We start from the raw sequence: 59,156 nt of genomic DNA, 5'->3' as shown, positions 1-59,156 counted from the left end.
TTGGGTCTTTGTTGCTGCGCGTGGCTTTCTCTAGTTGCAGAGAGCAGGGGCTACTCTTTATTGCGGTGTGCGGGCTTCTCGTTGCAGTGGCCTCTCCTGTTGCGAAGCATGGGCTCTAGGTGCACGGGCTTCAGTAGTTGTGGCACACGGGCTCCAGAGTGCAGGCTCAGTAGTTTGGTGCACGGGCTTAGTTGCTCCGGGCATGTGGGATCTTCCCGGACCAGGGCTCGAACCTGGTTCCCCTGCATTGGCAGGCGGATTCTTAACCACTGCATCACCAGGGAAGCCCCGTGCTCCTCTTAACCACTGCAATTTTGACTTGGGGTCTGTGCTCCCTTATCAGCCCGGTCCCTGCCCAACCTCACTAACCCCATGCCTCCTGGCCCACAAGGCCGCCTCATTGGCCAAGAGCATAGACTGGGTGTTCTCTTCCTTGAGAGGCCAGTCCTGTCTTAGAAGTTATCCCTGTGCTCTGGGCCTCTGCTTACAACTGGGCCTTTCTGCCCTGCTGCATCTAACCCTCTTTAGAGACTGGAACAGGGGCTCTCCTCTTCTGAAGGACTGCCGGAGTCATGGAAGGACACTCTGCAAGTCTTCTGGGTCAAATCCTCACTCCCAGAAAGTCCACCCATACATACATCTTTTTATTAATCTAATTGTTCCAATCCACATCAGTCTAAGTAAAATCTTCCTGGACATTTTAATCTTTCATCTACAAATGCTTGTTGCTCTGCTCAAGTACTGCCATATGCCAGTCACTGTGCTGGGCCCTACAGAGAAAACAAATACAGATAAGGCACTATCCCTGCCCTCAAGTAGCTTACAGTTGAGCTGTAGAGACAGGGCAAGTTAGAGGCAGCACTACCATGGCCAAAACAGCAGCAAACTATACCACATTCTGACTATCTAACTGCAAACTATATCACGTGCTCTAAGAAGTCTGAATGTAAGGGACAGAACATTTGGAAGACATATTTTAGGAACTGGGCCTTGAAGGTTATACATAGGCTGTAGATAGATGGGGGAAAGAAGGAAAAGAAATGTCTTGCGGCAAAACCACATGAGCAAATGCACAGAAGAAATGGTGGGCAGCCTGCCACATGATGAGGTAAAGACCCTCCCTGTGCAGAAGGAAGCAAGATTTGGGAGGATGTCAAAGGGTCCCAAAACCAAACAAGAGCATTCTGCTTCTTAGTCCTTTATCACCTGGTGGCTCTCTGATGGAAATACTCAAGGAATTTGAATCTTGATGTCATGACTCTACAGCTTGGTGGCCTTGTAAACTCAAGGCATGAATATAAATTCAATGGGGCTGTGCAAGCCTTTTACCTGGCATTCAGGCTCACTATTTTCTGGATGGAAGTCTATGGAGAAAGTCACTCTTGACCTCTCTTGTTTTTCTGAACCTTAGCTCTTCCCAATTATAAAATGAGGATAAGGGCTTCCCTGGCGGCCCAGTGGTTAGGACTCTGTGCTTCCTGTGGGAACTAAGATCCTGCCTGCCACAAGGCGTGGCCAATAAATAAATAAATAAAATGAGGATAATAATACCTATCTTGTAGGATAATCACGAGGACTAGATAAAAATGCAAATATCTTCATGATTATACAAATGAGCAGTGGAAGTAATGCTTTTTACAAAAATTCTTTTTCTTTTTAAAAAAATTTTTATTGGGAGTATAGTTAATTTAGAAGCAATGTTTTTTTGCAACCTGTGTCTGGTCCCTTATTCAGGCAACCATGCAACATGCTAATCTCTCAAAGCATGGCACCACTCTGGAGATACAAATTTAACTTGTGGTCCACAGAGTCCAACGGCCTCCCCGCAAGACTCACAGGTAACCCATTATCGGATTTCTTGTTTGGGGAGTTTTGGGAGGAAGATTGGCAACTGAGGCCTAAGGATGGTATTATACTACAGTTTCCCATTTTTCTGTTCAAATTACAACTTTAGGCAGAGGACCTGTGCTGATTTAAAATACTTATTCTGAAAGGAAACTGCCAGAGTAGGTAGGGCTAGGCTCTGGAGACCACAAAGACAGGTGCTCTAAGAATGCTTGGGGGAGATTAGGAAGGATGCTTTCAAAGGACTATAACAGAGACTGCTCTGGGATTTTCCCCAGCCAGACCAAGCAAAGGGCACTAGGTATCCTGAAGGTACTTGAGGGGCCCACATTGATTTTCCAAAGCCATCTGGTTATAACCTGATTATAGAGTTTCAAGTATAACGAGATTCGACCAGTGGGATTTGTTTTCCTGAAAGGTAGCCTGACTGTGTGTGACCTAGGACCTTGTAAGCCTGGGACTTTAGCCCAGGAACAATGAAGGTTTATTTTCACCATTGCCCCACCATCTGTTCCACCCCTATAAATCTCGAGCATTCTCAAAGTTGGGGAGGAGAATTAGGCCAGGTAGAAAGTCAGGTATGTAGGCATCCAGAGGAATGGGAAGCTATCAAGTTCTAAGGCCTCTACAGGTTATCATTTCATTGAATCCTCACAACATCCCCTAGAGAGGTACTACTGTTATCATTTCCTTTCTAAAAGGGAGGAGTCTGAGTTAGAGAAGTAACACCTAAGCTTACTCAGCTGGTTTGTGGCAGAAGAGAGATCTGAACCACATGGTGTTGTTCCAGAGTATGATCTTTCTGCTACAGGGTGGAGGTCCCCTGGCTTGGCTGGGCCCAGGAAGTGGGAGAAGGAGGCTAATTCTCAGCACCATTAATTTTAAACAAGTAGGCTTCAGGATGCTTGAAAGCTGACTGAAGTTCCCATCCTTTCTGGAATATTGGCAAGAGTCTGACAAGTCTCTGATTTCCAAGGTCATTGTTTCCCTCTTCTTGCAATCCAGCACTGAATGGCTCTTTTCCAATCTCAGGCACCTCATCCACCCACTGCCCTCAAAAATAACTGCTTAATGGGTCTCCAGTAACTCCACCCAACTCCTTAAGGGCTCCTGAGAGCAGATCATCTGGGAGAGCCAAGAGAACTCATCCAACTTTGAAAAGTGATCTTTGATCATCTATTTCCTTGCCTCCATCTTCCCACATGATCTAAGTTGACTGGTCTGCTTCACCTCACACAGAGCTCTCTCAACCAAGAACACACTTTGAGGGACTTCCCTGGTGGTGCAGTGGTTAAGAATCCGCCTGCCAATGCAGGGGACAAGGGTTCGAGCCCTGGTCTGGGAAGACCCCACATGCCATGGAGCAACTAAGCCCATGCACCACAACTACTGAGCCTTCACTCTAGAGCCCACGTGCCACAAACGCAAAGGCCTGTGCGCCTAGAGCTCATGCTCCGCAATGAGAAGCCACTGCAGTGAGAAGCCCTCGCATTGCAACGAAGACCCAATGCAGCCAAAAAAAAAAAGAATACACTTTGCGAGCAATCAGTTCTGGATATAGAGTGCAAAAGTTGGGAGGGAAGGGGGGGGATATCTGAAGCCAGAAGATCCAGACACACAGCTTCAGATCAGAACTCCTTTCCTACATTCAGCTCATGACTACTGACTTCACCTGGTTGCCATGGAAACATCAGTCTCTGGTGGTGGCAAGCAGCACTTTAGACAGAAAGCTTCACAGGCTACCATGGTAACACCAAAAAGAGTAAAGCTGCCTCCTCTCTTGGAGCAGTGAGGAAGAAATGGACGAGACTGTTAGGAAAAGCAGGCTAGAAGGGACAGCCTCTGGAAAGCCTGGCTCTGACTTGAACTGAGAGGGAAGTAATTCAACTCAACAGATACGAAATATGTGCAAACAAAACAGTAATGAAAAAGACACATCTATGACTGGCTTCACCAAGCTATAACCATCTAGTAACAGAGTTTACAAAGAACTGTAAATAAAGTCAGAATAAGATCTACATAGGACCAAGAATACTGAAAAGGAAAATCAACTTCAACTAGGAAATCATCAGTCTTAAAGTACAGGATTTTGACCAGCAGAGAGGGGCAGGAAGAGAGAACAAGACAGTAGACATGGAAGTGGAAGAATTCAGGATATACTGAGAACTATGAGTATAGAGACAGAAAACGTGACACTTCCCCATGACTCCAAGGCTTTGGCTTCCACAGTGATGCTGAGGCAGGTTAAGATTAACATCAAGGGATCTGAAGCTAGACTGGACTGAAATCCCAAACTTGCTTTGCTAACTGCATAATCGGGAGACAAGTTAGTTAACCTTTTGGGTATCAGTTTTCTCACTAACAAAGTAAAGATAATAAAAGAATCTGCTTCAGAGGGTCATTTTGAGGATTAAACAATTCAATACATATAAAATGATTAGAACAATGCCTAACCCACACCAAATCCTGCATAAATGTAAATTCTCATTGTTAACCACCCCATTTTTTGGTGCCAGGATAGCCTCTTCTCACTGTCCAAGTAATACTCTCTTCCCCTTTTTTTTTTCCAGTTGCAGCACGCAAGCTTCTTGGTTGTGGCATGCATGCAGGATCTAGTTCCCCGACCACGGATCGAACCTGGGCCCCCCTGCATTGGGAGCGTGGAGTCTTACCTACTGGACCACCAGGGAAGTCCCCGTCCAAGTAATACTTCCTGATTCACACCAGACTCTTTAAAAGAAAAGAGGGGCTGTGACAGAATATCTCCAAATTTTTAGCTCATTTCCCTTCCTTATAAGCACCAAGACTAAAGGTTCATAGGTCACAGCCCTGCTTCCACTGGTAGCCCACAGAGCCTAAGAAAGAAGCAGGGTGAATCCCAATGTTAAGAACACAGAAGTTTAAAGAATAGGGAGGGGCTTCCCTGGTGGTGCAGTGATTGAGAGTCCACCTGCCGATGCAGGGGATGCGGGTTCATGCCCCAGTCTGGGAGGATCCCACATGCCGCGGAGCGGCTGGGCCCGTGAGCCATGGCCGCTGAGCCTGCGCGTCCACAGCCTGTGCTCCGCAACGGGAGAGGCCACAACAGTGAGAGGCCCGCGTACCACAAAAAATAAATAAATAATAAAGAACAGGGGGGTATGCCACTGCCTTACAGAAGAGAGAAGTGGAGGCTATAAGCCGAAAGTCAGGTGAAAAACCCCATTTAGAACTGAGGACTGGTGGGGAAATTCTAACCGCGACAGGAACAGACCTGGGCAACAGTCTCATCTTTACTCCCACCTTAGCCACCATGCTCAGGCAGGAGGTTGAGGGCGGCTCCTTTACATTAGGCTGGGCCCAGAGGATGTTCGCTGCCCCTTCTCTCTACTCCAACCACCCCCTATAGAGGGATGAGTAACAAGAAGGCACTGAGTCACATGCAGTGACACCAGCTGTTACCCACTAGATGTTGTCACTTTATGTAGGTTAAGACTAGAACAGAAGTTGTCTTAGACATTCCCTTACTTCCACCTTTGTTCCTCTCCCAGCAAAAAGCTATGCAAGGTTCTAAGAACAAGGAGCAAGGAAGAACTGAGGTGGAAGGACCCAAAGTGCAAGAAGGCGAAAGCAGCTAGGAATGGGAGTATAAGGAAACTGAGCAGTGGTGGGGACCCACCTGAGGGCAGGAAGCAAGGCCTGGGGGTACCTACAGTTTGAAGATGTTCAAGACTGCCATGAGGAGGCCGGGCCCATAGCCTCAGGAGGATGCATAAAAATGGTCTGCACTGAGGTCAGGATGCCTTAGCAGCCGCATCAATAACTGCAAGGGACTGGGCCTTAGCCAGCTGCTCCTACCTAAAAATAACAAAATTGGGCTTCCCTGGTGGTGCAGTGGTTGAGAATCTGCCTGCCGATGCAGGGGACATGGGTTCATGCCCCAGTCCAGGAGGATCCCACATGCCGTGGAGCAGCTGGGCCCGTGAGCCACAGCCGCTAAGCCTGCACGTCCGGAGCCTGTGCTCCGCAACGGGAGAGGCCACAACAGTGAGAGGCCCGCGTACTACAAAAAAATAAAAACTAAAATAACGCAGCCTCCTTCCCTTCTCCCAGGTCCAGATAGCAAATTAGTACAGGGAAGGAGTAGGGGTGACAGTGGGTGAGACTGTTGCAGCCTGGAAGTCCCTCCAGAGTCCCAGTGGCATTTTATGCCACAAGTAGGTTTCAGGTACTTAACACTGCAGTGTAAAGAGCAATGTCATAAGCTAACCACTAAAAATCCATCACTCTGCTTAGAAGCCTTAACTGACAAATTAAAACCTAGCAGCAATTATCCAAATTTTTAGCATGACAATAAACTCTCAACATTCTGTTGCATACAGACCAGTAAAGAATGGAGGAAGGCCACAGAGCCCTGTCCCTGAACCTCAGAACTTCTCCTTTTGGTTGGTCCCTAGTTGGTGAGCCAGGCTCTGGGCTAGCCCCTTGTTCTAAGCCTTACAAAGCAGGGAGAGGAAGATGTGCCCTCACCTTTGGAAGGGCCATGCCTGGAATACTCAGCTCTCTGGAAATTCATCGATCAGACTCAGGCCTGTGTTATCAGAGCCATAGGGAAAGAAGAGTTGAGGGGACTGAAAGGACGAACAATTGCAGACTTAAGGCCTGGGGAGCCCTGATGTATAATGCCCAAACCCCTTTGGATATTGGACTGGATGTCTACTACAAAAAGGTCCCAAGGCGGGTACAGAGATCAAGGTAAGAATGGTGAGATTAGGAGGCTTCTCTGGTACTTAAGCTCCTCAGGATCACGAAACACCCTTAGAGCAAGGTGCAGAATGTGCTACCGTCACACTGCCATCTGGTGGAAAGACAAGATCTGTCCCCAGGCAGAGAAAGGGAGCCCGGAGGTCTGTCCACTAGGCAGGGAGGTTTGGAGATAATCAAGATAAAGAGAGAAGGAGACCACGGGGCATAAAGACCATGGGAGTATAAAGCAGATACATATGGCATGTGTGCCTTTTGTCTGTTTTTCTTTCTAAAGATCAGATTTTTAAAAAACTAAAATGAAGGAAAGAAAACTCAATGGCATTACAAATGTTTTATATCCCTAGAACCATTCGTGGTTCTGGCTCAGGAGAAGTTAATGTCAGACACACCACTGGACCGAGACCACACAAATGGGCAGCCGCCACCACAACCGTGGGACCTGCCTTTTGTACAAAGTTTATATATATATATATATATATTTATATTTATGTACACAGACACAAGGGTATAAAATACAGTGAGAAGGACTCACGTGTGCCCAGCTGGGCTTGAGCCCACAGTTTCCAGAGGCACATGGAAGTGGTGGAGAGAAAAGCAGCCTCCCCTCCATCCTCCCACCCTGGGCTAAAGGAAGGACAACTACACAAAGGAAGATGGAAGATACCTGAAAGGTAGCCCACCTTTCACTGAACTCCCGAATGCCCCTAAGACATCCAAAATGGCTGGCAGGAGAGATCATTCCCACACCTCCCAGCAAGATGTTGAGCCCACAGCAGCAGTTCTGGCCCCAAGCTAAGGTTTAAGGCAGGCTTCCCAACACACGTCTGTGCTATCTTCCAGGGCCCTTGTAGCAGCAAGCCAGCACTTTCAAGGTTCACTCCCTCAAACTCCAAAGTCCTCACAGACCAGAGGTCTTAAAGGTTTTCCGTGACAGATTGTAGGGTAAAGGTACAGGCAGGCAGAGAGCGGTTAGTTCTTTCCGTTAATGCCCTATGGCCTTCTCAATGGGGGAGGAATCAAGGATCAGTAGGAGGTGGTTGGAAAGGGCAAGGAAGGTCATCCCAGGAGATGATAAACAGAGAGAAACAGATGTTCAATGCAAGTGCAGATTCTGTTCTCTTCAACTGGCAGCTTTGCTCACCAGAGTCCATTCCCACTGCGGCTGCGGTGGCAGGAGCTCTTCTAGGTGTCCGAGGGGGTCCCAGTTCCCCCACCGCCAATGTTCACACCCTCAGGATGGTTTGGTCCATAGAATGGAGAGAAGGGGCCATGGAAGGGTAGACGTGGAGAAAGGAGTGGCAGGACCCAGAGGCACAGGGAGGCAGTGGACTGTGCCACTAATTACCTGTGGCATGGAGAAGACGTAAACGGGAAGGCGGAGCTAAGAAAGTAACTGTGAACACTGAAATGAGCTGGGCCTTGACACTCACATGGTTTTGGGGGTAAAGAGGCTGGAAAGCTGGAAGCACTGGGAGGCGATTGCCTGGGAGGCGAGGCTCAGGGCCGGACTCAGAGCTGGAACAAAGAGAGACAAGGGAATTAGCACAGAGCATTCCTGCCTTCCAGGCCCGACCCTTCTCTCCCTTTCCCAAGTCCAAGTCTACCAGTCAAAGCCGCTGGGTTCAGGGCCCCCAAAGGAACTGCTCCATTCAGTTGCAAGGCAGCAGCTTGGGCAGCAGCAGTGGTGGTTGGCAGCTGGATTCCAGAGCCTCAGAGGGAAAGACGAGGTGGGGTTAAGTCCTAACCCTTGATGTAAAATTCAACGCCATGTTCTTCACTCTGCAGAGAAGCCCTACCTTCTGCCAATTTGGCCATGAGCTGCAAACGTCCACCCGCTGATCCCAGATCCAGCTCCTGGTCTCCGTCAGGAAAAGTGATGTCTGTGCCACCATCCAGTCGCTCGGTCACATGGCCAACTCTCATAGGCCGACCAGCAAGCTCAAAGCCATTCAACTGTTCCAGGGCCCGGCGGGCACATTCAGAGTCAGAGAACTACAAGAAACCCAGGCCATTTCAGGTACCTCCTGGCCACAGACATGCTCTCAAAGCCCCACTAATACTCTCTCGTCCTACTGTCCCATGAAAATTGCATGCTCACTGTGGCTCAAACTTTTCTTTCCCAGGGAATGTGACCTAAGATCCCCATGCCCCCAAATGGTTCTCTAAAGAAGACCTTTTCCAGCTGACTCAAAGGCAATCGCTTTTCAATCTTCCAGCTCCACTGAGAACCTAACAGTGCATCATCTGTAGGGAGCCCAGCTGGGCATATCAAATGGAAGTAAGACAGGCTGAGATCCAAGGCTCCTGAGCTTTAATTTCAGCCCTCAGGACTAGTAAGTTTCAGTCCTTAGTCAAGAACCAGGAACGTGGAACTCCAGAGCCCAGCCTCAGGAAGGCACACACCCTGGTACTGAGAGCGAGACTGCACCCCCACTCCTACCCCGCCCCAGTGCTGCTGACTCTGGCCCACTGGCCAGAAGGCCTCTACTCTCTCGTCCCTTTCAGCAGCAGCACTAGCGGCAGCCTGGCATAAAGAGGATTCCCAGTCTGCCGTTTATGTGTCAAGGGTGTTGACCTAAAAGGCAGCAACACAAGGGCAAAAGGGCCCCACAGAAGCCTTTATGCATCTGAGTCACACAGGGAGCTAGAAAAGGTACTTGCCACCATGAACACCACAGCTGGCTTTATTTACTCTGGTATTACCTGTCCTAGGGCCTGGCACGTGGTACTGACAGTTCCTAGGCAGGTGGTATAGGTGGCTTGCTTTTACCAGGTACTTCTGAGATGAGCAATTCCCACGGTAGAACACAACCTACCTCCCCTCTGCCCTGCAGGCAGCTGGGTGTGTGTGTATGCTGCCTGGATTGAGCCCAGAAAATATCAGCTTCTATCAGACTTTGTGGCTGGCAGCCAGTCCTAGCCTGGAGTCACATGGGGCTGGAAGAACCAGTTATGGGAATTGGAAACAATTTTGTTGGAATGTCAAGAAAAGGTGAGACTTGCCCACTATTAGGTGGCCTGTTTTCCCTATAGTGGTATTTAAATATAAAGATATTTCTCAATGGGAAAACTGCTTCAAACTGGGTAGGGCCAGAGAAAAGTATATACCTTCTTATTCCCACCCCATCATGAAAATATACCAATTCTATAAAGCACATCTATAAAGGCCCATACCTAACCTCCATCATGCCCCCAACCTCTTAGCTGCAGCCTGGAATCGTTACTATTACCCAGAGAGCAAGTTGTAGCACCAGGGAAGCTGGTTGACCTCCTGGACACCCCATACCAGTGCCACTGACAGGGTGTAGGAGCAAAGCCATCTCAAGCAATGCACTCATCTCAAGGGGCAGAAGGCTAGTCCAAGCTTCAGGCGCCAGGGTTTATGGGTCATTTAGACAGTTCCTATGGGAGGAGGATGAAGCTAAGCTGCAAAATCAGACAAGTGGACAAACCTAAACTAAAATTTAAAAGTTGAAGACTAGAGACTCACCGTAATAAAACCATAACCTTTAGAGCGGCCTGTATCTGAGTCCTTCATCAGGACAATACTATCAATCTGCAGAATAGAGAAAAATAATCAATAATCTTCTGGCTAAGCCACACCTTTGATCTTTCCTACCCAGACTGTTCTTTTTTTTTTTTTGGCCATGCACAGCATGTGGCATGTGGGATCTTAGTTTCTCAACCAGGGATCGAACCTACGCCCCGTGCAGTGGAAGCATGGAGTCTTAACCACTGGACCGCCAGGGAAGTCCCCCTACCCAGATTGTTCTAAATACCTCTAACTTTCTAACCAACCCATTACATCTCTCCAAATCATTTTTAAAAAGAGACAAAGCCCATCTCTTTCCCAAACACTTCTTCTGACTCATCTTACTTCATCTGGATCCTATTATTTGATTTCATGGTGCCTAATTTGTCTCCTGAACAGTATGAATAGAGATGGAGCCCAACTTTCCCAGCATGGACCCACATGGCCATCGTGAAACACGCAGTGGGTTAATCATGGTCAGACGGAACAAGGAGGTACACTCGCCCTCCCCACTTTTTCCAATTCCCTTCAGAGGTTTCCCTCACTTTTTACTCACTTTGCCAAAGGGCTCAAAGATGCCCCGGAGCATGTCCTCGGTGATATTGAAGTGCAGGGAGCCCACGTAGAGGCGCATTGGTCCACCACTGCCCTTCTGCAGGTTGTTGGCCATGGCTGCCAGTCGGTTTTTCTCAGCCTGGGGAAGGAGGAAATTATGGGTCATGCCCCACACCTACCACCATCAACTCCATCTTCTCATGTCCATTTCTCAGGCTGCTCACCTGTGAGGCCTGTACAATAATAGGCACTCCCAGCAGCCGCTGCCCGGTCAGCCCAATGGCCAGCGGCACAGACTGGATCTCACAGAATTCCACATAGGCAATGCCCTTAGAACGACGTGAGTTCCGATCTGAGATGATACGTACATCTCGAACCTATCCAGGGCAAAAAGGAAATCCTGAGTTGGGCATAAAGGGGGATGGATAGAAGACATGCTTCTCAGAGACAACTAAGAGGGGGAAGAGGGTTACCTTGCCAACAGCCGAGAAAAAGTCCTCCAGGTCTCGAGGCCGAATGCGGGCAGCTAACTGCATACAGAACACTGTGCGGGCATCCCGCTCCTCAGGACTCAGATTATCAACTGGCTCCCTAAAGAGTGACCAAAATCGTCGAGACCCTCCCTCTCAGTACTTGGTCATCATTCTTCAGCTACCCTCAAATACTACACATTCCTATGGTTTGGCCCAAACCGCTTTTTATCCATAACTCACAATCCCTAAAAGAGTGCTCATTGTCAACTCACCTGACTGGGCTCTTCTCCCGGAAATGAGGACTCTTACTGTGTCCATACTTACGCCTACGGAACAGAGAACAACCAAACTGAAAACCGTGTCACCCACCTTTATCCACACTGGCCCAGTGCTGGGTCTTCCACCATGAGAAAACCAGATTACAGCACCTCATCGCACATGCGAATTCTGAGTATCACCCCTCCAGTAACTGGGTCTCCTGCCTATCCCAAAATACGATACAAAGGTGATCTTATAAGCAAAAGGTGGTACCCAGTGGCAAGCGGTGGACTCCTGTAGCGCACACGATCCTCACGACGTCGGTCTCGACTTCGTGACTCACTACTATGTCGACGATCCCAGCTACGGCTGCGGTGATGACGCTGCCGATCTCGACTCCGGCTCCGACTGCTTCTCCGCCTATGATGGTCTCGACTACGACTGTGGACAGCAATGACTATTAAGCTCCTTAAAGAACAAACCAACCTTTCTGGCCTTTGATGTATAGCTTTCCCTGGTACCTTTCCATTTATAATTCTCAAAACCCAAGGGGCCCCAGAATGACTGACCTGCGTTTTCTATCCCTGCTTTTACTATGGCTCCGACTCCTCTTCTTCCTGTGAAAGACAGCATAAACTCTTATTACTGAGGTTTCATTATCTCTCCCAAGGATAAGAAATGACACTAAAGCAAGGGTGAAACAGAAAGCAGTGAAAGACCAAAGCCTAGAAGACAATATGGCAGAAGTTCACAGCAATGACATCAGTTTACACAGAGCCCTGAATGTTGTCAGGCATCTGAAATGGCCATTTTTCCCCCAAAAAACAAGCAAAAGCTCATGTTTCCAAATCAGAGAGCCTCTTGCTATTTTACTCAAGTGAAATACTACATCGACGCTAGGACTGATGCACAAGTCTATCCACAAATCTACACTGGCAAGCGAAGACTAGAAATCATTAACCCAGGTCACCATCATTCCCATGACCCAGTGGAGCCAGTACTAAAAGTCAGAAGTCTTACCAGCAACCACCTCCCTGTTCTGAATGTTTCTATAACGGACACAGTTGCTTCCCTTCCTCAAGTTGCCAACCCGTTTTCCTCAGGCCACACTCACTTGCTTGCCTCCCCACTGGCGCTGCTCCCACTGGTGCCACTGCCACTGCTGCTGGTACGGCTGGTGCTGTTGGTGGTGTTACTAGGGCTCTCCTTTTCAACCTCGTTAGTTTGCTGCTCATCCTGAGGGGTTCGCCAGGAAAATGACACAAGGTACCAGGTGGCAGACACACAGATTCCATTGGGCAAAGAGAGAAGTGGACAAGGAAGAAAGCTTATGAAATCTAAGCTCTCAATCATCTAAACAGTTTCTAAGAACCTGGACCTCCTAACAAAAAGAATAAGAGAAGGAAGGAAGGAAACTACCCAAAAAGAAGAAATCAGATTTTGAAGTCAAACCTTTAGCTACCCCAGCATCTGTTCCACTAATGTCCATTTCCCTGGAGAGTGAGAAATGAGAGTTATGTCTGAGATACACTGACCTTCTACTGTGTCACTGAGAGCTGTGAGCAAAGCACTGGTTCCCACCGCAACTTCATGTCCCCCCCACCCCCAGTTTTTGGGGCCCTTTCTGTAAGCGTGGCCCTTGAGTATTGGCCTCCAGCAGAGCTTACTAAAAGATTATGCCTTTTATGAAAGCCACTGCACATAATAAACGAACAGGGAAAGAAGATTCACAAAACGTTGAAACTGATGATCCACAACTGCTTTTTCTTACCAGCCCAATTCCAAGAGTGAGACAGGGAATCTTACCTCCTCTTTTTTATAGGGAGCCTCCAGCATGGCCTCAATCACTATATCAAAGTCATCGGATGCCATTGTAGCAGATCTGAGGAGAGGACATCAATACTTAAGAACCTCATTTATATTTTTCCTCCCCTTCCAGCACCCCACATTCCCTCCCCCCTCCAAGAAACAGACTTCAGGATATACAGTTCTGTTTCTTGAACTCCAAAGGTACCTTACCCGCTGTTGCTTACCCTAAGTTTATTTTTGCACCTTACAGATCTGAACTAGTTCTGCTTTGTGGCTTAGAAAAGGTCAGGGGTCTAGAAGAAAACTGAATATCTAGGTAGAGACAAAATACAATATAGACCCCGTCCTGTGAAGAGAAAATGTTGGTACTCAAAACTACTATTTACTTTACAACAGACACTTGGCCTCCATTCTACTGTTCAAAATTCTGAATAATTGGTTTAAACTTAAATCGACAAATATTTCCAATAAAATGGTAAGAACACGTGACTAAAAATTAGGAGCAAGACAAAGCAATACCAGAATAATGCAGATTTGTCCTGAGCTTTTCCCCATACCACCACCCAACACAAATAATGACGGGATTCATTATTAAGCATTTTCTGTACAATACCAACCAGAGTTTGGGTAACTCAGAAAGACCATGATTAAGACAGGCTTAACCAGTCCCACTTTGAAGCCTTTCTGTCTAGGAAGGTATAGTAGGACTTCTCGCCTACCCCAAGCTTTCACATCTAGCAATGGTCTTTCCCAAGTCTGTCTACCACAGGTCTATCAAATAAAAAAAAACAGAAGACACCAAACAAAATCAATAGGATAAATTATTCAGAAATTACTGGTCTGAAATTATCAATATACATAACATGGATGAATCTCAAAATAATTATGCTGAGTAGAAGGAAACAGGTAAAAAAAAAAAAGAATACATACTGTATGATTTCACTTACATAAAATTCTAGAAAATGCAAACTAACCTGTAGTGACAGAAAGCAGACCAGTGGTTACCTAGGGATAAGAATAGGTGGGAAGGGGCTAGGATGAAAGGATTATAAAAGGGCATTTTGGAATTTGGGGGGTGATGGTTTCATGGGTGTTAACACAAATCAAAACATATCAAACAGTACACTTTAATGTGTACAGTTTTATTTTATGTCAATTATATCTTAATAAAGCTGAAAAAAACTAATGTAAATACTTTCTATGCAAGGAGGTTAATCATAATTACACTTTCCATATCCTCAAGAGCTTTGTCCTCTTTAAAGCAGCTAATGCATCATCCAATCATGCTGTCTTGGTTGCCCTCAGAATCCAAAGCCTATTTTGATGATTTAATAAAAGTAATCATTACATCAATATCTATCATTTATAATTCCTAATATTGGTAGGCACTATGCTAAACATGTTACAGAGATAAGATTCTTGGAAAGAGCCAACCAATAAAACTTACTTGGAGCCAAATTTAAGGCTTAAAATGGAAACCAAACCAAAATCAAATAGGTGTGTCTAAAAACCAATGAACTCAATCTCTTATACTAACACCTTACATTTATTTAACTATCAATGGTAACATATGTTACAGGCAAATATTGGATCTAATGCACAGATGAGGGACTTCCCTGGTGGTCCAGCGGGTAAGACTCCGTGCTCCCAATGCAGGGGGCCCGGGTTCGATCCCTGGTCAGGGAACTAGATCCCACATGCATGCTGCAAGTAAAAAGCCCATATGCCACAACTAAAGATTCCATGTGCCTGAACTAAGACCTGGCACAGCAGAAAGGAAGGGAGGGAAAGAGGAAGGAAAGAAGGAAGGAAAAAAGATTTTTTAAAATGCACAGATGAAAAAACTGAGGATCTGTGAACTGCCCAAAGTCACAAAGCTCAAATGGAGGAGCTGACCCTTGATCATAAGTCTTCCAACTCTTAAGTCTAATTTTCTAACAGGTTACTGCTCTCTCATATGGTTTATAACTTAAACCCTAAAGGAAATTTTAAAAAGAAAAGTACACAGCTTACCAAAATGTCTATTTTTAAATATATACTGACCTGAAGAATTAATGTTCTGATAGGTGTATCAAAAGAATCAGTCCCATTAGTCACACCTATTGTGTGGCTTACAGATATTCAGCGTGTAACAGGATAAGCTACAAAATATTAGAAACCAGGCTGATTTTAATATATGCTATCTGATTTTAATACATGCCAGCATATATCTTAATATATGCTACTGTGGGAAAAAATGGTTCTAAAAGTGTTTTTGATCTACAAGCTCTGTTCTTTCATTCATTTTGGCTGCCAAATCTATACAAATTTTCTAAGTGTTATAACGCTTCTCCTTTTTACAGTCTGCCTTTAACTCTCCAAATGAAATGCTTCAAGAACTGCTCTTTGTTGAGTGCTAGTACAGCATAGGGATAACAACACCAAAAAAAACTTTCAAATGAACCCCTTCCTATGGAATAAAGTTTTCAGACTTCAGAAACAAATGAATGAATCTATTTAAGCACAGACATATATAACACCACACTTCGAAACCTGCAATCTTGCTGGGTTTAGTCTATCTTTCTAGATGTCCTAAAAACAGAATGTCCCAAACACTATGTGCTTTCACGCTGGGAGTTTTCAAATTCTTTGAGTCCTAACTTATGGGTCAAAGTCCACTCAATCCCATACATTACATAGTGCTTTCTTCCAACCCTGCTTCAAAAACTATGTTAGAGGCCCATAATCACGGCACTACGTGGACCTTGTCATAGCACAGACAAGACCCAAGCCAGCACTTCGGCCCCAATGCCGCGGGGGCAAAGGAGAGTGAAGAACCACTGTCAGCCCCGATCAGGCAGAATTCACCAAACGCTGGAGTCCCAGGGGTGATGGTAGCGCCATCTCCTGGGTCCGGTAACTGAGCTGGGCACAAACATCTCCAAACTGAAGACAGCTTAATTAAGAACAGAAACAATGAGAAAGATAAAAACATTCCCCATGTTGTGTAACAAGCCAAGGCCACGCTTCAAAAAATGGTCCTACAAGTTACCGACTGGCAGCATCTCTGCGAGGGCCAGTGTTCCGATTCTAAAGCCTCGTATGTGGCCCCACTATGCTACTCTACCGCCACAGGATGTGTGGGCAGAATGGCCAACATACTGAACTTGAGTCTTTGAGAGGCTGCAGATTGAGGAAGAAGCCTCAATTCCCTCATCTCTCTCTGAGTGGTGGCACTAGGGGCTTGAAAAAGTATCCCACATGTCCTCTCAGACCGTGGTGGGTCGATGCTCCCTCCACAGTGTGGGACACCCTAAATGTCAGGGATGCGGGGACCTGGAAAGAGATGAGTCATTGGGACCCTTGAAACAGCATCAGCATCGCTAAAGGATGTAAGCCACGAGGGTGCCGATGGACTACAGTTAGGTAGCGAACACTTCCAGCTCAAAGTAAACAAAAAATTTTTTTTATTTTAAAAGTTTGGGCTTCCCTGGTGGCGCAATGGTTGAGAGTCCGCCTGCCGATGCAGGGAACACGGGTTCGTGCCCCGGTCCGGGAAGATCCCATATGCCGCGGAGCGGCTGGGCCCGCGAACCATGGCCGCTGAGCCTGCGCGTCCGGAGCCTGTGCTCCGCAACGGGAGAGGCCACGACCGTGAGAGGCCCGCGTACCGCAAAAAAAAAAAAAAAAAAAAAAAAAAAAGTTTGCCCAATTCTGCTCTTGACACCATTTTCTGCCTGTGACGTCAGGGGGAGGCGCCGTGCGGCAACGTCACGCATAGGTGACGTTTCGGGGGGGGACCCGGTTTCGGGGTTTCTTACCAGTTCCGGGTCCCCGCAGGGGGGGAGTCCCGGTTCCCTCCGTTCCTTTGGGTGTGTCGGGGGACGCGAACCACGGCTCCCTTCCAGAGACTCAGCAGTAAGAGCCCCACTACAACCGGAGCTGCTCCTCTTCCCGCAAAATGGCGGCAGCTCCGCTACCTTCCAGAACCTTCCCCAATCTGCGCAGGCGCCGAAACATTCAGGCGGCGGAATAAATCTCACGGGTTTCGCGGCAACACTCCAATGTACAGATTTTCATTGGCTACAATCCTGAGCATGGGTGGAGCCAAGCTCAAAGGTCTCTTAGCAACCATCAAGTTCCCATTAATTGGCTAATCTTTCCAAGACTCAGGGAAAGCAGAAGGGTCCTTAGGTAGCCGCCTATCGCTCTCTCATTGGGTAAATGACTTGCGGAAGGCGGGGCAACCGGGCAAAGCACTGGAGAAAAGGACCCTCTGGCTCGCTCCTGGCTCTTATGTAGACTAGGCTAACAGCGCGCAGGAGCCTATTGACGTCTTTGGCCGTCCCCACTCAGATTTGCCGAGGAGCTCACGTCAGGCTTCTCTGGGACAGCTTTCTGGAGAGCAACTGCATTTGCTTCCCGTGGGGAGGTATGCTGGCCTGCACATCCCCATTCTGTCATACAACCCTCCCAACCGCTGCCTCGTTTCCTCGGCGCTTGGATCTCACGAGACTGTCACAGATTTGTCTTCTTCCGCATTCTGCCTGGTTCTACAGCTCACATACCTTCAGTTCAAATCAGTGCCCCACACACTTCCCACCGCAAGGGTAAACTTGAGGCAGTTTCTCAGGTGACTCTGGGTGCAGCAGTACTCAGCCCTCGAACCAGAAAGAAGGAACTGATGTCCACCCTCACGTTGCAACGTCTTCCAGAACCCCCAGAGCCTTCAGCTGCCTAATACAGCTGCCAGAAAGTTAGCTGGTTATATAACATGGAGAGGGCCATAGAGTCACAGGAATCATGTTGAGTCCTGATTTGAATACCAACTTTATATCATTGTACCAATTCAAATTCCTCTTATGTAAAATGTAGAATTAGACTAGATTATCTCCTAGGACTTCAAACTCTAATCCTATGATTTTATTCTAACAAAGTAAGTGGCTTCTTGCTGGCGAAACCTGGATGACTTCCAGTTTCTCTCCCAAGAGGTAACAGAGGAGCTGGCAGTACAGCAGCTCAGGAGGGTGGAAGGGAAGCTGGCTTCACTCACTACCCTATCTTTCTCCATGGCAACAAACGCTATGCCTCCTCCCCCAGACAAGAGCCTAATCACAAGTCCTAATGGACAACAACTCTCTGTAGCTGGTCAGAAAGGCCTACAATTGGGAGTCCAAGAGTCACCACTAAGCTTCTTAAATAGGAAATAAAGCTAGACCCCTTCAGATCTAAGAGCATAGATCTGAATATGTGTAAGTAATGGGTGGAGAAGCAGAGGCAGGGGGCAGCAGAGTTGGAGCAGGAAAGGCCATAACCTCACTTTATTTGTATTTCCTCCTTACACAAAATCATCAAAATAGGAACAGAGATGGGCAGACAAAAGAGCTGAAAAGTTGTTCAATCCACATGTTCTTGGGGCTATCCCAGGGAGCACTTGAGGCTGAGTGCCTGTTGGAGTAGCCGCAGATCCAACATGAATTCCTCATGCCCTGGCCTGAAGTCTTCACAGATTGGTGGCGTGAGCCCTGTAATTCTCATCCTTTGCCCATCTTGACGTAAGGCAGGAAAGTGGACTGAAATGCTCCTCTCTGATGGGCAAGGCAAATCAGAGCCCATGGTGTACTGCACCTTCTGTGCTACAGGAGCAGAACCTGAAGCTGCTTCCAAGGCTCTAGACACCTGCAGGCAGGGCTAGAGGCCAATGGTGTAAGAGCGGCCTGTGGGGTTGTGAATAGCAGAACACACTGGTGCTGTCACAGCCCACTCATACCACACCTTCTTGGAATTGCTGCATCGCCAGAAACGCACACAGATGGTCTGGCCTTCACGCACGGTAATGGGCTGCTGTAAGAAGAAAGACATGGAGGTTCAGGGTGGAGCTAATGAATTTTATATGGCAATGTACTACACTAGGTGTGGAGATAAAATGATCAAACGACGTTCCAACCCTCGTGAGGTTTATTTGAAGTCTATCAGAACAAATAATCAGAAATGAACAGACACTGAACAAATAATCAAAAGTGGGATGAACACTGTGAACAGGGATAGGGTGCTATGAAAACACCTATGAAAGATAACACTAACCTAGTCTACAAGGTCAGGGAAAATTATCTGACAATTAGAATGTTTAATGAGACTTGGAAGATAAGTCAGCTGAGTCAAGAAATGAGCCAAGAACTTTACAGGCAGAGGACAAAGGTGTGAAACCCCGAGGCAGGAAAGAACATGGGGCATTAGAGGAACCAAAAGAAGGTCCATAGGACTGACGCAATGTAATCAAAGGACAGTGGCTGAAAAGGCAGGCGAAAACTAGATCACACCAAGTCTAACAAAGATTTAAGACCTTATTGTAGGGCAGTAGAAAGACATTGAAGGGTTTTAGAAGCAGGAGAGATATAGGATCAGATTCATGTTTTTAAAAGATGACTCTTGCTCCAGGTAGAGAATGGACAGAAGAACAGCCAGAGTAGACGTGGGAAGCCAGGTGGAAGGCCCCTGCACATATCCCAACATCTACAACAGGATCCAAGAGCATGTGAGAGCAGTAGAATAGTCACAGACAAGCATCATCCTGGGAGAAGGGAAGGGGCAGAACACCAATGACAAAAGTTACTCTTTAACCCAAGGAGCCTTAAAGTTGTTTCCTACCTTAATGGGGAAGAGGATGGGAAACCATGAAAACATCCCAGGAGAGTGAGTCTCTGGACGTATACCTAAGTGGACAAAGTAATTTTAAAAATTGAGTATAACTGATTCACTTTGCTGTACACCTGAAACTAACACAACATTGTAAATCAACTATACTCCAATAAAAATTTTAAAAATTAAAAATTAAAAAAAAATTGAGGTCTCCATGACTCTACTTTTTTCTAGACTCTCCTAGACTGAGGAGAATCTCTTCTGTGAACACAGAAGCAAGTAATCAAAGAGCCCCATTCACTGATTCCTAGGTTCCCTGTGACTCTAAATGAAACATGTACATACGCTACCTGAAACATGTATGCTGCCCAGGTATCATACTCTTATACTCCCCATCTACTGCCCTAGACACTCACTCAGAGTGATGTCCTGATAAAGCACAGTCTCAAAGTAGCCTGCAAAGCCATGCAGTACTGTGTTCACCTCCACGGGAAACTCCAAGGTGCAGTACCGGTTGTTGTCAATCATAGGATCTGTCAATCATAGGAAGAGCAGTGAGGGTGATGAGCGGCCAGAAACCCTAGACAACTTGGTAAAGCATGAGCAGGAACCAGGAAAGGAAGCCTTGATAGAGACCAGATAGAGCAGACTCAGGACAGCAAGGGAAGAAACCAGGAGGGGGAGCTCTCACCCAACCAGTCAGAGGACAGCCATGCAGGAACCCACCTCTGTTGGGATGGCTGAAGGTAAAACAGGGCTGGGGTGCAGACAGCTGGTGGAAATTGTGCAGCCGTACCACATAAGGCATTTCAAACTGGGCCTGTCCCGAGAGAGAACAAGATATGGAGAAGACAGGCAAGAGCTACCTAGTTCCCCAGGGAATGCAGCTCAAGCTTTAGGGACATAGACAAAGATAAAAACACAGGGACTTCCCTGATGATCCAGTGCCTAAGACTGCGCTCCCAATGTAGGGCCCGGGTTCCATCCCTGGTCAGGGAACTAGATCCCACATGCCGCAACTGAAGATCCCAGCACGCGGCAACGAAGATACCATGTGCCGCAACTAAGACCCGACGCAGCCAAATAAATAAATTTTTTTTTTTTAAAAAGAAAAAGATAAAAACATAGTTTCACTTCAGTCGCTTTCCCATATCCCCAACTCATTCACCTCTTCATCTTCTCCAGTGGAAGAAAACACTTATGCTGACAGAGAAAAAGGAAAGGACTAAAGGGAAAAGAGTCCTCCAGAAGACAGTAGCTCTTTACCTCAGGGTCGCGGTCCTTTTCCCGACAGGCTCGGACCTCATTGTACAGCTTGGAGGAGGAGATGGGAGCTAGAAAGGAGGTGTACTCCCCAGGGATGCTCACACCATCATCTGCAGAGCAGGAGAGTCACATTACTTCCCAAGGGATGGAAATGGTGCATCTGTACTGAAAGCCCAGACCTCCCATATCAAAATAGACCCAGGCAGCTCCATGCTATCACATTCCCAGGCCAACCTGCTCCTAACTCCTGCCCTGGGGGATTCTACTTCTAGGTTAATTTAGAGTCACACAAGAGTAAAACTGGAAGGAACCCAAGGTATTTTAATCTAGTGGTTCTTAACTTTCTTTCCTTTAAGATCCTGATGAAAGCTAAGCCCAAAGTACATATGTCAGCTCAGGGAGTCCAGAGATCTCAGATTAACAGTCTCTGCTCTGGTCTACTCCCTTCATTTTACAGATGTGAATACCGAGATTCAGAGAAATTGCTTCATTTGCTAAGTGCACTGACCCAAGTCTGCTCTGCCTTCCCTAAACTTTGTAACCTCCTCTAGGCTGCTGCCACACCCATCCCTCCCCAGTCTTGTCCAGCGTTCCCAGTTGACAATCCAATCCCCTTACATAGTACACCCCAGCCTGGAGGCACCTTTTAGGAAGTGCTGGGCTCCATCCAGGCACTCCGGTGACAGCTCATTATCAGCGAAGGACCCCAGAAGCTCACTGACAATGATATCCGCTTTTTCTGGAGCCACCCATTCCCGCATGTCCGATGAGACTACTGTCACCTGGCTTCCCCATTCTTCAAACTGCCAGTTCTCCAGCCTAAAACAGAGATGATATAAGTGAGGATAAGATAAGAAAAACTGACACTGGGGACAAACTTCCCAGCAAAACAGGTTGCTACTCACGTCACCACAGCATTTGGGTTCTTCTCCACAGCATACAGCTTTACCCGTCGGTCAGCCTGCTTGGCTGCCCGCAGGGAAGCGTTCACCAGGGGCCCCCGGCCTGCTCCCAGAACCATCAGCACTCTAAGAAAGAGGGAGGAGTCAAGCTGACTCTGCATGTAGAGAGGCAGGCGTGCAAATCTCTGGAATCATGGGGAGAGCACTCACTGGACATTGGTGTCCTTCTCTTCCTCTGGCACTCGGTCTAACAGACATTTATAGATGGCCTGGGGGAACAAGGGAAGACCTCATGGCTATAATGCCATCCTCACCCAGGTCATCCCGGCCCTGTGCTTGACCCCATCTGGGACCCACACTGTACCTGCTGGTATTGAGAGTATTTGATAGGGTCCTTTTCAAACACTTCGTATGTCTGAGATTCCAGATTATCCATCAGTGGCTGATGAATGAGAGGAAAAAAGCAAAGTAACTTAGCCAGTTTCTGGCAAGGACAATGCACCAGAATACCAAAACCTTCCCACTGCCTCCTGAGCTTTGGTAGGATTTTAGGGCACCTGCTCTCAAGAGACATTTCCTCCCCCCACCTCCCTCCTCTCAGTGTACTCCAGACCCACCTGGAGTGGGGACTGCAGGTAGTCTTCATAGCCCTTGGCAAAGAGTTCGTAGGCATTGGGTGGAGGTCGATTCTGGCTCAAGTATTCCAAGTACTGGAGGTAGGAGCAAAACTCTTTCTCTGAGTGGTGGTTGGTACCTGTGATGATGAATTGCACCTCCAACTGTGAGAATAAGTCAGACCATCAGACACAGTCCTTGTACCAAGAGGATATTATTATGGTTTATGGCCAAAGAGCTCTAGCATAAAATAAGGCCCAGATCACCAAATACCAACAAAATCATCAAGAGCCCTCCTATGCCACATAAGCATCAAACTGGCTCAAGAGGCCCATGGATTGTTGCTATAACTTTTTTTAAAAAATTTATTTATTTATTTTTGGCTGCGCTGGGTCTTTGTTGCTGTGCACGGCTTTCTCTAGCTGCAGGGAGCCGGGGCTACTCCTCATTGCAGTTCACGGGTTCTTCCTTGCAGTGGCTTCTCTTGTTGCGGAGAACAGGCTCTAGGCGTGCAGGCTTCAGTAGCTGTGGCGCATGGGCTCAGTAGTTGTGGCTCTCGGGCTCTAGAGTGCAGGCTCAGTAGTTGTGGCGCACGGGCTTAGCTGCTCCGCAGCATGTGGGATATTCCCGGACCAGGGATTGAACCCATGTTCCCTGCATTGGCGGGAGGATTCTTAACCACTGCACCACCAGGGAAGCCCCGTTGCTGTAACTTCTTAAATGAAACTTTCTGCAAAGTTTTCATGAGATCTGGTTCCTTTTGAAATATTTCTGGGGCCTCTACTGCTATTTGCCTTTTTGCTTTCAAGACCCCCAACTTTGCCGAAATTGCTCTCCAGAAACTAGAGAGGAAAAGAACCCCACAGAGGGAAAAGACAAAAAAAACAAAGAACACCCCATCATACATATGTGAATAAGGCAAAAGGATTAGCTGCATCACCTTTAGAACCCTTCTACTACACACCTTGAGGAGTCGGAAGATCAGCCTCTGGTGCATCTTAGAAAGAACAGGAAATCCCTTCTTATTGGTCAGGAAAATGCTGGTGGGGAGAACGGCTGCTTTGATGGGCTCCCCAAGCCAACGATCAATGACATGATTAGATGGGAGGTCAGCACCAATTTCGAGAGCTACACAAGGGAAAAGAAAGACCTGTCAATCACTGATAGGCCAGAAGCCTTTCCTTGCTCTTTTGTGCAAGATCTGTCTACTCCTTAAGAGCAAGGCAGACCTGAGGCACAGAGAAAGTAGCAAAACTGCCCAGCAGCCAAGTATACATGAGACCCCTGATTTTTGGTCACAGAAGGTCAGAGAATGATAACCTATTCCAGGATATTTGTGGACTTACCCACCGCAATCCTCTTGCTATAATCACACAAAGTCCGAAAGTTGTGCCACCTGTCCAGAGTCAAATACAGAAAAATACAGTCAAATACATATGGCCCACCTATCACCATACCTCAAGGAGACCTTCCTACAGGTTCCACTCTGTACTTCCCTCCACCCTAGCCTTTTGCTGGTACAGCAGCAAAAGGAGACATACCACATCCATGTCTTCTCCTCTCCACTGTACTCCTCTGTGTGTGAAGTTGGCGCATTCTCAATTATATCATCTCTCAGGTCCTCTGGTGCCACCAATGGCACCCGCATCCAGAACTGCACATGAACAATAAATAGGTTCTGTACCCTATTTAGAACTGTTTTGAACTCATTGGGTCCAGAAAGCTTCCTTCAACTAAAAAGATCTTGATCCAGATTTCAAATTACTCCCTTTATATGCTTTTCCCAATTTGTGATTATATGTATGTGTACACGTATCTTGTGCATATCCTTAAGTAAGTATCTACCTTGTTTTCTATTTCACTACAAGTTGCTGGAAGTAATTGAATATTCTATATATTTTATAACTCTCTGCTTATCACTTTTAGTTGTGGGTAGGCAGTACTGACTGACATTTCAATTCTGCCAAATCCACCTTCTACTGAATGGCTAGGAACAAGAAGATACTTAGCACAGCCTGACTACCATAATATGCAGCGGGAAAGGAGGCCCTCAGCCATACCATGGAGGAGTGGTGGCCAGTGTGGATGTGGTTGGTCAAAACTCTCGCCAAGTTTGTGTTATCTTCCTGATTTAGGGGCAGCAGGAAAGCTGGAAGACCCAAATATGCCCCAAAATTCAGCTCCTGTAACATAGCCTGGAATGGAGATCAAGAGAAAAAAGTTAAGAGCTAGCAATTCAAATAGCTTTAACTGCATTATATTAGATTTACTAAGTTATGGAGGGGGAAAACACTACTCTCCCCATCCAGCTTGTTTACAGACCTGATCTTTAAAAAGATTCATTGAAGAGGTCAGTCTTACCGCCTCGGAGTTCCTGCGGATCTTTTCCACTTTTGAGTCTGGACGAATCCATGGAGAAAGCTTTCCCACAATTAGTGTATTCCAGTCTGCACTCCCCCACCCAGGAAAGACAAAGACTGAATGAGGTTTAGAACTTTACTTATTCAATTTCTAGTTCTTAACGGGGACTAGAGAGTTAGAGATGAGAGACAGACTTTTTCTATCACAGATACAGGACAGGAGAGCCTGACGCAGAATAGGGAACTAAGGCTTTTAGCAGGTAAGCAAGGAGAGAACAAGAGTTATCTATATCCCGGGGGGGAACCAATACATCCAAGTCAAGAAAGGAAGAGAAGGAAGGCACTGATAAAGCATAAGTTGTTATTGCCTCTAATAATTAAGGGGCATGTGGGATGGTCCCTACCCCTTCCTGACAGCAGTAGGTCTGATCGTGTCTGGGGGCCCGGCCGATTCTTAGCAGGTTCCTGAGTGAACTCCCTCTTGAAACGCGGGTGGAACACAGGCATGCAGAGGAAATCAAACCTACAACCGCGACAGACCCAGAATTGTCATGTAAAGACAGCAGCAGTGCCCAGACATCCAAGCAATTGGACTAGGCTATCTTGATTCTGCACAACCCTTTCAGCTGCCATCAGTCACCCGACTGCACTGCTGAATTCAGCCCACCTTGGGGCATATCACTTCTGCTGCACTGTGCCTCAATTTCTCCCCGGAACACAGCCATGGAAAAGATGAGTAAAGAGAAACGATGAAAATCCACACCACGTGGACTTTCTATTCTGCTGTCACTGGTTTTCCAAGACTGTCACATCCAGATCTGCACCAGTACCGCACAAGTTTCCCCCCTCAAGGTTTTTCTCTCCTCTCCCTAGCCCCCTAACTCTTACACTCTCAGACGATAATATCGCTCTGCATGACCCTGGAGGTCTGTACGCCCCCTGTGTGAGTTCATCTGATAACTCCCCTGACTTTGGGGTTCAGTGACCCCCACACCCCCAACAAGTCTTTTTTCCTCTCTCTCCCGCTCCAGGGCCCGAGGCTTCTCCCCTCCAAGGACTAATGGTTTCCCCCCGCCCTCGTCGTATCCACTCCGACCCCCTCACCCCTGCCTCTCGGGAATGACTGGTCTGCGCCTCTCTGTCCCCGAGTTCGGACCCCGCATTCCGCTCTCAGAGGTCCAGGCCCTCACCCCTGCTTGGCCACAGCCCCCAGTGTGTCAGCTATTTCGGGGACGCAATTCAGGTCCCTCCCGCTGGACACGCGACTTCCACTGGCACCGCCGACCGCCATCGCCGCCATCTTTTCCCTCGCGCTGTCCACGCCGAGATTCCCTGACACTAGCAGCCAATCACAAAGCCGAAAAAAAGCCCCCCAAAGGCGGGACGAGTCTCCCTAACAACCAAAGCGTCTTCCACGGCTCCGGAGCTGGAGGAGGAGGGGGTGGGGAGTGGCTCTTCCCGCCAATCCGCGGGCTGCATAGTGACGTACGGCGTGGCTCCGGAAGAGTCACCAATCTCAGGGTCTGGTTCTTGACGAACTTCAATCTCCCATAATGCTCTGTGTACTCGTAGAATTCCGTTAAGAGACTACACGTCCCATGAAACCCTGCAGTATAAAACCCTGCAGTATAAGCTTGAAGTATCATCATTGAGACCTGTAGGGTTGTCTCAGGGCCAGTGGCGCAATGGATAACGCGTCTGACTACGGATCAGAAGATTCCAGGTTCGACTCCTGGCTGGCTCGATGGGGCAGGTGTGTTACCTTTATTGCAATACGGCCATAAGCAGTATTTTGAAAGTCTCCCCTCCTTTCTTTTTTAAAATTTCCTTTTTAAAAATTTCCTCATTATCTTTGAGATCTTAATTTTATTGCGTTTTGCAGCCATTTTATGTCAGCTTTTCCCCTTACCGAATTCAAAGGTGGTTCTTGTGTCACTACTTAGGTCCATCCGAATCCTGAGAAAACCAGGGTGATGGCTGGGGTCTTTGTATGGGCCTTAGTATATTTTTAAATAGATTGTGGCAATTCAGCCACTAAGTCTTTGTGATTCTATATCTCAAACACAAAAAAAGTAAACAAACACCTAAACACACACACACTGAGGATAGAGAAAAGGAATTCATGGTGAGGAAATACAGTGAGGAGAGAGGAGTAATGAACTGCCTGGTGGAGGCCTAAGAGACCCTCTACATTTTCCTTTGTGAATGCCTGCTCCAGGGGTGGAAAAGAAGGAAAGGAAAGCAAAGAAAGACATAGAAAGGGAATACCTGAAGGCAGGGATGCCAGAAATGCTGAGGACCTGGCAGCAGGGTTGGAAACAGAGCACAATACAAAAGGCCCGAGGCAGGAGGCATTGACAGAATTTAGGGACAGACTGACAGGGAACGTGATAAAGGGAAGTCTGTGGGTGATAACCCAGGGTTCTGGCCTCTGTAGAAGCTGGTTTAGGGAGAATCAGGGTTTGGGTTTGAAAATGCTGAATTGGACGTCTAGGGGGCGCTGTGTAATAGAGAGTTGGATGAACAGTAATCTGAGCCAGACAAGATTTGGAAATCGCCGGAAGAGAGGTAGTGACTGAAGCCATGAGACTGAATGAGATCACCGTAGCCCCTAGGGGACCAGAGTTCTGAGAAATACGGAACGGGTGGATAGCATGAGCTATAAGGAGCCCGGGTGCAATGTAAGTGCCCCCAAAGGATGAAGATTAGAAAGCTAAAGAAGAAAATGCCTATGAAGCCTAAGAGAGTTGGAGGTGATTTTGTCCATCTTCTTATTATTACTAGACTTTATTTTTTTAAATAAATAAATTTATTTATTTATTTATTTACTTTTTTGGCTGCGTTGGGTCCTCGTTGCTGCACGCAGGCTTTCTCTAGTTGCGGCGAGCCGGGGCTACTCTTCGTTGCGGTGCGTGGGCTTCTCATTGCGGTGGCTTCTCGTTGTGGAGGACGGGCTCTAGGTGCACGGGCTTCAGTAGTTGTGGCTCGCGGGCTCCAGCAGTTGTGGCTTGCGGGCTCTAGAGCACAGGCTCAGCAGTTGTGGCGCACAGGCTTAGTTGCTCCACGGCATGTGAGATCTTCCCGGACCAGGGCAGGCGGATTCTTAACCACTGTGCCACCAGGGAAGCCCCTAGACTTTATTTCTTAAAACAGTTTTAGATTTACAGAAAACTTCAGAAGGTAGTACAACACAGCCAGTTCTCTCATGCCTCCCTACAGCTGTCTCTATTATTAACATCTTAACATTAGTATGGTACATTTATTACTATTCATGGACCAGAATTGATACATTATTATTATTAACTAAAGTACATAGTTTATTCAGATTTTCTTCGTTTTTACCTAATGTCTTCTTTCTGTTCCACCATCCCATCAAGGATACCATATTACATATAGTTGTCATGTCTGCTTAGGCTCCTCTTGGCTGTGACAGTTTGTCAGATGTTCCTTGTTTTTGATGACCTTGATAATTTTGAGGAGTACTGAAGGTCAGGTATACTGAAGGACACCTCTCTATTGGAATTTTTCTGATGGTTTTCTCATAATTAGACTGGGATTATGGGTTTGGGGGAGGAAGATCACAGAGGTAAAGTGCCATTTTTATCACATCGTATCAAGAGTATATACCATCAATATAATTTATGACTGTTGATGTTGACCTTTATCATCTGGTAGAACTAGTGTTTATCAGGTTTCTCCACTGTAAAATTACACTCCTTCCTCCCCCCCCCCCTTTCTATTCTGTACTCTTTGGAAGGAAGTCACTTGTGCATTCCACGCTTAAGGAGTAGGGAGTTATACTTCCCCTCCTTTAGGCTGGAGTGTCTACAATATTTATTTGAATTCTTCCCTGCAGGTCTTATGAGTAGGGAGTTGACAGGAAGTGGGTGAGTGCTCTGCCGACATTTTAAGAAGAAAAAGGGTTGTTGGGGAGGCCTGCTTGTTCTCTGCCCCAGCTGTGCCCAACCAAACTCTACATTCACAGAAGACTTATTAGATGTTGTTTTGTCTTCAGAAGCTAATTATCTGGGCTGTGGACCATCTGTGCTCCTGGAATCTTCCTCCTGATATCAAGCTGGAGGCTGCTCTGTCAACTAACCCCTCCATAGGTGAAAGGGAGAGAGGAAATCTATGAAACAGTAATGTCAGTTTTGCCATCAGTTAAAATAATTTTCAAAAGGATTTGCATAAAAAGAGCCTAGAATTTCTGACTGACCTTAAAGTAAATTTAGATGGGCTGAATTTCATTTGTCTGAGATGTCTTTGTTTTTTCATTCAAAATGGCCTCCGCTATGTGGCAAGCATAATGCTGAACAGTTCCCAGGAATTCCACACCAAATTGCTCCCTGCCTGTCCTACAGCACTTTGCTTTGCCCTAAAGAACAGCATGGTCTGTGGGTCTGTCTATATGAGCTACAGAGGAGCAGAAGGCACAGACTGAAAAAGAAATAGAGAACCTTTTAAAGGACTTGGTGCTAGGCATAAAGTCAGAGTTGGTGAGGCCAATCTTATGCTCTCCTTCCCTCTGGTCTGCTCTCCTTGCTGAACTTTTGTGCTCAGAAGCATGTCAGTCACTGTTATGCTATAGGATGTAGGCCTTTGCTGGGATGAAGACAGGGAGGTGGTAGGTGATAAGTAATGTTACTTTCTCCAACAGGAGCCAGCAACAAACAGGCTAGAGCACTGGAAACTTCTTTGGAAGAGAAGAAGTACCCACTCCCAGATAACCCTCCTGTTGCCCTCTAGCATTCCTCACCTTTAGGCCCAGTTCTTCTACCTGCTTCTGTGATTTTTTTGTTTGTTTTTTGTTTTTTTTGCGGTACACGGGCCTCTCGCTGTTGTGGCCTCTTCCGTTGCGGAGCACAGGCTCGGGACGCTTAGACTCAGCGGCCATGGCTCACGGGCCCAGCCACTCGGTGGCATGTGGGATCTTCCCGGACCGGGGCACGAACCCGTGTTCCGTGCATCGACAGGCGGACTCTCAACCACTGCGCCACCAGGGAAGCCCCTGCTTCTGTTTTTATGTCCTTATTTAAACACTCCCAGTGCATTGTAAACCTTCCTTTTACCTTCTCTTGGGCACCCCTCCTTCTTCAGCCCTCGCCTCCCTCCCCAGGCCCACCTTCACTCACCTCTGTGCCTGCCCAGCCAGCTGCACTCTTCAACACCAAAATAATGGCCCATTTGACCCTCCTACTGCTCCAAATTGCTTCTTCACAATCAAGGCTGTCCTCCAGCTACGAAAGTGGCAGAGTTACTGAGGCAAAATAATCTGTGCCAATTTGCATTCTCTTCCTTGTCATCTCTATTATACAGTATTTATCTGTCAAAATGAATAGAAAGTAGAAACTGTTCTGGCACATAGAAAAAGATGGAAAACTACCCAATTTGTTTATGAAGCCAGAATATATCTAATATCAAAATCTGTCAGAAATAGGACCCGCCCCCTGCACACACGAAAAATAAAGCAAACCTATAGACCTGTCTCACATAGGAATATAAATGTAAAAATATTAAAATATTTAAGATTAACAATAAAAGTCAATAGTATATTAACATAATAATATACCAGAACCAATTAAGGTTTAATCTCAGAAATTAACACAAGGCTAGATATTAGGAAATTTATTTATATAATAGGTCAAAAATAAAGCAAGCAAGGGCTTCCCTGGTGGCGCAGTGGTTAAGAGTCCGCCTGCCGATGCAGGGGACACGGGTTCGTGCCCCGGTCCACGAAGATCCCACATGCCGCGGAGCAGCTGGGCCCGTGAGCCATGGCCGCTGAGCCTGCGCTTCCGGAGCCTGTGCTCCGCAACGGGAGAGGCCACAACAGTGAGAGGCCTGCATGCTGGGGGAAAAAAAAAAAAAAAAAATATATATATATATATATATATATATATATATATATATATATATACATAGTAAAGTATTTAGAACCTATCTGCACATAGGAGGCCTTCAATATACATTAGCTATTGTGATTAGTTTTTTACCCATTCACAGAGGTAACAATAATATCATAAAAATAATAATATGATATATATTATATATTATGATATATATTATAATATATGATATATATTATGATAAATAATATCATAAAATACTTAGCTGTAACCTTACTGGAAAATGCGTGGAACTTATATATAGAAAATCATAAAATTTTGCTGAGATATAAAGACTGGAAAAAAATGGAGAAACGAGTCATGTTCTTAGGAAAATGAATCTTATAAATATGTCAATCCTTACCAAATTAATTTCTCACTTTTCCAATATTCAGTCACAGTTCTTTTTTTATTTTAAATTAATTATATATATATATATTTTTGCTGCGTTGGGTCTGTTGCTGCCTGCAGGCTTTCTCTAGTTGCAGTGAGCGTGGGCTAATCTCCATTGTGGTGTGCAGGCTTCTCATTGTGGTGGCTTCTCTTGTTGCAGAGCACGGCCTGTAGGTGCACGGGCTTCAGTAGATGTGGCACGTGGGCTCAGTATTTGTGGTGCACGGGCTTAGTTGCTCCATGGCATGTGGGATCTTCCCGGACCAGGGCTCGAACCTGTGTTCCCTGCATTGACAGGTGGATTCCTTGGTTTTTGTTTTTGTTTTTTTTTTTGCAGTACGTGGGCCTCTCACTGTTGTGGCCTCTCCCGTTGCGGAGGACAGGCTCCGGACGCGCAGGCTCAGCGGCCATGGCTCACGGGCCCAGCCGCTCCGCGGCATGTGGGATCTTCGTGGACCGGGGCACGAACCCGTGTGCCCTGCATCGGCAGGCGGACTCTCAACCACTGCGCCACCAGGGAAGCCCCTATTTTTTTTAAAGATTTTTTTAATGTGGACCATTTAAAAAATATTTATCGAATTTGTTAAAATATTTCTGTTTTATGTTTTGTTTTTTTGGCCACGAAGCATGTGGGATCTTAGCTCCCTTACCAGGGATTGAACCCACACTCCCAGAATTAGAAGGTGAAGTCTTAAGCACTGGACCGGCAGGGAAGTCCCCTGAATGCATTTATGATAATAATAAGAGCTAACATTTATTGAGCCCTTATTTTGTGTCACGTTCTATGAAAAGCACTTTATTTATTTATTTTTTGTGTGTGTGGTACGCAGGCCTCTCACTGCTGTGGCCTCTCCCATTGCGGAGCACAGGCTCCGGACGCGCAGGCTCCGCGGCATGTGGGATCTTCCCGGACCGGGGCACGAACCCGTGTCACCCTGCATCGGCATGCGGATTCTCAACCACTGCGCCACCAGGGAAGCCCTGAAAAGCACTTTACATTCACAAGAACTCTGAATCTTCACATGAACCCAGTGAGGAAGGAAATGTTATCCATCTGTGGGTGAAGGAATTGTCTTAGAGAGGTTAAGTTACTTGCCCCCCTAAGAAGGGGTTTAGATGGGTCAACTGACTCCAGAGCCTTTGATCTTAACCTTAAGACACATCATCTATAATTTTACTTGTAGAAAGCTATCCTAGATAATGTTCACAAACTAGGGCAAAGATTCATTAAGAGAAATGTCTAGTGTAGCATTTTTTTATGATTACAAAAAATGTAAAACAAGTTGAGTATCCTATAGGGGTATGGTCAAATAAATCATCCATACAAGGAAATCTTTTTTGTTTTTTTTTGTTTTTTGTGGTACGCAGGCCTCTCACTGTTGTAGTCTCTCCCGTTGCGGAGCACAGGCTCTGGACGCACAGGCTCAGCGGCCATGGCTCACGGGCCCAGTTGCTCCGCGGCACGTGGGATCTTCCTGGACCGGGGCATGAACCTGTGTCCCCTGCATCGGCAGGTGGACTCTCAACCACTGTGCCACCAGGGAAACCCCCCATGCAAGGAAATCTTAAGCAGCCATTAAAATCAATGTTGTCAGAGAAAATTTAATAAACATGGAGAAATGTTCATGATATGCCATTAAATGACACAGATTACAAATCGTACATGCAGAATGACTTCAATATGTGTGTGGGAAAATGTATTTTCCAAGTTTTCTATAATAAGCATGTTTATACTATGTGGGAAACATCTTTTCAATATATCTAAAACTTGTGATCTCTCCTTGGTCTTTCTGCTTGTTTCCATTCTTCTTTCTTTTGAAGACATAGCCAAGCCCCCCTCCCTCTCTAGGCCCCTATAGCTGTCCGATCTTCAGCAGTCACTCTCACTCATAGCAATAACGTAACAGTCCTCCTAGGCAGACTAATATTTTTGGGTTTGTTGTTTGTTTTTTTTCTAGTTTTATTGAGAAATAGTTGACATACATCACTGTATAAATTTAAGGTGTACTGCATGATGGTTTGATTTACATATATTGTGAAATGTTTACAACAGGTTTGGCTACTAACATCGATTTTCTTATATAGTTACAATAAAATGGAAAAGAAAGAAAAAGTGTTTCTCCTTGGGATGATAACTCTTAGGATTTGCTCTCTTAACAACTTTCGTACACATCATACAGCAGTGTTAACTATAGTCACCATGTTGTACAGTACATCCCTAGGACTTATTTATCTTTTTTTTGTGTGTGTGTGGTACGCTGGCCTCTCTCTGCTGTGGCCTCTCCCGCTGCGGAGCACAGGTTCCGGACGTGCAGGCTCAGCGGCCATGGCTCACGGGCCCAGCCGCTCCGCGGCATGTGGGATCTTCCCAGACCGGGGCGCGAACCCGTGTCCCCTGAATCGGCATGCGGATTCTCAACCACTGCGCCACCAGGGAAGCCCAGACTTACTTATCTTATAACTGGAAGTTCGTACCTCTTGATCACCTTCCTCCAATTCTCCCTTCCCTCACTTTCCACCTATGGTAACCACAAGTCTGATCTCTTTTCCTATGAGTTTGTCTTCTAGATTTCACATATAAGTGAGATCATACAGTATTTGTCTTTCTCTGGGCAGAGTAATATTTATTAAGCTCTACCACAGGCCAGGTACTTTAAATATATTATCTCACCTCAGGACATAATCTTGTCCTAATGCTCAGGACATAATCTTGTGAGGTAGGACTTATTAATATATCCAGGTTCAGTGTCTTGAACAAAGTTGTGCTTCAACTAAATAGTAGAGCCAGAATAAGAATCCAGTTCTTCGGATTCCCAACCCATTGCTTTTTCTTTTACAATAGCATTTCCCCAGACGTGGTCCAAGGACCTTGGGCGCTCCCTGAGTCCTCTTTAGGAGGTGCATGAGGATCTCCTATGTGTCCGTGTGAGGCCAGATTTTCTTTATTCAGCCAAAGCCACATATCATAACAGAAAGGAGATATGAGAATCCAGCTGCCTTCTATTAAGTCAGATACCGAGATTCGCAAAAATATAAAACAATATCACTCTTCTCATAAGTTTGGGGGTTTTTGTTTTTTTAAAAAAAATTAATTTATTTTTGGTTGCATTGGGTCTTTGTTGATGCACATGGGCTTTCTCTAGTTGCAGCAAGCGGGGTCTGCTCTTCGTTGAGGTGTGCGGGCTTCTCATCGTAGTGGCTTCCCTTGTTGCGGAGAATGGGCTCTAGGCGCATGGGCTTCAGTAGTTGTGGCTTGTGGGCTCAGTAGTTGTGGCTTGTGGGCACGCAGGCTCAGTAGTTGTGGCTTGCGGACTCTAGAGTGCAGGCTCAGTAGTTGTGGTGCATGGGCTTAGTTGCTCTGCGGCATGTGGGATCTTCCCGGACCAGGGCTCAAACACATGTCTCCTGCATTGGCAGAAGGATTCTTAACCACTGCACCACCAGGGAAGCTCCATAAGTTTTTTTTGTTTTGGAAAACAGTTTTTTAATTAAAATGTATTATTTATGTTAACATGCAATGGGCTTATTATGTTTAATGAATTAATAAATATTTTAATTTTTTCTCAGTTTTTAAAACGTTTTTGATTGGGCAAATATTTAGTTTATTAAATATTGTGAATGTCTGGAATATCAGACGCATCATCTCAATATGTAAATATCAAATCACATTTCAAAGTCAAATTTAAATTACTTGGATTTTTTTTCTTTGCTTTTCTCTAACAATGACAACTAAGACCATTCTATATTGTATTAGTTTCTTCAGTCTTTAAAATAATTTTTAAAATGATGTTCAAGTAAACTTCCAGCAATTATTTTCAACTTTTTCTGAATATAAAGTTTCCATTCTTAAGACATAGGCTTGTAATTCATATACTTGATATCACTCAGTGGCGTTTTATCTGTAGTAGGAAGAGGACAATCAAATATCAAGGAATATTAGAAAATCATTTAAGCTTTACTCATTTGCTGCCTCCTTCCCTGTGACATGTACATAAAACTCTTTTGGAAACACAAATATCATATAATATCACTTACATGTGGAATCTAAAAATCCAAAGATACAAATGAACTTATTTACAAAACAGAAATAGACCCACAGACATAGTAAACAAACTTATGGTTACCAAAGGGGAAAGGGAGAGGGGATAAATTAGGAGTTTGGGATTAACATATACACACAACTATAAATAAAATAGATAACCAACAAGGACCTACTGTATAGCACATGGAACTATACTCAATATTTTGTAATAACCTATAGGGGAAAATAATCTGAAAAAGAATATATATATGTGTATATATATGTGTATGTGTGTATATATATATATGTATAACTGAATTACTGTGCTGTACACCTGAAACTAACACGACATTGTAAATTAACTATATGTCAATAAAAAATTTATTTAAAAAAATAAGCTCTTTTGGTTCTACGTTTGCCACTAGGGATTAAGTTCTGCGTTTATAAAATTGAGATCTAATCAAGACCATATTTAAATATCAAAGCAGTTGTGACTAACTAGAGCTCGGATACTACCTGACTCCATCTCGGCAAAGGATTATATTCAAGAAACAACCATGCTCAAGAAAACCAAGTAATTTTTTTTCTGATATCCTTCAGGAAAAGACCGATGATAGTCTCTTAGTTTTAATTTTTAATATGAGAAATATCTATAGATAAAATTTACATAAACAAAATCTCTTTGGCGTCCTTAAAAATAGTGGCAAGCTGGGTTTCCCTGGTGGCACAGTGGTTGAGAGTCTGGCTGCCGATGCAGGAACGCGGGTTCGTGCCCTGGTCCAGGAAGATCCCACATGCCGCGGAGTGGCTGGGCCTGTGAGCCATGGCCGCTGAGCCTGCGCGTCCGGAGCCTGTGGTCCACAACGGGAGAGGCCACAACAGTGAGAGGCCCACGTACCACACACACACACACAAAATAGTGGCAAGTAAAGGAGTCCTGAGACCAGAAAGGCTGAGAACACCTGTTTTACAACCAGCTGCCCTCCAGCAGCATCTGATGTTATAGATAGGGTTAAACACACTGCCCAGTGGGGTAATGAAACTCAAGGCCTGCATGACAGGCACCTTAAAGAAGTTGTAATAAAGTGCTGTGGGTATTAAATGACAGTGAGACCTTTTCTAGCTGGAATGATCATGGGGAAGCAGAACTTGAGGTGGGCCTCCAAGATGATAGGATTTTATAAGCAGAAGAGTTCTTGTCAGGTGGATAGAACCATAACAAGCACAGAAAAGCATGAAAGGGTAAGCCCACTGGGGGGCGGCTTAGGGTGAGTAGAAGGTGTGCGTGGTGGGAAAAGGTTGGAAAGTCAAGCTGCACTGTGAGGGCTTGAATTCCCAGCTAAGCCATGTGGACTCTTGTTTGGTATGCAGTGGGGACACCTGACATGTTTTGAACAGAGAAATGACGTGAAGTGAAAATTACAAACTACCTGGGAAAAACAAATCAGAATCATCATAAAAATTGGCCTGGCAGTGGTGTATAGATGAGAGGAGGGGCAGTTAGGACAATTTGCAGGGACCCAAAATGAGGGCCTGAGTAAGGTGGGGCAGTGGCAGGGGAAGGATGCCCATTGGCCATGCTGACTGGTCTCACAAGGTGGCAGGACATTGGCGAGGTCTTCTGGCTCAGGGCCTCGCTCCAGCTTGGTGGGTCCAGAGCCTCTGGAGAGCCCTGATCTTGTTCTTTGGATAACCCTTTTCTAAACTCTGGGCTAATCATTTACATTTGGTTACACATTCTTTCTTCAGCCAGGCTTAGTACATTTAGGTCTTTCTATATTTCAGGTGTATTTTTCTGAGACCAGGCCTTACTTAGCAACTTTACTCAGCCACTTGAATATAACTATCTTTTAGGGAAAATTCTTCCTACAGATTGCTAACCTCGTTCATGATTAGTTGACGCCTATATTTTCACTATTTCAAGGTATAAAGAGACCTGCCAGTTCCCTTAACAAAACCCAGACCAGGGACTTCCCTGGTGGCGCAGTGGATAAGACTCTGTGCTCCCAATGCAGGGGGGCCCAGGTCCTGATCAGGGAACTAGATCCCACGTGCATGCCACAACTAAGAGTTTGTATGCCACAACTAAGGATCTCGCTTTCCGCAACTAAGACCTGGTGCAACCAAATAAATAAATAAACATTAAAAAAAACAAAAAAACAAACAGAAAAAACAAACCTAGTCCAGATCCTTTAGGATGGGTATTGTGGAGACACTTTTTATGGGGTGAGGGGCCCTCCAGGGGGCGCCGGGTTCCCCTTTTTGTGGTGGCTGAGGGAGAATGAAGGCAAGGTCACTCCCTTGAGACCTGGATATTCACCCCTCCTTGAAAGCCTGGAGGGGACAGATTTTGCTTGTCTGAGAGCGCCCTAATTTCCTTCCAGAGAGCGATCCTATTCCAAGTTCTGGAGGTGATATACTTTGCCTCTCATTATGGAGGAAGAATTAACAAGACTTGGTTCTCTTTTTTTTTTCAGCCGGGCTGCGGGGCTTGCAGGGATCTTAGTTCCCTGACCAGGGATCGGGAACCCTGGCCTGGCAGTGAAAGTGCCAATTCCTAACCATTGGACTGCCAGGGAATTCCCAGCAAGACTTGGTTCTTGATCAGGTGTGGTAAAAGGTAAGTGAAGAGAGAGAGGAGTGTGAAAGAATGAATGAGAGACAGTAAAGGCTTCTGAAAAATGTGAGGAGGAGAGGGCAGCAGAGGTCCAAGATGCTAACCCTCAGCTCTCGCTCAACCCCTCTGCTTGCCCTCCAAGGCCCCTTCTCATCTCCACAATAGAGAAATTTACTACTGCGAACCTTCCATCTCCAGTCAGTGTGAAGAAGGAAAGGACCAAGACACAGCACCGTAGTGCTCTCTTCAGGTGCACTGAACACTCTTTGTAAAGAAAAGGGAACCCTCCTACACTGTTGGTGGAAGTGTAAATTGGTGCAGCCACTGGAGGACAGTATGGAGGTTCCCTACAAAACTAAAAATAGAGTTACCATATGATCCAGCAATCCCATTCCTGGGCATATACCCGGAAAAGACGAAAACTTTAATTAGAAAAGATACATGCACCCCAATGTTCATTGCAACACTATTTATAATAGCCAAGATGTGGAAGCAACCTAAATGTCCTTTATCCATTGACAGATCACTGGATAAAGAAGGTGTGGTATATATATACAATGGAATACTACTCAGCCATAAAAAAGAATGAAATAATGCCCTTTGCAGCAACATGGATGGACCTAGAGATTATCGTACTAACTGAAGTATAGAAAACAATCTTATAGTTACCAAAGGGAAAAGGGGAGGGAGGGAGGAATAAATTAGGGGTTTGGGATTAACAGATACACACCACTATATACGTAAAATAGATAAACAACAAGGATCTACTGTATAGTGCAGGGAACTATATTCAATATCTTGAAATAACCTATAATGGAAAAGAATCTGAAAAAGAATATATATACATATATAAACACACACATATTCAGTTATATGTAACTGAATCTAGTCAGTTATATATATATGTAGATAACTGAATCACTGCTATACACCTGAAACTAACACGACATTGTAAATCAACTATAATTTTAAAACTGAAGGAAAAAAAAAAAGTATCCTGGCGCTTGTCATACCATTGTTTCAACTTTTCTGTAGGTTTGAAAACATTCCCCCAAAAAATATTAGGTTAAAAATTATAGTATAAGCAATATTGACTGTTTCTGAGTTTTTACATTGATCTATGTTGGGCTGACCCCGCAGGCCTGCAAGCCTTGTAGCTGCCTAGCCTCGAGACCGAAGAAATAGCCCAGAGTCAGTGAAAGAGACATCAGTGTCTTATTGGACAGGGAATCTTACACGTCCGCAGCAAAAGGGTCCTGGAGCAACACCCCCCAACCCCTGCTGATGGCAGAGGGCAGGCAGGACATGGCAGCAATCTTCACCACTTGGGGGAGAAGGAGGCTACTATTTATAGGGGGAATTTAAGTCAGGCTGGCTCATCAGCTACCAGGAAAACCAGCAGCTAGGCACGTCCCTCACAGCCCCTCAGGTTAGCAACCATCAGGAGGGCAGATGTTTCCCTTAAATAAACTAGCAGGTGGACCTGTTCTGGCCTAAGGATTAGGACAATTACTAGCTGGGGTTGGGGGCAAGCACATTCACATGAGTAGGGTGCAGGTGAAGCAGGGACTGGTCAAGAAGCAGGGGATGTCCAAAGAGCAAGAGAACAGCCGTCTTGAGTGGCCTGACCATACAATCTAATTGCTCTTGTTCATTTTGTGTGGGCCAGCACTTGCTTATAGATAAATGGAAGTAAGCACCATTTACAGAAAAATTTAAAGTTGAGTCAAAGACCTTAATTTTTCCTATGAATCAATCCAAAACCATCATTATTTGATCTTAGCAAAAGAGCACCTTGAGACAGTCTCCCTGGAAAGTGGTCTGAGAAGCTGGGTAGGCCCTTCTAAATAAGGGTGTCAGTCTTGTGCTTGTTTGTACTCCCTGACTTTGACACCAGCCAGGGCCCTGCCTTTTTCTAAGCTAAATAGACAGTGGAACTTGGTTCCTCAGGGTGATCTCCTCCCACCTTCTGCTCTCAGAGAAAGAAGTAACCCTCAAACCACACCAGAGGGAAGCAGGAACACAAATGCCTTGTGTCCTTTCCTGTAACCAAGCTGGATGTCCTGCTACTTTATCATATCCGCCCCACTGAGATCCACAATGACAGAATAGTTCCCTATCCATCTGAGCATCTAGCACTCCTCTGTAGACTACAGTTCTTCAAGAGCAAGACCAGTTTTAATCCACTTCTGCTAAGAATGAAGCCTCTAAGACTCCACATGGGACTTCCCTGGTGGCGCAGTGGTTAAGAATCCACCTGCCAATGCAGGGGGCACTGGTTCAGGCCCTGGTCTGGGAAGACCCTGCATGCTGCAGAGCAACTAAGCCCACGTGCCACAACTACTGAGCCTACGATCTAGAGCCCACGAGCCACAACTACTGAGCCCACGTGCTACAACTACTGAAGCCCATGTGCCTAGAGCCCGTGCTCCACAGCAAGAGAAGCCACTGCAATGAGAATCCCGCTCACTGCAACTAGAGAAAGACCGAGCACAGCAACTAACACCCAACACAGCCAAAAATAAATAAATTAAAAAACAAACAAACAAAAAAAGACTCCACGTGGGTGGGCTGGCCCTTCAACCTCCCCCTGTTTGAGTAAGCATGACGGCTCCATCTCTCTTTGGATCCACTCAGTTTCCCTCCTTATCCATATAGCCTTTTTTTTTTTCCATATAGCCTTTGATATTCTTTTTTTATCTTTGCCCAAAGGAAAACGACTAAAATCCTCAGATACAACATTATCACTTTATTCAGGAGATGATCAAGTATGATATAGGGCTGACCCTGACAAATAGCTGTACAGAAAATTATACAAATCTGTTACATTTGCTAGAAGAGACTCTCATTGTAAACAAGGAAAAAAAACCAGGAGGGTGCCCAAAGGACTGCAGTGTTTTGAGCAAGTGTCCCCATGCTCCCTTGAGTGAAGGTGGGCTCAGGTGGAGGTGGCCCTTTCAGCAGGAAGAGGAGGTAGCCCCTGTGCAGAAGCTGAGCCTCCTGGCCCCGCCCACACTCAGCTGCAGGCCTTGTTGAACTCCAGGAGGGCCCAGCGCTTGTTCTCAGTTTCCTGCTTGAGTTGGGTGTACTCTTTCACCAGCCTGTCAAACTCCTCCCCGAGGACCTCATAGGTGTTCAGGACCTGTCGGGACTTCTCCATGTCCTGCTCTTGTAGGTGAATGGCCCCCTCCAAACGGTCCCTAAAAGCCCAGGCACAGAAGATACAATATAAGGATCTGATTCCTCAGAAAGTACACGAGAATAAGAAGGCACTAAAATGAATGAGTCTGGAGTGGAAGGGACAGGGACCAGTTCTGAATAGCTGTGTCCTCAGGCTCTTGGGAGTTCTCACCTAATGAGACGATGAACTTCCACTTTCTCATCAGTGTAAGTGTCAGACAAAATCTTTAGCTCTTCCATCCTGACCGAGGGAAGAAAGAAGTGTCAAGCTGAGGATCCCTGACAGCAGCAGACTTAGGAATGGGACACAGGACCTGCCAATGGTCAAGGTCCTGTGTTGAGCAGTGACAGGATAAACAAGGTCATTCCAAATTCCTGAGCAATTTAGCTCACAGTAAACCACCTATTTCAGAGGGCTTTAAAAGAAAAGACCCAAGAATGTTGACAGCTTTAGAGTAATCCAAAGGCTAATACTGCTTTGTGACATTTACTGAACACCCACAGGGTGCCAGGCATGATGGAGATGAAAGAGATGAGGGCGAGGGTTGGAGCGGGTGGTGTATGAGATGGAGTCCCTCAGATCCGCGGCGCTCACAGCTCACCGCAGCTTAAGGATCATGGCGCTGCACTTGACCTCCAGGTACTGGGCATTGATACGGTCCAGCTCAGACTGAGTCTTCAGCCGGTGCTCCTGAAGAAGCCTCTGCAGCAAGGCCAGGCAGCGGAGAAGCACCTGAGCACCCGGGAGCCAGGAGCAAGAGGGCGGCCACGAAAGGGAGTAGAAAAGAAAGCAGATCAGAAATCCTTGGCTTCCCCAGAGCGGCCCCTGGGGTCAGGGTAAAAAAGAAAGGAGGCCATCCCGCCGCCCTGCCAAACCTGGGAGTAGGTGGCACTCTTCTTGTCCAGGAGCACCATCTGCTCCTTCTGCTGGCTCTTGGCATCCTGGCACCGCTGCTTCTCACCCACCAGGACCTCTGCGAGGTTCCATACCTTTGCTGCCTTCAGGGTTTCACTGTCTGAATCTGGGCAGAGACAGAGCGCTGGATAGGAAAACCATAATTGCTCCTGCCCTTTGAAGGCCATGTTTCAGTGCCCCCATTCGATACCTAACCTTACAAATTCTGTCCTCCTCCAGGTTTTCTTCTGATGGCCTGGTAAAAACAGCCCAGTTCTCATAAAGTTCTCTCCATTCTTACTTTGAATTCCAGATTTGGCCCTTAATTCTTTTTTAAAATTAATTAATTAATTATTTATTTTTGGCTGTGTTGGGTTTTTTTTTTTTAATTTATTTATTTAATTTATTTTTGGCCACATTGGGTCTTCGTTGCTGTGTGAGGGCTTTCTCTAGTTGCGGGGAGCGGGGACTACTCTTCATTGCGATGTGCGGGCTTCTCATTCTGGTGGCTTCTCCTGTTGCGGAGAACGGGCTCTAGGTGCGCGGGCTTCAGTAGATGTGGCGCACGGGTTCTACAGCGCAGGCTCGGTAGTTGTGGCGTGCGGGCTTAGTTGCTCCACAGCATGTGGGACCTTCCAGGACCAGGGCTCAAACCCGTGTCCCCTGCATTGGCAGGTGGATTCTTAACCACTGTGCCACCAGGGAAGCCCTGGCCCTGAACTCTTAAATCATAGAAATAAAGACAAGGTCAACTCCTATTAACCTGAACTTTACTCCCTATTTCATTCTGATTCTCTTCAGAACGAACTATCCTTCCCTGCAGCAAGAGGATGCTGCCACTTTGCTGAGTAAAAGAAGTCTGTACAAAATTTCTTGCTTTTATTCTACCAGCAAGGAAACAAACAAGTAAACATTTCCAATGCTTCTCAGCTTCTGTCCCAAATCTAAAATTCAAGCCATTATTCTCAAAAGAGAAGACCAGGAGCCCTGAAGGCCAGCCATGAACAGAATACAGCCAGCACGTACCTGAACTGGGATTGTGGTAGCAGAGCAGAGTGAAACATTTCTTCTTGAGTTGCTCCTCCACTTCAAGCAGGAGCCGGGCTCTCATCCACACAAAATCCTACAGCCACAGAAGTGAAGAGAGAGATGTAGACAGACTGTTGGAACTAGAAAGATCCAGTCACTGAATATGTGATGATTAACAATCTCAATGATAACCAAAGAAAATGCATCAGGAGACATCAGGGAGATTAATTTTTAACCTATCAAATTAGCAAAGAATACAATGACCGTCAAGATCCCATGTTGATGAAAATGTGGGGACCGAGGTGCACTGGGAGCTCCTCTCTGGACAGCAGTTTGGCAAATATGTACCAGTGTGTTCTATGTGTGTAGCCTGTGACCTGGTGATCCTACTTCAAGCACTAACACTTGGAAAATAATCATACAAAGACACGTATGAACTAGCATGCTCCTATCAGTGTGGTTCCTACCAGCAAAAATGTGGAAATAACCTTAAATTAATATCCATCAATAAGGTTAAGCAAATTATGCTACATCCATACAGTGGAATCCTATCTGTAATTTAAACTGATGATATAATAAGGACTCTGAGCACTAACTATGTGCCTGGACACTGCTGAGAGTACCTTAGGAAGGAGGGAGGGATAAATTGGGAGGTTGGGATTAACAATATACACACTACTATATATAAAATAGATAACCAATAAGGACCTACTGTATAGCACAGGGAGCTCTACTCAATATTTTATAATAACCTATAAGGGAAAAGAATCTGAAAAAGAATAGATACAAATACACATATAACTGGCTTTTTCAGCCATCTTGGAGCCTGTGGAGGCCTTCTGGGAACAGGGCTTCTAAAACAACAAATATGTCTGGAAGGCTGTGGTCCAAGGCCATTTTTGCTGGCTATAAGTGGGGTCTATGGAACCCGAGGGAGCACATAGCTCTCCTGAAAATTGAAGGTGTACATGCTCGAGATGAAACTGAATTCTATCTAGGCAAGAGATGTGCTTACGTATACAAAGCAAGGAACAACACAGTAACTCCTGGTGGAAAACTTAACAAAACCAGAGTAATCTGGGGAAAGATAACTCGTGCTCATGGAAACAGTGGCATGGTTCGTGCCAAATACCAAAGCAACCTTTCTGCTAAGGCCATTGGACACAGAATCCGTGTGATGCTGTACCCTTCAACGCTTTAAACTTACTGAAAAGTAAATAAATAAAAGTGTGGATTTGTTAAAAAAATATATATATATAGATATATATACATATAACTGAATCACTTTGCTGTACACCTGAAACTAACACAATATTGTAAATCAACTACACTTCAATAAAAAAAAAAAAAGAGTGCTTTAGGAGGTATCATCTTATTTACAGTTATTTGATTTGTTTGCTTTTTTTTTTTTTTTTTTTTTTTTTTTTTGCACGCTATGCGTGCCTCTCACTGTTGTGGCCTCTCCCGTTGCGGAGCACAGGCTCCAGACGCGCAGGCTCAGTGGCCATGGCTCACGGGCCCCGCCACTCCGCGGTATGTGGGATCTTCCCAGACCGGGGCACGAACCCGTGTGCCCTGCATCGGCAGGCGGACTCTCAACCACTGCGCCACCAGGGAAGCCCTACAGTTATTTGAAAAGTAATATATATACCTGAAAATAATCATATACTTGAAAAAAATCCAAAATATACTGTGAAAACACATTATACTCTCTATACAGGTATGGAAGGTATAATACTATTTATGTCAAGCTGTATATAATAATACTACATTTATTTCTAGATTTAGTATTTCAGCTTTTACTTTCTTCCTTGTAATGTCTTCCTTATTTACTTGAGTTTGACCACCACGAACATGTTTCATTTTTATAGAAACAATAAAGCTTAACCAAAAATTGTTTAAATATATGGGAGAAATTAAGCCATTTCCCTTCTTTGGTCCCAATATCTGCCCCCCACCAACCTCTGAGGGTGGCATGAGCTCCAGAAGGTCCACCTTCTCCAGCCCAAGCAGTGGGGGCACCTCCCTCTCCTGGCTGGGATCTAAGAGCTGTGTCAGCTCAGTCACGAGCAGCCGCTGTTCAAGGGTCTCATGAAACTGAGAGAGAGAATAAAAAACAAAAAGAAGTTACTATAAAACTTCTCCCACTCCACCTCCTCCTCCATCCTCACAAACCAGTTTTTCACACATCTTCAAAGTCCTCAAATGTGTCATCCCCTTTGGATAACTTCCCAGCTGCCAGTACTTTCTCCTGTCAATCTTTCTTTTCAAAACCCTGACAACACACCCACCTCTTCCCCATAACTACAGTCCCTTTATTTCTTGATAACCATCACTCAAAGCTCCTATTTCCCCCAGATCATAGAATCAGTTGAAGTCATAGCTGGCCTTGTCATTCCTATAGCTGGTACTAACGCCTACTTCATCTCTCCTGCCTCACCTTTTTGTCCTCAGAAGTTAAATTTCTGTCTTGTGTCTTCACATAGTAGTCCACAAGCAGCTCTTGAATGACTCTCTGTAAAATTTCAGACCTTAACCACGTTGTCTTATGCAATCGAACTTCCTTCCACACCTAGAAAACCAAAAAAATCCCAGGTAGGAACCCCTCTTTCTCAGAAGATATTTCCTTCCTCCCTATTAGTCCTTCTCCCAGGGCCCTTACCTGAGCCTGCTCCTTTGCCAGTGTGAGGCTTAAGCCACTCTCGTCCATGTGTTGCGAGAGACTCAGCAGCAGTTTGCTGAAGTGTGGGTTCTGTAATAGGTCCTCTTCACTCAGGTTACAAGGAGGAAGCTGTTTGCTGCACACTTAAAGGGATGTCCCCCATAGGGACCAAAAAGCAAAGACAGTATGGACTCAATTTATATAACTGAGCATAACTCTTAGCTTAATACTCACTTCCAAAAAACCCCTAGGTTTTTGGTAGGGAAGTTTTCTAAATCGAATGAAAATTTTAAGAAAATCAAAAAATAGGGAATTCCCTGGTGGTCCAGTGGTAAGGACCCTGTGCTTTCACTGCCGAGGGCCCGGGGTTCAATCCTTAGTCAAGGAACTAAGATCCCACAAGCTCTGTGGCGTGGCCAAAAAAGAAAGAAAGAAAGAAAAAATATATATATTAAAAAAAAAAAAAAAAGAAAAGAAAAAAATAAAATCCACAAATAAACTAGAGGCAATACTCAAAGTAACAAGCATTTATATTATATACAAGGACATTAATCAAGAATTAGGGAATAAGTCTTAAAAAAACTTAAGATCTTAGAAAATGGAAATGCAGTTGGAAAATATTAGACAAAGAGAATCAAGAATAAGGGACTATTTGGTATACCACAGTACCTAAAATGCCTCAGTCACACAGAATAGCTAGAGCTCTTGAGGAAGGAAAAAAAAAACACATGTAAAGTTCCCTCTTTGTATGTGATCTCTAGTCGCATAAGCAAGACTGAGAGAAGGTATATTCTTAACAGTAAATTAAAAATTTAACTAACCAGATTCTCCTTATTGTAAATAGACTGAGCAACCCATGTGGATGCAGAACAGCACATGCATGAGAAAAAGTGCAAGAAGTCAGGATCCACTGCTTATTCCATATGCTCAAAGGGCTTTTTTTCCATCTCTTTTCCCACATGCTTTCTGCTGAGGTCTTCTGTTTTACTCCCACTTACCAAACACTAACATTTTCATTCTTTGGACCATCATACCAGAGTCCTTTTAGAGAATAAGAAATCTCTCTTTTTTTTTCCCCCAAGGCACTGAAAGATCACTATGGAAATGGTCAAAATACAGAAGATTCAAGTTTTTGAAGGATTCAAGAAAGGATTTGAGATATGCAAAGAATTCAAGATATGGAAGGATCTGAGAGTTTGGAGGACAAGATAGGAGAAAATTCAAGACACAGGTAGGAAGGTAGCTTTCAAAAGTTCACTGGCCACCCTCATCTTCAGGATATGCTTGCTAACTCAGCATGGGAGCATCTTGAAATTTTAGTCTACTGCACTAGCAGGTACTGAACAGGAGTCAGTATAACCTGTCTGCCAATAAGAGAGTGTTTAAGAATCTTCAAGTATTCTAGTTTCCCTAGAAAGTTAGGCTTCTGTGCGAGATACCATAATGGTGAACATTATAAATTCTTTTTTTATTTTTTTGGCAACGTCGCATGGCATCTCAGTTGCCCAACCAGGGGATGAACCCAGGCCATGGCAGTGAAAGCACCAAATCCTAACCACTGGACCACCAGGGAACTCCCACTTTTTATTATAGAAGACAAGACCCTAGATGAGACCTCTCTGCATAAGTCCTCAAACCTCTTGCAAATGGCTACCCTTACCTTGTTGGAGTATTTCCATCCCTTCTCCAGATGAGCAGAAATCCCCGGATGCCATCTGCTTTTCTTGTGATTCTTATCTGTCCAACTGAGTAAAAGAAACAAAAAGATAAATACACTGGCTTGGCTGCTTGAGAGAGACAACTACCTTGGATTCAAATTTCTGTCATCTACAAGCTGGGGAGGAGAAACACCTCTTACAGGGCGGGGACTATGTCATACATCCTGGGTTCTGTCTGAAAAGGAGCCTCCTTGGGAAAGAAAACTTTCCAATTCACTAAACAGGAGGATGGCCCCCTCCCCCCACTATTATGTCTAAGGTTAAAACTGAGCTGCTTCTTTCTAGTTATGAGTGAACTGGGAAAAGGGGGGAAAAAAAATCCAGGTCTGCTTTTTTCTCCAGTCAAATAACTCAGCTATCAAATTCCACAATAGTTTCTTGTGCTTCTTTAACTTGTCCTTTCATCTGAGATTTGTTGGTGGTTTTTGATCATTAACTGTAGAAACATCCTTCTGGAGTGACGAATCATTCCACACTTGAACAAAAACAACTGGTTTTCACATGACAGCATTAGTAAAGAGCACCTGGAGGAAAGAGCATGACAAGAAGACTGACAGGGAGGTCAGGGCCAGAAGAGGAACTCAAAGGTGTATTAATGCGGCTGTGGCCGCGAGGACGACGTGAGCCGTCGGTGTTTTGCCAGAACACGGAGTACACTGAAAAGAATGACATCAACACAAAAGGGCAGTAAAGATGGGCACAGTTTGGACTCTGTGGAGACAAAATTTTTCCCTTGACATGACTTCCCATTTTTTTCTTTCTTTGCCCCACCCCCTCCTCTCTGCAAAGTATCAAACTCCAAAGGGAAGCTGAGCCTCCCAAAGCAGAACAGACATAGGTTACTATGATTTAACACTTCATGTTCACAGAACATTTGGTTTACTCCTTGGTTTTATGAGTAACATCAAAGTAACTACTCATTTGTGTTGTAACATGGTTTAGAGGGGGACGTAGCTGAGGTATCAGAATGCTAAGACTTAATTTGCGGCTCAGCCGTCGCTTCCGTGCGAATTTAAGGGAATTGATTTTTTGTGCCAAACTTTTTCCCACCTGCAAAACTGAGGTAACGATTCTTGCCTTGGATGAGACATTAAGAATTAATAACACAATCGACTTGTCAACAAAAGCCACTACTTAGTTAAGCTCAGTGTTTTAGCTTCTGTTTATCACGGATCTAAGCCTGCAAATAAATTTTGCAGGGAAACTTCGCCCACGGAAATGAGGACCAACCCAAATTTCAAAAAAGTCAGCTGTTCTTCCCTCCCTAGGGGAAGTGCCCACTTGGGGTTTTTTAGGGTGCTTTCCTTTACCCTTTTGAAGTGCTAAGGGCGTGAACGGCGGCGGCAATCAGGCTCGATTCTCCACCCTTCGCACTCAGACGTGTTAAAACGGTGATACAAGGACCGAAGCATTTAAATGTTCTGACTCAGGCGTCTTTTAAATTCTTAGAGCTGTCTTTACACGCTGCACTGAACGTTAAATTGATTTTACAGGTACTTTCACAAGATGTGACCCTTACAGGGCCCGAGATGAATCAAAATGCGGAGCGGGCTCTCCAGCGCCTACTTTCCTTCCGTCTGGGCAGTCAAGGATTCCCAAGGCCGAGGGCGGTCTCGGCGACCGGATACCGGGGACTGGCCAGCTTGACCCACCCAGCGCTCTTCCTCCCCGCAGCGCCGCCCGCCGACCCTCCGGAGCAAACCTTTACAGCGTGGGCAGCTGAAGCTCCCGAGGCAGCGCCGAGGGGGCTGGGGCGGGCAGGCCGGCGGCGGCAACACCCGGCCGCCGGCCGCGCCCGAGCTCCGGAACCTCTCCCTCGGGCCGGGCGCAAGGGCTGCGGGGAGCTAGGCCCGGGAGAACCGCGCGAGGAGGTCGGGGGAGGGGAAAAGGCCGAAAGCTCACCAGAGGCAGCGGTAGGGGGCGGGGCCCCGCTCGAGGCGGGAACGCAGGCTCCGCCCCCCGCCTCGCTCGCGCCTTTAGACCCCAACGGCCGGAAGACTGGGTGTTCGGAATCCGGGCTGGGAAAGGGAGACGTCGTAGGCAGACTTCTTTGCCATTTCTCCTGGGTACCTTCCCCCATGTTGAGGGCAGACGTTGAGAAGATGGTAATAATTGCCGGCTTCTACTGAGGGCCCACGATGAGTCAGACTACGCCAAGAGTTTTACTTGCCTTGCCCGGCCCCGTTTAGTTCTTAGAGTGTCCTACGAGGAAGTCACTATCATACCCATTTTACAGAGGGGAAGACTAAAGCTCAAAGAGGTTATGTGGCTTGCTCAAGGTCGCGGCTTGCAGAGTGTAAACCTGACCCAAGGGCCCTCTGAACCTTCCCAGACCTGCCGCCCACCCCGTCCCTGTCTGCAAGTCTCCTTGGTCAGACGATGACAGCCCTGCCCCTTGGGTGGGTTTCCCATCCAATTTCCTCCCCCAGGCTCCTCCTCTGCCCTCTCCTTTACCTCTCATCCTTCACTAAAACCCCTGTCTTCTTTTTTTAGACTATGTGGACATCTATTGTTTGCTTAACCAGAAGTCTGGAGCTGGGGGTCCTAAGGCTTCTTAGTAGCTCCCTGGTATCAAGGTTGTTTGCATTTCTCCTTGCAATCCCCTCATGGTCAAAAGGGTGGCTTCAGAAGTTCAAGTAGTACATCCTCTCAACAGCATCCCAAGCAAGAAGGAAGGGGAAGAGCCTTCTTCCTGTAACAGGGAAGAAAATCTTGCCCAGAAGCACCCAGCAGACCTTCCCATATGTCTTATTGCCAGGTTGGGTCACTTGCCCACCCCTAGACCAGTGAGCTGGATGTCTTACATTTGCCCCCCCAGATCAACCTTCTGTTCTTCAACCTATGTAGAAGGTAAGGACTACCTCAGGACTTCAGGGTTCCCGTATTCCCTGACTGGTATCAGCCAATGGGGGATCCCAGCAGGAGGTGGGAGGGAGAGAAGACAGTGATGGGAGGACAATTCCCTTGACTTCCTCTCTGGCCTTGACCTCAGGCTGGCTATGGACTTTGACCAAAGGTCATTGCTCCTCTCAGGGGGGCCCTCCCCACCTCTCTCTGTCGTAACCCCCACCCACCCTTTTTTCAAAGTCGACTGGAATTAGGTGAATTATTTTTAAAATATTTGATGCTAAGTAAATTGCACCAAGGTTATGAAATCTCTTGCATCAGAGAAGCAGATAGTCTGGGGTAGAGGGAAGAGAATCTCAGGGCTAGATGTGCTGGGTGGCAGAGAGTTTAACCTTTTCTTTTGGTACCAACTAGAGAATTCTGTTAGCAATACATAGGGAAATAGGGTGATCCAGTGCAGAAATATTTTACCCCTTGTCATCTTGTCAACTGCCACCTTTCATGCTTAATGTTAAAGTGCTGTCATTTTCTAAGGCTTTTAAAGATCATTTATGCTTCCTCAGTTCTGTAGTGCAGCGTCATTAAATATCAGGCATAATGTCCCTAACAAACAGCACTTGGAACAAAATAGCAAGCGTGCTTTGGTGACTCAGAGCTGATCAGAAATCTACTGAAATATCATGTCTCGTAGTTGCCAAATTTTCTAAAATGGTACTACAAAGCTTTGGCTAAGCAGGTCTAAAGTATTGGGGGAATGAGGAGGTGAAGGGTACAGAGGCCTCTCTTCAGGTAGGAGGGCAGAGAGGAGAGCCTTGGGAAGCCTTGAATTGGATCAAACCTTCACATGCAATTATCTGTTCCATCTCTGTCTCTAACAAACTGTGTGACCTTGGATTTCCGGTTCCTTATCTGTCAAAAGGAAGAACTAACATACTTCTAGCTCCTCCAATCTCACAGTGTTGATGTAATGATCAAATGAGATAATGGCTGAGATAATGCTTTGGAAAGACTATCAAAGTGAGGTGTTTTACAACTGACACTTATTAAGTGCCTTGGGAGAGACACAAAGATAAATAGGAGTCAGTCCCTGCCCTAAAGAAGTTCATAATCTAGTTCAGAAGATAAAACATACATATGAAAAGCAAACAGTACATGGCAGCAAAAAGGTGTCAAAAGAGCAGTTTAGATTACAAATACCAGAGAAACTTGAAGAAGGTACAGAACTCTTTCTGCAGGAATGGATAGGGAAGACTCTGAAATAAATCTTCTCTTAGCTGGGCCTGAAAGGAGAGGAAATTTGGATCATTTCGAATGGAGGAAACATCCCAGCAAGTGGAGGCAGAGACAAGGAGTCCAAGCTGCATCCTGGGTCCAAGAGGAGACCAGACCAGGTGAAGTGAAAGACTTCACAGGCCAGTTCTACTTAAGACAAGAAAGTTGAGCCTATAGACCATCCTGGCAGCTAAGACTGCAGCGGAATACCGAAAAAGGATCTTACAATCGTCACCATCTGGTGTCCTTGAGCAAGAAAGAATTGCAAGAGAGGCCCTAGAATTCATTCTCTTTCTCTCTCCCCATCCCTCCCTCCCTCTATATCTCTTTGCTCTGGATTTTTTTAAAAACAGCTTTATTGAGGTATTTTGGCATACAATATTTAAAGTGGACTGCTCATTAAGTTTTGACATAACTACACATCGGTGAAACCATCACCACAATCAACATAGTGAACATAGGCGTCATTCCCTGATTACTTGTGCCCCTTTGTAGTTCCTCTCTCGGGCCCCTCGCAACCACTCATCTGCTTTCTGTCACTGTAGATTAGTTTGCACTTTCTAGAATTTTATATAAATGGAATCAAATAAAGATGTACTCTTTTTTTGTCTGGCTTCTTTTACTCAGCATAGTTAATTTTGAGTTTTATCCATGTTGTTGCTACTCTCAATAATTCATTTTTTTTCAGTTCATGTTTTTATTGTTGAGAAGTGCTACAGAATCCTCTTTAAAACCTTAATTTGTTTGGGTTTGTATTTAAGGAGGTGTTTCCTCCATGACCCCAAGGTACATATCTCGGTGCTTGGCTTACAGAGGCACTTATTTGTTGAAAGGATGAATTTTTGACCACCCCACAGTGCTAATACCTTATATAGTTTTGTTTGTTCCGTGGGATGCTTGGCCTTTATAAGCCTGTCTCTTCATCATTGTTGTTCATCTCACCTTCTGCTATACCATATGCAAAATACAATCGCTCACTTCTTAAATGTTCTTTAATGATAAAGCCATGAACATGCTCACGTATTCCTGAGCTAGACTCTGGTGGAGGAGGGGGTGTTATGGGGGAGGTGGAGAAAGATAAATTAGGCATAACTCCTGTTCACAATCTAGCTCAACCTTCGTGAAGACATTGCTCTTGATTGAGTATTCAAAAAAATATTCAAAAACATTCACATATATATTGATAATAAATGTAAATGGGAGTCTGAGAAAAAGTCTACTTAACCTTTCAGACTTGGGCCATTCCTTTGCTGCATTGTTTAGAACTGCAGAGAAGAATGGAGATTTGCTGAGAATATTGCAGGGACTCTGCCTCCCACACTCTAGCCAGGAAACAAAACGCTGCTCCAAAGATAGAGATTTCAGGTGAGCATTTAGGATTCTACTTATCAAACTAATGGAAAGTTTTGAGTAGAATATTTTCTCCCACTGAAAATTTGCGCTTAAATAACCCGTTTCAAAGCTGGGACATTAAAATAGCCATTGAATTATGGAACCATGGTTAACTAAGCAATTGTTTAGAAAAAAAATTTTTTAAGGCCATACCACTTCAGGGAATTCCCTGGTGGCCTACTGGTTAGGATTCAGTGGTTTCACTGTGGACGCCCAGGTTCAATCCCTGGTTGGGGAACCGTCCCACATGCCATGCAGCATGGCCAAAATACAAAAATAAATAAATAAAAATTAACAAACAAACAAACAAAGCCATAACACTTTGAAAGTATCTGAAGACAAGTAGCAGGAATATATTATGGTATTATGGACTCAGAAGCTAGTTTCAGGAATAAAAATTTTACAGGCAGTCAAGAGATTTCAGAATTATTTTCAAGGGTGTTCACTGGAAAATGAAGTTATTCAGAGCCACAACTATTGATGATTAAGCTAGAAAATTTCATGCCCATTGTAAGTACATGATTTAAGGAGAAAACAGGTGGATAAAGAAAATATGTAATCAACCTATGACATCAAATGAAAATTTTAGAACAAATGTTCATAATGTGCCACTTTTGCAAACGCTTAACCCTTCCAAGGGGCTTTCAAACCCAGCACTGTGGCTTCAAGGGTGGCCTGACTGTTCATGGAAACTTGTTATACAAACTGGAATGAGCCAGGTTTTACTGAGATGCTGTTGTGAGCTAGGATATAAACAAGGCCTGATAGGAAATTTTGGATCTCAAAGAAAAGCTGAGAAGTTTGGCTCAAAAAATGGGATAGATTGAAACCATTTTCACCAAAGGAATATGAAACAGTTAAAGGAAATTGACTCAGAAGAAGACTCATATCATTTTAAAAAGCTAGACATGAAGCACAATGTGTTCAGTTCTTGTTATAACCGACTGAGTGTGGTGCTGTAATGCACAAACACGTACCAGGCTGATAAAGCATTTCCCTGGGCTTTAAACTGATGATGACACTGTCTCATACTGAGCTGCATATGGAAGAGGTTTTCTCCTTTAAAAATTGTGTCAGAGCCAGTGGGAGAAATAGACCTACCAAAGGGCATTTGGAGTTTCATGTTTGGGAAGAACATACACTGTAAATATTGAAACGCCTCCTATGATTAAGGTGTTATGCAAAAAAAAAAAAAAAAAAAAAAAAAGCAAAACCTTGAGGAAGTTAGCAATTTAGTATACTTTCTATTTTCCATTTACCAAAGAGAAATTTTGCCAAACTAATTTATAGTATTCAACCATGGTAGCTAAGTAGATTAAGTGTTACATCTGGGTTTCCCATGACTGGGTTTCTGTATAAAAACCCAGGCACAGATATTTCTGGAATGCATGCTTTTCTTGGAAAGCATTTCAAAACTAATTTATTGGCATTTTCAAATGATTAATAATGGGAGACTCTATGGATGGGGAGCCCTTGATCATCCAAATCAAGGGTTACTGACTCACAAGTCTATGGGAGGGCTTCCCTGGTGGCGCAGTGGTTGAGAATCCGCCTACCGATGCAGGGGACACGAGTTCAAGCCCTGGTCCGGGAAGATCCCACATGCTGCAGAGCAACTAAGGCCGTGCACCACAACTACTGAGCCTGTGCTCTAGAGCCCGCGAGCCACAACTACTGAGCCCACATGCTACAACTACTGAAGCCCGTGCACCTAGAGCCCGTGCTCCGCAACAAGAGAAGCCACAACAATGAGAAGCCCTCACACTGCAACAAAGAGTAGCCCCGGCTCACCACAACTAGAGAAAGCCCGCGCACAGCAACGAAGGCCCAACGCAGCCAAAAATAAATAAATAAATAAATTAATTAATTTTAAAAAAAGTCTATGGGAGCCAGGCAGGTAATTAATGTATGAAAGACACAGACCAAAGAGTGATGCGGACTGTGACACACTAAGGAGAGAATACATCAAGCAAAGGAGCAGCCATCACTCAGTTCCGACCAATTGCTGCCATGTGGCAATGGAAGCCCGGGGTGACAGATCTTCTGATTATTCAAAAAACCTTAGAAACCCAGCTCTTTGTATATAATATCCAGATTTTTATATGAAATCTCCTGAAATGTAAATGTTGGCAACCAGTTATTTTATTCATAATAGCTTATTATTATTACAGAGGAAGTACACATGCATCATGTAAAAATGGAAAATGTAGGCCAACAACAGAACATATTTCCACCACTCAGAGAGCACCACTGTTAACACCTTAGTGCATATCCCTTCAGATCTTTTTTATTCATAAATATATAGACATTTTAAAAGCAAAATGATTATGGTTTTGGAACGGGTATTTTATTAATGATTTTGACCTTTCCATTTCAGTAAATTTTCACCCCATCTAATCCCCTGTCCATATTAAAACATTTCCAGTTGACCATAAACATCTTTTGTAGCAATTTGTTTAAACTAACAGGGAATCCAGGACCATGCATTGTATTATTATTGTATACCTTAACTCTCTTTCATAGCAGTTTTGGCTTAAAAACAAAAACCATACTGACTTGCTGAAGAGAGCTGGCCAGTTGCCCTGCAGAATGCTTCATGTCCTAGATTTGTCCAGTTGCTTCCTCCTAGTGTCCATTAGTTCGTTTCTCTATCCCCAATATCTCCTGTAAACTGTAAGTTATATCTAATACTTCTTTTGGGATAGGGAGAAGCTAGAATATATGCTAGGTTGGGTTATGTGTTTGCCTCATACCAGAACTGGCCTACTGGTAAGTGATACCAAGACTGTTTCCAGGAAATGAATGATGACAGTCTGATCCCTCCAATATACTGACAGTGTTACTTGGCGCTGTATGAATGTGCAGTTGTCTACCAATCATTTCACCTATGGTTTGTTTTTTTTTTTCTTTTGTGGTACGCGGGCCTCTCACCTTTGTGGCCTCTCCCGATGCAGAGCACAGGCTCCAGGCGTGCAGCCTCAGAGGCCACGGCTCACAGGCCCAGCCGCTCCGCGGCATGTGGGATCTTCCCGGACCGGGGCACAAACCCGTGTCCCCTGCATCAGCAGGCGGACTCTCAACCACTGTGCCACCAGGGAAGCCCTCACCTATGGTTTTTAACACCAATTAATAATCTTTGCCAGGATAAATAGTTTCATTAAAGTTCACAAAATGCCATTTTTCCAATTCTGTCATTCTTTCTACATTTATTAGCTGGCATTTTTTCCTTCTTCAACTAGGGCTCAAGTTCATATTATAAAAAATAACTCAAAAAAAAAAAAAACCCTCCCAGTGGGCCAAACTCAATGCAGTTGGGGACAGGATTTAGCCAGTGGGCTGCCACCTTCTGATCTACACTCTAAACCAGACCGTTTCATCACTGTCACCTGTTCCCTGCGCATTAGGTCTCGTTTGTAACACTCAATTTCTTTGCATTTGTTGACATGTTGCTTGTAATCTTCTCACCGCGTTTTATGTGTGTATTTATCTCCCTGGCTGGGCTGTGACCTCCTCAAGGACAGGGACTCCCCTGGAGTATATTTCCTTTGTTTCTCCTAATGTGCTCTTAAAGGTACTTTGGTGATTGCTAATACTAATTAACAAAAAAGCACTAATAAGAACCAAAAGTTTTCATTATTATCTCTCGTGTTCCCTGGCTTTCCCACTAAAACCTGCCCTAATTATCTGTCATAGTGAAGCACTTGTCTCATTTACAGTTTACTTATGCCCTGGGAGTCCCTGGGTGGAGGTAGTGGGGAGGGAAGAGGGGAAATAAGCTCTTTATTAGTCTTCAGAAGTTGGAAAGTCATTTTCCAGCTGTGTGACCTTGGGTAAGTCCCATCATCACTCAGAGTTTCTATTTCTTTATTCAGTAAAATGAGGTGACAGGGATATCTCTAAACGTACACCTCGCTTGGCTCTAACTCTCTAGGATACAAACCTAACCAGTACCTTTTAGCATATGTTCCTCCTAACCAATCTCTCCCTGCTCCCTTCACATGGGTCAACACTATCCTTTCTAAGAGGATAGTAGCTGAAATAATACCCACAGTGGACAGAATTTGCCTCTGATGACTTCCTGACCATCACAGTTAGACCAGTCTAATCTATATGTCCCAGGAACAGTCTGCTCAGATTTCCAAGGTCAAACCTTAGGACCTCCTTCCCAACAAGGGCCAAGCGTGGACAACAGGGCCCTCCACAAGCAACTGACACAGCAGAGGCCCAGCCTCAGGTCTTCCTTGCTGCAAGGGAGGAGAGGATGGAGAGGATTGAGATTGGTTAGACCCTTGTCCTTCTTGTAGAGTCTTGCCTTTAAGGTTCTGAATGCCCGTAGGCCAGCTCTGGGGTATGGGTCCTTCTAAAAAATAAAAAAAAAGAAATAAAAATGCTTCAACTCACTGCTTCTTCCCAATCCTTTTCTCGCAGTCCTGTTAGTCTCTTTTTATTCCCCCCTTTTTATTCCCTTCCATCTAGGTACAGTCTCAGGGACCTCATCCAAATGGCTTTCTGTGCCCTGAAACAGCTTTCTCTTATGTCTTCCTTGACTGAGAACGGTCTCCAGCCTGAGTATAAACGGAGTCTTACCATTTCCGTGGCCTTGAGAGCTCCAGGCGGAAGGGGAAGCAGTCAAGTCTCTAAGAAGTAAGGCAGAGAACACACAGCAGCCGGATTATTCACAAACCCCATTCTGTCCTGTAGCAAACAGGGCTGGCCAGAGCAAATAGCTCAAGTCTGCTGTGAAAGCCTGACCCCTGTCCGTGACTCTCATCTAAAGAGACACAAAACGGATCCATAATTCTTCCATTTCCCCTTTTGCCGTCTCCGGCCTATTGGCTGTTGATGAAAATCAGGTGGCAAATTGGCCAAACAAGGTCCACCTGTTGCTGTATCCTTGGCAGCATCCCATGAATCTTTCAATACTAACAGGAAATAGTAAATAGAACTGTTAAGGATGAGCAATCTCCCCGTGAACAGGAAGAAGGGAAACTCTTGAGATGTGGGGTACACTTGGAACTTGCCAGTGATGCCGTGCGACAGCTGGGGCTGCTCCTATGCCATGGCCTGCCTTCCCTGGGCCCGTCTTCATCAGATATTAGCACTTGCTTTTCCTCAGGAAGGAGGGAGAAAGTAGCCCCAGTGGCAAGGACAGAGTTGGGGACCCCTCAGAGTTAGGACAGATGAGCACAGACCTAGAAAGGAATCAGCCAGTCAGTGGCAAAGGGAGGCCTAAACCACAGTAAGAAACAAAGGGTCAGAGTGGACAAGACCCCCAAGAGTAAAAGAACTGAAGGGATGGATGTAAGGCTACACGTGCTTGTCTGCATTTCCCAGACCTGGAGCAGCCTGGTGAGAAACTTTCCCAGTCACAGAGCCTTTGTATTCACTTATTTAATAACAATAGTTCAGAAGAAGCAATCCCAGCTGTAGAACACTTAATTTTGTTTCAGAACATTACCCTGCCAAAAAAAAAAAAAGTGCATTTCCCCCACTCTGGCACGCCGTGGTGTGTGGTGTGAATCTGACCTCTTACTTTCACTCAGAGGCCTCTTTTATGCAATTCCCAGGTTGGCTGGCAAAGTCATCTTAGAATCATCCCTAAATGTGGAATTTCTGTTCTCAAGAGTCATTTCCAATATGAAACTCTAAGTGGTGGAGAATAAAGACTAAGGACCAAAGGTAATCAGATTAATTTGCCTAAAACCAATTCACCTAGAGACAGTTTCAAATAAGTATTTATCAAATGTGCAGCATTTCAAAAAGATTTAGATTCACCCTTTCACTTTTCATTGCTGTTGTGTGTACACCTTTGTTAGTCAACTGAGTATGCCACATGCCTGTTTATTTGTTGAGACTATATTGGCCTTTTAACAGCAGGAATGTAGTAGACAGACCAAGACATCAAAATCACATTGAGCTTTGTTAGTTTTCAAAGCATCTAATTTGGAAAAGAATATTGGGTTAAGAAACACAAAAAATGATATACAAAATGTCTGTACCAATTCTATTTATTGCTGGAAACTTAAAAAAAAAGTTTGAAAAGTAGGAAACAGAAAAAGATATCCATAAAGGTAGGAAGCAATCTCATCATTTACAAAGTGCTGCAAATTTGATAAATTTATGCTGCTGATAACTCAGGGGCACTCTTAGATGAAAAGATATAAATCCTTGAGATACCCAAGCATGACAAAAAAGAACAGAACAACTAAATGGCTATAAAAATACCCAAAAGGGAACTCAGCTTTTGGCAAACTGGTCATCAAGTG

The 59,156-nt window shown here is 45.2% G+C and overlaps 3 protein-coding genes, 1 non-coding gene and 1 pseudogene across 19 annotated transcripts; 2 read left to right on the top strand and 3 right to left on the bottom strand.

The window, feature by feature from the left end:
- Window positions 1-6,907: 6,907 nt before the first annotated feature.
- On the bottom strand, window positions 6,908-17,256 carry RBM23 (RNA binding motif protein 23). 6 transcript variants are annotated; one of them, XM_067028785.1, is made up of 15 exons: window positions 17,019-17,241; window positions 14,193-14,533; window positions 13,216-13,291; window positions 12,524-12,645; window positions 11,979-12,026; window positions 11,683-11,850; window positions 11,424-11,477; window positions 11,152-11,269; window positions 10,903-11,055; window positions 10,680-10,817; window positions 10,082-10,147; window positions 8,388-8,583; window positions 8,196-8,300; window positions 8,022-8,106; window positions 6,908-7,936 (listed from the first exon to the last, which is right to left on the bottom strand). In XM_067028785.1, the coding sequence occupies exons 2-15, from the start codon at window positions 14,276-14,278 to the stop codon at window positions 7,933-7,935; spliced, it is 1,419 nt and encodes a 472-aa protein (XP_066884886.1). In that variant the 5' UTR covers window positions 14,279-14,533; window positions 17,019-17,241; the 3' UTR covers window positions 6,908-7,932. The 6 variants fall into 6 exon arrangements, 5 of the variants coding, with proteins under 5 accessions (XP_066884886.1, XP_066884888.1, XP_066884889.1 ...); XM_067028787.1 differs by having other exon boundaries at window positions 6,908-8,106; window positions 14,193-14,223; window positions 17,019-17,240; XM_067028788.1 differs by lacking the exon at window positions 14,193-14,533 and having other exon boundaries at window positions 17,019-17,237.
- Window positions 17,257-18,490: 1,234 nt separating this feature from the next.
- On the bottom strand, window positions 18,491-26,502 carry PRMT5 (protein arginine methyltransferase 5). 2 transcript variants are annotated; one of them, XM_059058716.2, is made up of 17 exons: window positions 26,170-26,502; window positions 25,384-25,502; window positions 24,981-25,066; window positions 24,680-24,814; window positions 24,161-24,273; window positions 23,966-24,015; window positions 23,584-23,747; window positions 22,622-22,783; window positions 22,369-22,446; window positions 22,215-22,273; window positions 22,008-22,130; window positions 21,746-21,921; window positions 21,103-21,212; window positions 20,563-20,656; window positions 20,253-20,369; window positions 19,846-19,910; window positions 18,491-19,041 (listed from the first exon to the last, which is right to left on the bottom strand). In XM_059058716.2, exons 1-17 carry the CDS (start codon window positions 26,277-26,279, stop codon window positions 18,889-18,891), a joined length of 1,914 nt encoding a protein of 637 aa, XP_058914699.1. In that variant the 5' UTR covers window positions 26,280-26,502; the 3' UTR covers window positions 18,491-18,888. The 2 variants fall into 2 exon arrangements, with proteins under 2 accessions (XP_058914699.1, XP_066884883.1); XM_067028782.1 differs by having other exon boundaries at window positions 26,084-26,311.
- A 148-nt stretch (window positions 26,503-26,650) lies between these two features.
- Window positions 26,651-26,723, top strand: TRNAR-ACG (transfer RNA arginine (anticodon ACG)). The gene has a single exon. It is a non-coding gene; the product is annotated as a tRNA-Arg (tRNA).
- A 13,901-nt stretch (window positions 26,724-40,624) lies between these two features.
- Window positions 40,625-49,424, bottom strand: HAUS4 (HAUS augmin like complex subunit 4). Of its 10 annotated transcripts, none has more exons than XM_067028779.1 (10): window positions 49,282-49,424; window positions 47,322-47,406; window positions 45,662-45,804; window positions 45,440-45,571; window positions 44,962-45,096; window positions 42,997-43,093; window positions 41,952-42,097; window positions 41,678-41,808; window positions 41,248-41,316; window positions 40,625-41,095 (listed from the first exon to the last, which is right to left on the bottom strand). In XM_067028779.1, exons 2-10 carry the CDS (start codon window positions 47,374-47,376, stop codon window positions 40,912-40,914), a joined length of 1,092 nt encoding a protein of 363 aa, XP_066884880.1. In that variant the 5' UTR covers window positions 47,377-47,406; window positions 49,282-49,424; the 3' UTR covers window positions 40,625-40,911. The 10 variants fall into 10 exon arrangements, with proteins under 10 accessions (XP_066884880.1, XP_066884876.1, XP_058914735.1 ...); XM_067028775.1 differs by having other exon boundaries at window positions 41,952-42,115; window positions 49,282-49,305; XM_059058752.2 differs by having other exon boundaries at window positions 49,082-49,290.
- On the top strand, window positions 43,868-44,216 carry LOC131753457 (large ribosomal subunit protein eL33 pseudogene; annotated as a pseudogene).
- Window positions 49,425-59,156: the final 9,732 nt, after the last annotated feature.

This window comes from Kogia breviceps, chromosome 3 (assembly GCF_026419965.1).
Source record: "Kogia breviceps isolate mKogBre1 chromosome 3, mKogBre1 haplotype 1, whole genome shotgun sequence".
Lineage (NCBI taxonomy): Eukaryota > Metazoa > Chordata > Mammalia > Artiodactyla > Physeteridae > Kogia > Kogia breviceps.
The sequence above is the reverse complement of the archived record's forward strand: the minus strand, read 5'-3'. Positions and strand labels throughout refer to the sequence as shown.

Coding starts and splice junctions, on each gene's coding strand:
- PRMT5 (XM_059058716.2), bottom strand. CDS start 26,279: ATGGCGGCGATGGCGGTCGGCGGTGCCAGTGGAAGTCGCGTGTCCAGC. Junction 21,213..21,745: donor AGCCCAGCACTTCCTAAAAG/GTGCCTCCAGGC, acceptor CCTGCTCTGCAG/ATGATGGTGTGAGCATCCCT. Junction 20,657..21,102: donor AAAAGGACCGCGACCCTGAG/GTAAAGAGCTAC, acceptor CTCTCGGGACAG/GCCCAGTTTGAAATGCCTTA.
- RBM23 (XM_067028785.1), bottom strand. CDS start 14,278: ATGCCCTTTTATAATCCTTTCATCCTAGCCCCTTCCCACCTATTCTTA. Junction 12,646..13,215: donor CTCCCTATAAAAAAGAGGAG/GTAAGATTCCCT, acceptor CGAACCCCTCAG/GATGAGCAGCAAACTAACGA. Junction 11,851..11,978: donor AGCAGGGATAGAAAACGCAG/GTCAGTCATTCT, acceptor TGCTGTCCACAG/TCGTAGTCGAGACCATCATA.
- HAUS4 (XM_067028775.1), bottom strand. CDS start 47,376: ATGGCATCCGGGGATTTCTGCTCATCTGGAGAAGGGATGGAAATACTC. Junction 45,572..45,661: donor TGGCAAAGGAGCAGGCTCAG/GTAAGGGCCCTG, acceptor TTGGTTTTCTAG/GTGTGGAAGGAAGTTCGATT. Junction 42,116..42,996: donor CTACCACAATCCCAGTTCAG/GTACGTGCTGGC, acceptor TTTCCTATCCAG/CGCTCTGTCTCTGCCCAGAT.